The sequence below is a fragment of the Salvelinus alpinus genome, chromosome 17 (assembly GCF_045679555.1).
Source record: "Salvelinus alpinus chromosome 17, SLU_Salpinus.1, whole genome shotgun sequence".
Taxonomy (NCBI): Eukaryota; Metazoa; Chordata; class Actinopteri; order Salmoniformes; family Salmonidae; genus Salvelinus; species Salvelinus alpinus.
The window spans coordinates 48,057,150-48,129,238 of NC_092102.1; the positions used below are offsets into that span (position 1 = coordinate 48,057,150).

Here is a 72,089-nt window from a genome sequence, read left to right on the forward strand (position 1 = left end):
GGAGGGAGGGAGAGGGGATGGAGAGAGAGTGGAGGGGAGGGGAGGGAGGGAGAGAGAGGGAAGGGAGAGAGAGGGGGGGAGAAAAAGAGGGAAGGGAGGGGAGTGAGAGAAAAAGAGGAGGGAGAGAGAGAGGGAAAAGAGAGGAAGGAGAGAGAGGGGAGAGAGAGAGAGAGGTCAGGGAGGGAGAGAGAAAAAGAGGGGAGGGAGAGAAAAGAGGGGAGGGAGAGAGAGGAAAGGGAGAGAGATGGGAGGGAGAGAAAGAAGGGAGGGAGAGAGAGAGGCGAGAGAGAGGGAAGGGAGAGAGAGAGTGGGGGGGAGTGGTGCAGCAGTAGATTCCTCCCTCGCTAAAGTTGATAAATCCTCTCACAGACTGATTCATATCTTAGTCAGTCAGTCCAGTGTTCCATAATGTGACTTTACATAATCAGTACCCTCTCGGGTTTAGTTTGGGCTGCTGCCTGAGTCACACACGCACACACACACACACACACACACACACACACACACACACACACACACACACACACACACACACACACACACACACACACACACACACACACACACACACACACACACACACACACACACACACAGTCTTGTACAGCTAACCTTGTGGCGACACACAATTCAGTCCCATTCAAAATCCTATTTTCCCTAACCCCGAACCCTTAACACTGACCCTTACCCGTACTCTTACCCTAACCTTAACCTTAAACCTAACTCTAACCTTAACCCAAAAACCTAACCTTAACCCTAAACCTAAAACAAACCCTAGCTCCTATCTCCTAACTCTTAACCTTATTCTAACCCTAATTCTAACCTTAACCCTAAACCCCCTAGAATAGCATTTGACCTCATGGGGACTGAGGGAACCTCCTCACCTATAGTATCCTCCATTGTTTTAAACAGCCAGAGGCGAAATAAATAGATTCCTGTATCTAGCTAGTCATAGCCACTCTATAACAGCCTGCATGGGTATCAGGTCCTTGGCTCCTATTACATTATAGTGTAATGCGTCTTCTGTTGTTCTGGGCTTGGAAGGCAGACAACAAACATAGCTTTGATTTAATTTATGCTGTTGGGTAAAGGGTAAGCTGTATATTATGTTTGCCAGTGGTACTCTGTGTGTAGAAGCAGAGAAACAAACATCCTCACCAGATCCCGTCCTCCTCCCTTTGCCATTCTCTCACTAAAATACCCCACTTCAAATAAAACACACAGCCAATTAACCCCCCCCCCAGAGAGAATAGTTACTGTGGCATTAAACTGGAGAGTCAGCCAGGCATGATCTGCCACTAGTGACCACTACAGCAAAGAGACAGAGACAGAGACAGAGACAGAGACAGAGACAGAGACAGAGGGAGAGGGAGAGGGAGAGGGAGAGGGAGAGGGAGAGATGAACCCGGAGAAGAGTCCCCTAAGCAAGCTGTTCTTGGGGCTCTCTTCAAAAACACAAACAGACCCCACAGAGCCTCAGGACAGCAGCACAATTAGACTCAACCAAATCATTCAGGGGGGAAAAAATCTAATAAAAAGAAAAGCAGCCAACAAATGCTCAGCATATGTGGGAACTCCTTCAAGACTGTTGAAAAAGCATTCCAGTTGAAGCTGGTTGAGAGAATGCCAAGAGTGTGCAAAGCTGTCATCAAGGCAAAGGGTGGATACTTTGAAGAATTTCAAATATAAAATATATTTTGATTTGTTTAACACTTTTTTTCTGTTACTTCACTATTATTTTAAAATGTAGAAAATAGTAAAAAATAAAGAAGAACCTTGGAAGGAGTAGGTGTGTCCAAACATCTGACTGTACATGCATTTACATTCCGGATACAGACTCAGCTCGGTTTGATATTTCTTCATTTCCTCGTTGTCTTTCTTCTTTTGTTTACTTTGAGTGAAATGTGTATTGTTATTGTATTGCTGGATATTGCTGTATTGTTATTGTATTGCTGGATATTGCTGTATTGTTATTGTATTGATAGATAATGCTGTATTGTTATTGTATTGCTGGATATTGCTGTATTGTTATTGTATTGATAGATAATGCTGTATTGTTATTGTATTGCTGGATATTGTTGTATTGTTATTGTATTGCTGGATAATGCTGTATTGTTATTGTATTGCTGGATATTGCTGTATTGTATTGTATTGCTAGATAATGCTGTATTGTTGGAATTAGAAACATAAATATTTCACTGCACCTGCAATAACATCTGTCAGACTGTGTACCAATAAACTTTGATTTGATTTGGTTTGTGAGGGAGCGAGAGAGATGGAAAGAGAGAGAGAGAGATGCCATGTTTAAAAGGGCAGGCCTGGGTCAACAAACACTGCACCTTTCAACCTGTCAACTCTGGCATGTTAGACAGCCACTTACTAACAATAACAGCCAGATCACGTGCTCTCTCTCTCTCTGTCTGTCTGTCTGTCTGTCTGTCTGTCTGTCTGTCTGTCTGTCTGTCTGTCTGTCTGTCTGTCTGTCTGTCTGTCTGTCTGTCTGTCTGTCTGTCTGTCTGTCTGTCTGTCTGTCTGTCTGTCTGTCTGTCTGTCTGTCTCTCTCTCTTTCTCTCTTTCTCTCTCTCTCTCTTTCTCTGTCTCTATCTTTCTCTCTCTCTCTCTTTCTCTCTCTCTCTCTCTCTCTCTCTTTCTCTCTCTCTCTCTCTTTCTCTCTCTCTCTCTTTCTCTCTCTCTCTCTCTCTCTCTCTCTCTCTCTCTCTCTCTCTCTCTCTCTCTCTCTCTCTCTCTCTCTCTCTCTCTCTCTCTCTCTCTCTCTTTCTCTCTCTCTTTCTCTCTCTCTTTCTCTCTCCTCTATATTGTTAGTTCAGAGGAGTGTAGTGGGGAATGGCAGTAGTTCAGTGGAGTGGTTCAGGTAATAATGTCCCTGGTGTTATGACTGCCTGGCCTGCAGCAGCTGAGATGCTCCCTGGTGTTATGGCTGCCTGGCCTGCAGCAGCTGAGACCCTCCCTGGTGTTATAGCTGCCTGGCCTGCAGCAGCTGAGATCCTCCCTGGTGTTATGGCTGCCTGGCCTGCAGCAGCTGAGATCCTCCCTGGTGTTATGACTGCCTGGCCTGCAACAGCTGAGATCCTCCCTGGTGTTATGACTGCCTGGCCTGCAGCAGCTGAGATGCTCCCTGGTGTTATGGCTGCCTGGCCTGCAGCAGCTGAGACCCTCCCTGGTGTTATGGCTGCCTGGCCTGCAGCAGCTGAGATCCACCCTGGTGTTATAGCTGCCTGGCCTGCAGCAGCTGAGACCCTCCCTGGTGTTATAGCTGCCTGGCCTGCAGCAGCTGAGATGCTCCCTGGTGTTATAGCTGCCTGGCCTGCAGCAGCTGAGATGCTCCCTGGTGTTATAGCTGCCTGGCCTGCAGCAGCTGAGACCCTCCCTGGTGTTATAGCTGCCTGGCCTGCAGCAGCTGAGACCCTCCCTGGTGTTATAGCTGCCTGGCCTGCAGCAGCTGAGACCCTCCCTGGTGTTATGGCCACCTGGCCTGCAGCAGCTGAGTGCCTCTCATACAGGTTTACCAGGCTCCAGTTTACCAGGCTAAAAAGGGCCAGTGAGTCAGTACTGTACTGAACTGAATACACAAGGATGACAGGTCCCTTGTGAGAATACGAGAGTGGTTATTTGGAGCCTTGGTTTCCCTCCCTGTGTCTTCTGTCTCTAGTCTACTCTACCGGATCTCAGCACTACTAACCCATTGGGCACACAATGGTTGAATCAACATTGTTTCAACGTAATTTGTCAACGTATTGTGGCATGGAATCAACGAGGAAAATTAGAATCTCCAAATCTCAGAGCTGACGAGGTGATACATCTGTCTGGTTAGAATCTCAGAGCTGACTAGGAGATCAATCTGTCTGGTTAGAATCTCAGAGCTGACTAGGTGATACATCTGTCTGGTTAGAATCTCAGAGCTGACTAGGTGATACATCTGTCTGGTTGGAATCTCAGAGCTGACTAGGTGATGCATCTGTCTGGTTAGAATCTCAGAGCTGACTAGGTGATACATCTGTCTGGTTAGAATCTCAGAGCTGACTAGGTGATGCATCTGTCTGGTTAGAATCTCAGAGCTGACTAGGTGATACATCTGTCTGGTTAGAATCTCAGAGCTGACTAGGTGATACATCTGTCTGGTTGGAATCTCAGAGCTGACTAGGTGATACATCTGTCTGGTTGGAATCTCAGAGCTGACTAGGTGATACATCTGTCTGGTTAGAATCTCAGAGCTGACTAGGTGATACATCTGTCTGGTTGGAATCTCAGAGCTGACTAGGTGATACATCTGTCTGGTTGGAATCTCAGAGCTGACTAGGTGATGCATCTGTCTGGTTAGAATCTCAGAGCTGACTAGGTGATACATCTGTCTGGTTGGAATCTCAGAGCTGACTAGGTGATACATCTGTCTGGTTAGAATCTCAGAGATTAATTTTAATAGAACTGTGGTATGTAATAGATCCATGGTTTAAGATTTATATTTACATTTACATTTACACTTATATTTACATTTACATTTGAGTCGTTTATCAGATGTTCTTATCAAAGAGATCATATAATCCCTTCATTATTTATCTTGGTTAACCCAGAACTAAAATGCTGCGCACGATATAGTATGTTTACGTAGTCTGTCCACGAGAGATGAATTCATTATAGAATCTCTCGTGGTTCTTATCCAGAACGACTACAGTTAGTGTATTCAACTAAATTAGGTCTAACATACAGATCATGATATTGTCTTCAAGATGCTTTACAGAGAGGTTTGAAGATGTAAACAACTCATACGAAAGCCTTTATGCTTGTCTCAGACCAACAACCACATGTTCATGTGGGAAGCAACCCGTCTGCCTAGTTGATGCAAATCCCTCTTTTATGCAGATGACACTGCGTACGTGTACCACTCTGACAGCGTATCGCCTGAACACCTGTCGAGGTCTGGACTTGGTTTGGTGTAGTGGGGTCTCTGCTGTCAACACTGACATGGGTACGACAAATCTTCAGCCTGTTGCTAAGCGATGGGAGGAGGGACGTGTTAGGGATTACAATAAGTGTTGTTTGTGTAGTATCATCATCATCATCGTCGTGATCCCCGTCATCGTTGTTATCAATGAGTAACCTTGCCTAAGACTTGAGTTAGCTCCCTGAGCTAATGCCTAGGCTTAAGCTCAGCAGGCTAAGCTAGTCCTGTGGCCATGCCGGGGACCTACATTTGAATCCCGGTCGGCTACTGTATGTCTCAGATTTGTTGGAGAGAGAGAGGAACTAAATACTGCAAATTGGAACCTGAGCCCTGAATAAAACACCCTGCTTTACTTGACTATAGTTCTCTATCTCCCAACACTAACACCTGGCCTTGCTATTGTTCTCTACCTCCTAACACTAACACCTGGCCTTGCTATTGTTCTCTACCTCCTAACACTAACACATGGCCTTGCTATTGTTCTCTACCTCCCAACACTAACACCTGGCCTTGCTATTGTTCTCTACCTCCTAACACTAACACCTGGCCTTGCTATTGTTCTCCACCTCCTAACACTAACACCTGGCCTTGCTATTGTTCTCTACCTCCCAACACTAACACCTGGCCTTGCTATTGTTCTTTACCTCCCAACACTAACACCTGGCCTTGCTATTGTTCTCTACCTCCCAACACTAAAACCTGGCCTTGCTATTGTTCTCTACCTCCCAACACTAACACCTGGCCTTGCTATTGTTCTCTACCTCCCAACACTAACACCTGGCCTTGCTATTGTTCTTTACCTCCCAACACTAACACCTGGCCTTGCTATTGTTCTCTACCTCCCAACACTAACACCTGGCCTTGCTATTGTTCTCTATCTCCCAACACTAACACCTGGCCTTGCTATTGTTCTCTACCTCCCAACACTAACACCTGGCCTTGCTATTATTCTCTACCTCCCAACACTAACACCTGGCCTTGCTATTGTTCTCTATCTCCCAACACTAACACCTGGCCTTGCTATTGTTCTCTACCTCCCAACACTAACACCTGGCATTGCTATTGTTCTCTACCTCCCAACACTAACACCTGGCCTTGCTATTGTTCTCTTCTCCCTCTCTCAGCCCAATCAGTCTATTAATAGATGAACTAACCTCCATTTGTGTTTGGAAAACCATTCCATGTGACTACCTCATGAAGCTGGTTGAGAGAATGCCAAGAGTGTGCAAAGCTGTCAACAAGGCAAAGGGTGGCTACTTTGAAGAATCTCAAAAATAAAATATATTTTGATTTGTTTAACACATTTTAGGTTACTACATGATTCCATATGTGTTATTTCATAGTGTTGATGTATTCACTACTATTCTACAATGTAGAAAATACTTTTAAAAGATAAAGAAAAACACTGGAGTATGTGTGTCCAAATGTTTGACTGGTACTGTATGTGTTTGGATGCAGACTACCATCATACAGCTACAGGAGAGGGAAATAGGATCTCATCAATCTGTTCTCAGCCATCAAGTCATCTGCAGCTATAAGAAAGAAGAGGACTAGATTGGTTGGTGAGTGATGATGAAGGCTATAGACAGGCTTTACATTGAAACACTGCAGTGGGAGACAACAGTGTCGTCACCAGCATGCAGCTCAATTATTCATCTGTGGAATAGGTTTTTTTGGTTTGCCACTTTCTGTCACATCTTAAATATTTAAATGGAGCTACTGCATTATGGAATAGGAAAGTATTTTTTTCTAACGCCCTTGTCATTCTGCTGCCCTAGGCGAGACTAGAATATTCCCAGTAAGCAAAATGACGTTGAAAAGACATCTAAAAAAAGGTACAGTGTATTCGGAAAGTATTCACACCCCTTGACTTTTTCCACATTTTGTTACGTTATACCGCCTTATTCTAAATTATATATATTTTAAAATCGCATTAATCTACACACAATACCCCATAATGATTATTTAGCAAATTTATTAAATAAAATAAAGGTGAAATATTCCATTTACATAAGTATTCAGACCCTTTACTCAGTACTTTGTTGAAGCACCTTTGGCAGCACTACAAGCTTGGCACACCTGTATTTTGGGAGTTTCTCCCATTTTTCTCTGCAGATCTTATCAAGCTTTGTCAGGTCGGATGGGGAGCGTTGCTGCACAGCTATTTTCAGGTCTCTCCAGGGATGTTCGATCAGGTTTAAGTCCGGGCTCTGGCTGGGCCACTCAATTACATTCAGAGACTTGTCCCAAAGCCACTCCTAAGTTGTCTTGGCTGTGTGCTTAGGGTCATTGTTCTGTTGGAAGGTGAACCTTTGCCCCAGTCTGAGGTCCTGAGCGCTCTGGAGCAGATTTTCATCAAGAATCTCTCTGTACTTTGCTCTGTTCATCTTTCCCTCGATCCTGACTAGTCTCCCAGTCTATGCTGCTGAAAAACATCCCCACAGCAGGATGCTGCCACCACCATGCTTCACCGTAGGGATGGTGCCAGGTTTCCTCCAAACGTGATGCTTGGCATTCAGGCCAAATAGTTAAATCTTGGTTTCATCAGACCAGAGAATCTTGTTTCTCATGGTCTGAGAGTCTTTAGGTGCCTTTTGGAAAACTTCACACGGGCTGTCATGTGCCTTTTACTGAGGAGTGGCCACTCTACCATTAAGGCCTGATTGGTCGAGTGCTGCAGAGATGGTTGCCGGTCTGTAAGGTTCTCCCATCTCCACAGAGGAACTCTGGAGCTCTGTTAGAGTGACCATGGCATCGATGATGATGGCACCGACAGCGATGGTCGCCTCGCTTCAGGTCCTTAGAAAACTATGCAGTTATTCGTTTTTTGGGGGTATTATTTCTTACATTGTTATCCCAGAAAATCTCAAGTGTTATTACATACAGCCGGGAAGAACTATTGGATATAAAAGCGATGTCAACTTACCATCATTATGACCAGGAATACATCTTTCCTGAAGCGGATCCTTTGTTCGGACTTCCACCCTGGACATGTGCTCTTATCCCAGAGGCCGACCCAAAACAACGCAGGAGAGGCAGACGGAGCGGCCTACTGGTCAGACTCAGAAGGCGAGCACACCCTCCACCGCTTCCGAGCATATTACTCGCCAATGTCCAATCTCTAGATAACAAGGTGGATGAAATTAGGACACGAGTTGCCTTCCAGAGAGACATCAGAGATTGTAACATTCTCTGTTTCACGGAAACATCACTCAATCGGGATACGTTGTCAGAGTCCGTACAGCCACCCGGTTTCTTCATGTATCGCGCCGACAGAAACAAACATCTCTCTGGTAAGAAGAAGGGCGGGGGGTGTATGCCTTATGATTAACGACTCATGGTGTAATCACAACAACATACAGGAAGTCCTTATGTTCACCTGACCTAGAATTCCTTACAATCAAATGCCGACCGCATTATCTTCCTAGAGAATTCTCTTCGATTGTAGTCACAGCCGTGTATATCCCCCCAAAGCAGATACCTCGTCGGCCCTGAAAGAACTTCACTGGACTCTATGTAAACTGGAAACCATACATCCTGAGGCTGCATTTATTGTAGCTGGGGATTTTAACAAAGCTAACCTAAGATCAATATTCCCTAAATTCTATCAGCATATCGAATGCGCGACACGTGCTGGCAGAATTCTGGATCATTGCTACTCGAACTTCCGCAACGCATACAAAGCCCTCCCGCGCCCAGCCTTCGGAAAATCTGACCACGACTCCATTTTGTTGCTCCCAGCCTATAGACAGAAACTAAAACAGGTAACGCCCATGCTCAGGTCAATACAACGCTGGTCTGACCAATCGGATTCCACGCTTCAAGATTGCTTCGATCACGTGGACTGGGATATGTTCCGGATAGCCTCAGACAATAACATTGACGTATACGCTGACTCGGTGAGCGAGTTTATTAGCAAGTGCATCGGTGATGTCGTACCCACTGTGACTATTAAAACCTTCCCTAACCAGAAACAGTGGATTAATGGCAGCATTAGCGCAAAACTGAAAGCGCGAACCCCCGTGTTTAATCATGGCAAGACGAATACAAACAGTGCCGCTATTCCCCCCGTAAGGCAATCAAACAAGCAAAGTGTCAGTATAGAGACAAAGTAGAGTAGCAATTCAACTGCTCAAACACGAGACGTATGCAGCAGGATCTACAGATAATCACGGATTACAAAAAAGAAAACCAGCCCCGTCGCGGACATCAACGTCTTGCTCCCAGACAAATTAAACAACTTCTTTGCTCGCTTTGAGGACAATACAGTGCCACGGCTCGCTATCAAAGCCTGTGGGCTCTCCTTCTCCGTGGCCAACGTGAGTAAAACATTTAAACGTGTTTACACTCGCAAGGCTGCCGGCCCAGACGGCATCCCTAGCCGCGTCCTCAGAGCATGCGCAGACCAGCTGGCTGGTGTGTTTACGGACGTATTCAACCAATCCCTATCACAGTCTGTTGTCCCCACATGCTTCAAGATGGCCACCATTGTTCCTGTTCCCAAGAAAGCTAAGGTAACTGAATGAAATGACTATCGCCCAATTGCACTCACTTCTGTCATCATGAAGTGCTTTGAGAGACTAGTCAAGGATCATATCACCCTACCTGATACTCTAGACCCACTCCAATTTGCATACCGCCCTAATAGGTCCACTGACGATGCAATCGCCATCACACTGCACACTGCCCTATCCCATCTGGACAATAGGAATACCTATGTAAGAATGCTGTTCATTGACTACAGCTCAGAATTTAACGCCATAGTACCCTCCAAACTCGTCATTAGGCTCGAGACCCCGCCCTGTGCAACTGGGTCCTGGACTTTCTGACGGGCCGCCCCCAGGTGGTGAATGTAGGAAACAACATCTCCACCTCGCTGATCCTCAACACTGGGGCCCCACAAGGGTGTGTTCTCAGCCCTCTCCTGTACTCTCTGTTCATTCATGACTGCGTGGCCATGCACGCTTCCAACTCAATCATCAAGTTTGCAGACGACACTACAGTCGTAGGCCTGATTACCAACAACGACGAGACGGCCTACAGGGAGGAGGTGAGGGCCCTCGGAGTGTGGTGTCAGAAAAATAACCTCTCACTCAACGTCAACAAAAGAAAAGAAGATGATCGTGGACTACAGGAAACAGCAGAGGGAGCATCCCCCTATACACATCGACGGGACAGTAGTGGAGGAGGTGGAAAGTTTTAAGTTCCTCGGCGTACACATCACGGACAAACTGAAATGGTCCACCCACACAGACAGCGTGGTGAAGAAGGTGCAACAGCGCCTCTTCAACCTCAGGAGGCTGAAGAAATGTGGCTTGTCATCTAAAACACTCAAACTTTTACAGATGCACAATCGAGTGCATCCTGTTGGGCTCTATCACCGCCTGGTACGGCAATTGCACCGCCCACAACCGTAAGGCTCTCCAGAGGGTAGTGAGGTCTGCACAACGCATCACCGGGGGCAAACTACCTGCCCTCCAGGACACCTACAGCACCCGATGTCACAGGAAGGCCAAAAAAATCATCACCCCGCTATTATCCAGAAGGTGCATCAAAGCTGGGACCATTTCAGTTTGTCCGTGATGTGTACGCCGAGGAACTTAAAACAACCACCCGAGCCACTGCCTGCTCACCCCGCTATTATCCAGAAGGTGCATCAAAGCTGGGACCGAGAAACTGAAAAACAGCTTCTATCTCAAGGCCATCAGACTGTAAAACAGCCATCACTAACATAGAGCGGCTGCTGCCACCATACAGACTCAAATCTCTGGCCACTTTAATAGATTTAATAAAGGTATCACTAGTCACTTTAAATAACGCCACTTTAATAATGTCTACATATCCTACATTACTCATATGTACATACTGTACTCTATACCATCTACTGTATCTTGCCTGTGCCGCTCGGCCATCGCTCATCCATATATTTATATGTACATATTTTCATTTAACCCTTTAGATTTGTGTGTATAAGGTAGTTGTTGTGAATTTGTTAGATTATTTGTTAGATATTACTGCATAGTCGGAACTAGAAGCACAAGCATTTCGCTACACTCGCATTAACATCTGCTAACCATGTGTATGTGACCAATAAAATTTGGTTTGATTTGATTTGATTTTTTGGTCACCTCCCTGACCAAGGTCTCCGGTGATTGCTCAGTTTGGCCGGGCGGCCAGCTTTGGGAAGAGTCTTGGTGGTTCCAAACTTCTTCCATTTAAGAATGATGGAGGCCACTGGGTTCTTGGGGACCTTCAATGCTGCAGAAATGTGTTGGTATCCTTCCCCAGATCTGTGCCTCGTTACAATCCTGTCTCGGAGCTCTACGGACAATTCCTTCGACCTCATGGCTTGGTTTTTGTTCTGACATGAACTGTCAACTGTGGGACCTTATATAGACAGGTGTGTGCCTTTCCAAATCATGTCCAATCAATTGAATTTACCACTGGTGGACTTTAATCAAGTTGTAGAAACATCTCAAGAATTATCAATGGAAACAGTTGTGATTGTCCATTCCATATTGTCCATTTTACTTTGACCTGTCCTGTTTTTAGGATATGTTGTTTGTCAACATGACAGCGCTTTTTTGTTGTTGATTGGGTGCCATTTATGTTAGGCTACTTGATTGGAGAAACCTTCATGATGCAAAAAAGTGTCCGTCTCATTACATTGTCGTACATTTTATCTCCAGCCTGTAGGCTACAGAAAAGGCCACATACTCTTTCTATCATATCTGCTCTATGATTTATGTTAGATCTTCTTTTTTTTTAAAGGAATGTTGGTTTAGCGCCGCAGCGATGCGTCTCTCCAACAGCACTCTGGAGAGGCGCGCTGGGAATGGACTAGCAAAATATTTTGCACCCTTGCCTTTGACAAAGTGGGCACTGCTTATCACAGGGCTCAGCTAAAAAGCCCTTATCCACCGGTCGAGAACAAATGGCATTGTTTTTTGGCATAATTATGTGAGGTTTTCTGTGTTGTTGGAGGTGTTTCTTGGTCAGTTAAACTCAGAAAATGCAACCCGTGTCAATCTGCTGCCATAGGCGGCTGCCTAATCATGCCTAATGTGAAGGCCGGCCGTGAATGTGGTTCAGGCCGCCATCATGACTGGCCTGCGTTCATCGGAAGGCTGTAATTACCCCTCCTCCTCTCTCTCTCTCTCTCTCTCTCTCTCTCTCTCTCTCTCTCTCTCTCTCTCTCTCTCTCTCTCTCTCTCTCTCTCTCTCTCTCTCTCTCTCTCTCTCTCTCTTTCTTTATCTCTTTCTGTCCCTCTCCCCCTCTCTCTCTCTCCCCCTCTCTCTCTCTCTTTCTGTCCCCCACACCTCTCTCCCTCTCTCTCTCTTTCTGTCCCTCTTCCCCCTCTCTCTCTCTTTCTGTCCCCCCCACCTCTCTCTCTCTCTCTGTGTTGTTATAGGGTCGATTTCCGGCAGCAGAACCCCTAAGTGATCTGGTTACATGGAGAGCAAAGGGAAGTAAAGTGGAGTACTGCAGCCACCACCACCGTACAGTCAGTTACTAGGCAACGCTGTCCTCGTCACAGCAGGAAAAAGAGTCGAACTGAACATTAATCACTTTGTACGTCTTCAGATTTAAATTTCCTTCACATCTCAATGGCCTGCACATCTCAATGGCCTTCACATCTCAATGGCCTTCACATCTCAACGTTCTTCACATCTCAATGGCCTTCACATCTCAATGGCCTTCACATCTCAATTTCCTTCACATCTCAATGGCCTGCACATCTCAATGGCCTTCACATCTCAATGGCCTTCACATCTCAACGTTCTTCACATCTCAACGGTCTTCACATCTCAATGGCCTTCACATCTCAATGGCCTTCACATCTCAATTTCCTTCACATCTCAATGGCCTTCACATCTCAACGGCCTTCACATCTCAACGGTCTTCACATCTCAACGGCCTTCACATCTCAATGGCCTTCACATCTCAATGGTCTTCACATCTCAATGGCCTTCACATCTCAATGGCCTTCACATCTCAATGGTCTTCACATCTCAATGGTCTTCACATCTCAATGGCCTTCACATCTCAACGGTCTTCACATCTCAACGGTCTTCACATCTCAATGGCCTTCACATCTCAACGGCCTTCACATCTCAACGGTCTTCACATCTCAACGGCCTTCACATCTCAACGGTCTTCACATCTCAACGGCCTTCACATCTCAATGGCCTTCACATCTCAACGGTCTTCACATCTCAACGGCCTTCACATCTCAACGGTCTTCACATCTCAACGGCCTTCACATCTCAACGGCCTTCACATCTCAACGGTCTTCACATCTCAACGGCCTTCACATCTCAATGGCCTTCACATGTCAATGGTCTTCACATCTCAATGGCCTTCACATCTCAACGGTCTTCACATCTCAACGGTCTTCACATCTCAATGGCCTTCACATCTCAATGGCCTTCACATCTCAACGGTCTTCACATCTCAACGGTCTTCACATCTCAATGGCCTTCACATCTCAATGGCCTTCACATCTCAATGGCCTTCACATCTCAACGGTCTTCACATCTCAAAGTCAGACAGAATGAAGTTTCTTCCTAACAAACTAAGGCTGATTTAAATTAATGCCATAAAATAAATATACAGCGCCAGAATTCTGAAGTTCAGCACTACAGGGCAGTGGACAGCAACCGTCTCAAGGGCATCCCTGCATGTGATGTGACCCAATCCGGCATCCATAGCCTTGCCAAATAAGGCCCAGTATAGCAGCATTTAGAATTCCCAAAGCTCATAAAAGCTGGTGGTGAGCAAACCAACCTGCCTGATTAGGATGATCAGTTTTCCCTGATCCTTGGCTCTGTGTATCCATCAATCCAAAATGGGATCAATCACAGAGGTAAACACTCCTAGTAAACACGGCTTGCCTGCATAGTAAATGTATTTTATTTATTTATAAAGCCCTTCTTACATCAGCTGATATCGCAAAGTGCTGTACAGAAACAGGTTTGTAAGCAGGTTTGGTGTGGATTCGATGGGACTGTGTTGTGTACTTGCTTGGATCCTTCCTGTCTCCCTCCCTGTCTGCCTCCCTGTCTGTCTGTCTCCCTCCCTGTCTGTCTCCCTGTCTCCATGTCTGTCACTGTCGCTGTCTCCCAGTCTGTCTCCCTCCCTCCCTCCCTGTCTGTCTGTCTCCCTCCCTGTCTGTCTCCCTCCCTGTCTCCCTGTCTCCATGTCTGTCACCGTCGCTGTCTCCCAGTCTGTGTCCCTGTCTGTCTCCCTCCCTGTCTCCCTGATCAACAGGATCAGTCATCACAGGGTAAATACTAACTGAGATCAACAGGGCCAGTCATAACAGAGTAAATACTAACTGAGATCAACAGGGCCAGTCATCACAGGGTAAATACTAACTGAGATCAACAGGGCCAGTCATCACAGGGTAAATACTAACTGAGATCAACAGGGCCAGTCATCACAGAGTAAATACTAACTGAGATCAACAGGACCGGTCATCACAGAGTAAATACTAACTGAGATCAACAGGGCCAGTCATCACAGAGTAAATACTAACTGAGATCAACAGGGCCAGTCATCACAGAGTAAATACTAACTGAGATCAACAGGACCAGTTATTACAGAGTAAATACTAACTGAGATCAACAGGGCCAGTCATCACAGGGTAAATACTAACTGAGATCAACAGGGCCAGTCATCACAGAGTAAATACTAACTGAGATCAACAGGGCCAGTTATCACAGAGTAAATACTAACTGAGATCAACAGGGCCAGTCATCACAGAGTAAATACTAACTGAGATCAACAGGGCCAGTCATCACAGAGTAAATACTAACTGAGATCAACAGGACCAGTTATTACAGAGTAAATACTAACTGAGATCAACAGGACCAGTTATTACAGAGTAAATACTAACTGAGATCAACAGGGCCAGTCATCACAGGGTAAATACTAACTGAGATCAACAGGGCCAGTCATCACAGAGTAAATACTAACTGAGATCAACAGGGCCAGTCATCACAGAGTAAATACTAACTGAGATCAACAGGGCCAGTCATCACAGAGTAAATACTAACTGAGATCAACAGGGCCAGTCATCACAGAGTAAATACTAACTGAGATCAACAGGACCAGTTATTACAGAGTAAATACTAACTGAGATCAACAGGGCCAGTCATCACAGGGTAAATACTAACTGAGATCAACAGGGCCAGTCATCACAGAGTAAATACTAACTGAGATCAACAGGACCGGTCATCACAGAGTAAATACTAACTGAGATCAACAGGGCCAGTCATCACAGAGTAAATACTAACTGAGATCAACAGGGCCAGTCATCACAGAGTAAATACTAACTGAGATCAACAGGACCAGTTATTACAGAGTAAATACTAACTGAGATCAACAGGGCCAGTTATTACAGAGTAAATACTAACTGAGATCAACAGGGCCAGTCATCACAGAGTAAATACTAACTGAGATCAACAGGGCCAGTCATCACAGGGTAAATACTAACTGAGATCAACAGGACCAGTTATTACAGAGTAAATACTAACTGAGATCAACAGGGCCAGTCATCACAGGGTAAATACTAACTGAGATCAACAGGGCCAGTCATCACAGAGTAAATACTAACTGAGATCAACAGGGCCAGTCATCACAGGGTAAATACTAACTGAGATCAACAGGACCAGTTATTACAGAGTAAATACTAACTGAGATCAAGGGATATAAAGTAGGGGGGTACTGTATTATTGACTGTATGTTTTGTTTATCCCATGTGTAACTCTGTGTTGTTGTTTTTGCCGCACTGCTTTGCTTTATCTTGGCCAGGTCGCAGTTGTAAATGAAAACTTGTTCTCAACTGGCCTACCTGGTTAAATAAAGGTGAAATAAAAAAAAAATATATATAAGAAAGGCTTATGTGATAATGATGAATGTGTAGTATGCTTATGAGTGTTATGAAATCATTATGTAGGTACCTTTCAGATAAGGTGTTTATCAAAAATAATGATCTAGTTCTCTCCAACAGATACAAGTGAGGAAAGGATATTGTCGATACTTGATTCAGGCCCCCAGTCTTATGTAGTATTGTGAGTGGATACTTGATTCAGGCCCCCAGTCTTATGTAGTATTGTGAGTCGATACTGGATTCAGGCCCAGTATTGTATAGACTGATCTGAAGGTATAGACTGAGCTGAGGGTATAGACTATTGTGTAGACTGAGCTGAGGGTATAGACTATTGTATAAACCGAGCTGAGGGTATAGACTATTGTATAAACCGAGCTGAGGGTATAAACTATTGTATGGACTGAGCTGAGGGCATAGACTATTGTGTAGACTGAGCTGAGGGTATAGACTGAGCTGAGGGTATAGACTATTGTATAAACTGAGCTGAGGGTATAGACTATTGTATAGACCGAGCTGAGGGTATAGATTATTGTATAGACTGAGCTGAGGTTATAGACTATTGTATAGACTGAGCTGAGGGTATAGACTATTGTATAGACCGATCTGAGGGTATAAACTGAGCTGAGGGTATAGACTATTTTATAGACTGAGCTGAGGGTATAGACTATTGTATAAACCGAGCTGAGGGTATAGATTATTGTATAGACCGATCTGAGGGTATAAACTGAGCTGAGGGTATAGACTATTTTATAGACTGAGCTGAGGGTATAGACTATTGTATAAACCGAGCTGAGGGTATAGATTATTGTATAGACTGAGCTGAGGTTATAGACTATTGTATAGACTGAGCTGAGGGTATAGACTATTGTATAGACCGAGCTGAGGGTATAGATTATTGTATAGACTGAGCTGAGGGTATAGACTATTGTATAAACTGAGCTGAGGGTATAGACTATTGTATAGACTGAGCTGAGGGTATAGACTATTGTATAAACCGAGCTGAGGGTATAGACTATTGTATAGACCGATCTGAGGGTATAAACTGAGCTGAGGGTATAGACTATTTTATAGACTGAGCTGAGGGTATAGACTATTGTATAAACCGAGCTGAGGGTATAGACTATTGTATAGACTGAGCTGAGGGTATAGACTGAGCTGAGGGTATAGACCGAGCTGAGGGTATAGACTATTGTATAAACCGAGCTGAGGGTATAGACTATTGTATAGACTGAGCTGAGGGTATAGACTGAGCTGAGGGTATAGACTATTTTATAGACTGAGCTGAGGGTATAGACTATTGTATAAACCGAGCTGAGGGTATAGACTGAGCTGAGGGTATAGACTATTTTATAGACTGAGCTGAGGGTATAGACTATTTTATAGACTGAGCTGAGGTTATAGACTATTGTATAGACTGATCTGAGGGTATAGACTGAGCTGAGGGTATAGACTGAGCTGAGGGTATAGACTGAGCTGAGGGTATAGACTGAGCTGAGGGTATAGACTATTGTGTAAACTGAGCTGAGGGTATAGACTATTGTATAGACTGAGCTGAGGGTATAGACTATTGCATAGACTGAGCTGAGGGTATAGACTGAGCTGAGGGTATAGACTATTTTATAGACTGAGCTGAGGGTATAGACTATTGTATAAACCGAGCTGAGGGTATAGACTATTGTGTAAACTGAGCTGAGGGTATAGATTATTGTGTAAACTGAGCTGAGGGTATAGACTGAGCTGAGGGTTTAGACTGAGCTGAGGGTATAGACTATTGTATAAACCGAGCTGAGGGTATAGACTATTGTATAGACTGAGCTGAGGGTATAGACTATTGTATGGACTGAGCTGAGGGTATAGACTATTGTAAAGACTGATCTGAGGGTATAGACTATTGTATAGACCGAGCTGAGGGTATAGACTATTGTAAAGACTGATCTGAGGGTATAGACTATTGTATAGACTGAGCTGAGGGTATAAACTGAGCTGAGGGTATAGACTGAGCTGAGGGTATAGACTATTGTAAAGACTGATCTGAGGGTATAGACTATTGTATAGACTGAGCTGAGGCTATAGACTATTGTAAAGACTGATCTGAGGGTATAGACTATTGTATAGACTGAGCTGAGGGTATAAACTGAGTTGAGGGAATAGACTATTGCATAGACTCAGCTCAGGGAATAGACTTTTGCATTGAATGAGTGATTTAATTAGATTTTTTCCATGTGGAGGAGATGCATCTCATTCTGCACCCATGAATCTTGAGAAAAGATGCCATTTCTACTAGTGTATCATGGCCAGGGAGGACACATGTTATGGGAAGGGAATTGATCAGTCACTTTAACGCTCATTCTTTAGAGCAGGACAGGAGGACCAGACAGAGCGTCTTCTTCGTCTGTGTGAGGTTAGGATACAGTAGTAAGTCATTGTAGCCTAGTACTAGAGTAGCTTGTCGTGGTACCCAGTGGCGTGTATTCATGGTTGCCCCCTCCCCCCCAAAAAATTATACATATGTCTTATTCTGTCCGTGTTTCATAATTGTCCTTCAATTCGCATAGAGGCCGAATGTATCTCACAGGAGAAAGCATCCGAGCGAGTTAAACAGCGCACCATTGTCCCTCTATGAGTAGGCCATCTATCTGATTCTGTCTGGTCCAAACGAGTATGACAGTGTTGCCGCCCGTAGCGCTGAAGGCAAGGGAAACCAGCAACCATCTGGCATCCATTGACAAAGACAGTATAAAACATTTGCCAATCAGCGTTGAGCTTAATTTGAGCGAGCTCAACTGTGAATGGTTCTGGCACACCAAAAAAAGTGTCAAGGGAAGCCAGCTTGGATTTGGCGTCTCTCCTATCATATCCCATTGAGAGCATACATCCCTGACAGAAAAACTAGAATTGTTGCATCATGTTGTGGCGTTGTTCTCCTGTGGCTAGCTAGACAAAATGGGACCTTTCCTAAATTAGCCATGGATGGAGATGTGGACTTGTGGTTTTACTTCTCTGTTCTGGCCAATGATTATAGCAGTGATTCTGATCCAACCATTCATTCATACATTGTTGTGCCCCTGGCCTGAGAGGATGTTAGTTCAATATGTAGCTAGATGTAGAAGACTAATGTTAACTAGCTAACGTTGCCCATGAATGGAAGTTAGGCTAGCAAGCAAGCATTTTAGCCAGGTAGCCTAGGACAACAAAAAATGAAAGCACGTACGGTATGACAGTGACGGAACATTTCATAAACTTGAAAGAGAGGAGGAAGGCATTGGTGTTTCTCTACAAGTAGGGTGAGTCAACATGTTTTTCTACTTGCACAAACACGTGCACAAACACACGCACACAGAAATCAGAACCACGGACAGCCACATCATATTTATCTTTTTGGACTAAATAGTTTTGGGTATATTTTAGTTGTCACTGTATTAGACTAAGCAGAGGTGATTTGCTGATGTTGAAATGTTAAAGTTGAAATGCTGCTGGAATAGCGGAGGCAGCTCCTGTTTTGTGACTTGCGGTAACTCTGTGGTTCTAAATCAATAGTTGTTTAGCCGTCCTAAAATGTCTGAAACATTAACTAGCTTGACCATGCTGTAGGTCATGTACTGTCTGTTACTGTACATGCAATATGCGTTGTGGACTTCACTGGACAGAGGTTGTTATCCGGTTTTGTGATGAAACAAAGGTGTTGATGAATTTATTCTGCCACTGTGTCTTCTTATTGTCTCAGCCTTTAGGCCTATATATCACGGTCGCGGGGCGTATGAACTAACAGGTTATAGATCAAACAACCGATTATCACAATACGTAGGTTAAAATATGGATATTATGGAGTGGGTACCGCTAGTATCGCAGTGTGAGTGTAGGCCACCAGTCACTGTTGGTCTAGTATTGAAAAAAACACGTCTACAAAAGTCGGCCAGTTGCTGTGGGCAGCAGTAACACTACACAGACTGGAGTAGACCTATGAATAAGAAAAAAACACGAACAATTTCTTCTGGCAAGACTAGACTGCTCATGCGCTCCCATGATTCACCACCTCAGCTCGCAGAGATGCTGCTGACAATGCGACTCATGAAGAGAAAACGCACTGATTTGCTGCAGAAGACGTAAAGAATCGAAGGCCGCCGCTTGGCTGACCAGACCACTTGTCCTCAGAAACGTAATACATCATCAGAATACCTGGCGTTGAATTTATCTCTGTCATTAATTCAGGTTGGGTGAGTGCCACCGGTCCAACAATGGCATGTGTTCTTACATTTTTACATAATCTTATTTTTGCGTAATTTTATACCGAGTTTTGGATGCGGCGCGGAGCAGTGTTTTGTCAGGATCAGGGAAATACAGCCAGGAAGGATTTCTCCAGCGCTCTCTTCTTTTCGCCCTGCATCCCGCTTCTTGTCTTTACATTAGATAGACTATTACTGCAAGGGACTCAGACGAGGTGCAAATTATAAACAGACGTGTCCGATTTGGTAGCGGATGGATTTAATTTCAGAGAATGGCTTAATCTGATCTGACGTGAAGGTAGGATACATAATTTATAATGTATCAACATTTCCATGAATTGATCCATTGCTGTGCTTTGGATCAAATGGAATGGAGCAATGCATCATTGAATTCACCAGCCCTGTGCATGTAGAAACGAATACAATTACTAACAAACGATTTGTTAAAGCGTCAATCGGCATTTGAAACATAGCGTTTTTCCTCACCCTTGTTCGGTAAAAAGCTGAGGGATAGGGCTGGAGAAACGTAAACCACTCTCAAACGGATAGACAGAGCTATGGATAAAAGGACTGACCATGCATGATATCAACACTATAGTTTGAACCGTGTTTTGAGACTATACAGAGTTTTGTTTACATTTGCTTTGTTTACAAACATTGGAGTGAAAAAAGCTTATATTTTAGGTTCTGATGGGGTACGACAGTTGAACTAAGCTCATGACACATAAGTTATATTCTTCAAGAATCAATGGGTGTATTTAATTAATTCAGAAGCAAAAAATGGATGAAACAACTGCAGATTGCCTCTTTAAAGGCAACTGACGTTGAAAATGATGATAATGCCCTTTTAGTGTAAGAGCTGTTTGAAAAGACCACCTGAAATTTCAACTTGTTTTTGGTGGGATGGAGATTTGACCTGCCTGGTGACATCACTAGGCAGTATATTAGTTAATAATAGACTAATACAAAATAGTGTTCCAAACCTCTCTGCTATTTTTCTGTTTTCTTCTCCCGACAGTCCTAATAAAATTCTAGATTGAGAAATTGCTCTTTGCTAGGAAGCTATTTTTGTTTATTTTTCACCATTTTAATTGAAAACAATCACAGTAAGGTCCTTAATTGTTACCCAGAAATGATTGTATATTAATACAATATGGCTGTATTAGACCTTTAACATGTGAATGTATTGATACAGCCATCTCTGTTTACAACAACAATAGTTGGGTTTCTTTTCTTTCAGACCTCAATTAAGCGATGCCTGGGATTCCACCAGCTGCTGCTCCATGCTGTGTAGGAAGAGACCCATAATACAGGAAGTTCTGCTCCTTAAATAACAACAACGCACCACCAACTAGCATGTTGCCTCCACACAGAGCAGACGCCCTGCCAGAGCCCTCTCCGTCTGCCTCTCCCAGCCTGAGGAGGGTCCAGGTTCAATGGGCCTTGTACCTCTCCCTCTCCCTGGCCCTCCTCTGGTTCCCCTCTGGGGCGGTAGCCTCAACCCTCAACTGCCACAAGACCTGCATCTGTGCCAGTAATATCGTGAGCTGTTCCAAGATGAACCTGACCACGGTGCCCACTGGCCTGCCTCTCTACACGGCTGTCCTGGACCTCAGCTACAACGACGTCTCCCGGCTGAGGGCTGAGTGGACCACGGTGAAACTCACCAAACTCCACAACCTCCTACTCAGTCACAACGGCCTTCACTTCCTCTCCTCCGAGGCCTTCGTCTACGTCAAACACCTGCGCTACCTGGACCTGTCCTCCAACGACCTGCGACAGCTGGACGAGTTCATCTTCGAACCGCTGGGGCAGCTGGAGGTGAGAGAGAGAGAGAGAGAGAGAGAGAGAATAGAACAACAATATTGTTGTTGTAGCTGTTATTAATGGTAATCCCATGTCCACTACTACTATTATTATTGCTGTTAATCCCACCATTTATTTATATATAAATATATATATATTTTGTGTATATATATACATATATACAGTGGGGAGAACAAGTATTTGATACACTGCCGATTTTGCAGGTTTTCCTACTTACAAAGCATGTAGAGGTCTGTAATTTTTATCATAGGTACACTTTAACTGTGAGAGACGGAATCTAAAACAAAAATCCAGAAAATCACATTGTATGATTTTTAAGTAATTAATTTGCATTTTATTGCATGACATAAGTATTTGATCACCTACCAACCAGTAAGAATTCCGGCTCTCACAGACCTGTTAGTTTTTCTTTAAGAAGCCCTCCTGTTCTCCACTCATTACCTGTATTAACTGCACCTGTTTGAACTCGTTACCTGTATAAAAGACACCTGTCCACACACTCAATCAAACAGACTCCAACCTCTGCACAATGGCCAAGACCAGAGAGCTGTGTAAAGACATCAGGATAAAATTGTAGACCTGCACAAGGCTGGGATGGGCTACAGGACAATAGGCAAGCAGCTTGGTGAGAAGGCAACAACTGTTGGCGCAATTATTAGAAAATGGAAGAAGTTCAAGTTGACGGTCAATCACCCTCGGTCTGGGGCTCCATGCAAGATCTCACCTCGTGGGACATCAATGATCATGAGGAAGGTGAGGGATCAGCCCAGAACTACACGGGAGGACCTGGTCAATGACCTGAAGAGAGCTGGGACCACAGTCTCAAAGAAAACCATTAGTAACACACTACGCCGTCATGGATTAAAATCCTGCAGCGCACGCAAGGTCCCCCTGCTCAAGCCAGCGCATGTCCAGGCCCATCTGAAGTTTGCCAATGACCATCTGGATGATCCAGAGGAGGAATGGGAGAAGGTCATGTGGTCTGATGAGACAAAAATAGAGCTTTTTGGTCTAAACTCCACTCGCCGTGTTTGGAGGAAGAAGAAGGATGAGTACAACCCCAAGAACACCATCCCAACCGTGAAGCATGGAGGTGGAAACATCATTCTTTGGGGATGCTTTCCTGCAAAGGGGACAGGACGACTGCACCGTATTGAGGGGAGGATGGATGGGGCCATGTATCGCGAGATCTTGGCCAACAACCTCCTTCCCTCAGTAAGAGCATTGAAGATGGGTCGTGGCTGGGTCTTCCAGCATGACAACGACCCGAAACACACAGCCAGGGCAACTAAGGAGTGGCTCCGTAAGAAGCATTTCAAGGTCCTGGAGTGGCCTAGCCAGTCTCCAGACCTGAACCCAATAGAAAATCTTTGGAGGGAGCTGAAAGTCCGTATTGCCCAGCGACAGCCCCAAAACCTGAAGGATCTGGAGAAGGTCTGTATAGAGGAGTGGGACAAAATCCCTGCTGCAGTGTGTGCAAACCTGGTCAAGAACTACAGGAAACGTATGATCTCTGTAATTGCAAACAAAGGTTTCTGTACCAAATATTAAGTTCTGCTTTTCTAATGTATCAAATACTTATGTCATGCAATAAAATGCAAATGAATTACTTAAAAATCATACAATGTGATTTTCTGCATTTTTGTTTTAGATTCCGTCTCTCACAGTTGAAGTGTACCTATGATAAAAATTACAGACCTCTATATGCTTTGTAAGTAGGAAAACCTGCAAAATCGGCAGTGTATCAAATACTTGTTCTCCCCACTGTATCTTATTAAAATTTTTCGATATGTATACTTTGACAATGTAAGTAATAATAACTTGCCATGTCAATAAAGTCAATTGAATTGAATTGAATTGAATTGAGAGAGAGAGAGAGAGAGAGAGAGAGAGAGAGAGAGAGAGAGAGAGAGAGAGAGAGAGAGAGAGAGAGAGAGAGAGAGAGAGAGAGAGAGAGAGAGAGAGAGAGAGAGAGAGAGAGAGAGAGAGAGCCTCCTAATCTTCTGCCAAATATATGATCATAATTAGAGACACATATTTCCCTCAGATTACACAGACCAACAAAGATTTCGAACACAAATCACATTCTGACAAACTTCCATATCTGTTAGGTGAAATACAGCAGTGTGCAATCCCAGCAGCAAAATGTGTGACTTGCTGCCACAACAAAAGGTCAACCAGTGAGTCAGAAACACCAATGTAATATAACCTATATTTAAACCCCCCTGCCGTCATTCTTACATTCTACTATTAGCACATTGTCACAACACTGTACATCGCTTATGTAACATTTTAAACTGCTAATAGAAAAATAATAATGTATTATTTTAAACGTTGTTATTTTCTTGGAACTATTTGTGTGTGTAATGTTTACTGTTAGTGTTGTTGTCTTTGTTTTGTTTCGTTCTCTTTGTTGCTTCGGTTTTTTTTCACTTGCTTTGGCAATGTTTCCCATTTTCCCCAGATTTCTAATGTTTGCCATGTTTCCTATGCCAATAAAGCCGTTTGAATTGAATTGAAAGAGAGAGAAGGAGAAACAGATAGAGAGAGAGAGAGCGACAGACAGACTGAGACGAGACAGTGAAAGAAAGATAGAGAGTCAGACAGAGAGTCAGACAGAGAGAGAGACAGAGATGGGGAGAGAGAGACAGACAACGAGAGAGAGAGAGATAGACAGACAGATAGACAGAGAGGAATAGAGAGACAAAGAGAGATAGAGCAATAGAGAGATAGAGAGAGCGCGATAAAGAGACAGAGAGAGATAGTTGTTTTTACAATTCTGACTTTTACAAACCGTACAAGTCAAAAGGTTGACACACCTACTCATTCAAGGATTTTTATTTATTTGTACTATTTTCTACATTGTAGAATAATAGTGAAGACATCAAAACTATGAAATAACACATTTGGAATCATGTGGTAACCAAAAAAGTGTTAAACAAATCAAAATATATTTTATACTTGAGATTCTTTAAAATAGCCACCCTTTGCCTTCATGACAGCTTTGCACACTCTTGTCACTCTCAACCAGTTTCATGAGGTAGTCACCAGGAATGCATTTTAATTAACAGGTGTGCCTTGTTAAAAGTTAATTTGTGGAATTTATTTCCTTCTTAATGCGTTTGAGCCAATCAGTTGTGTTGTGACAAGGTAGGGGTGGTAAACAGAAGATAGCCCTATTTGGTGAAAGACCAAGTCCACATTATGGCAAGAACAGCTCAAATAACCAAAGAGAAATTACAGTCCATTATTACTTTAAGACATGAAGGTCAGTCAATGTGGAAAATTTCATGAACTTTTAACATTTCTTAAAATTCAGTCACAAAACGATCAAGCGCTCATGAGGACAGCCACAGGAAAGGAAGACCCAGAGTTACCTCTGCTGCAGAGGATAAATTCTAATTGTTGCAAAGAAACCACTACTAAAGGACACCAATAAGAATAAGAGACTTGCTTGGGTCAAGAAACACAAGCAATGGACATTAGACCGGTGGAAATCTGCCCTTTGGTCTGATGAGTCCAACTTTGAGATTTTTGGTTCCAACCGCAGTGTATTTGTAAGACGCAGAGTAGGTGAACGGATGATCTCCGCATGTGTGGTTCCCACCATGAAGTATGGAGGAGGAGGTGTAATGGTGTGGGGGTGCTTTGCTGATGACACTGTCTGTGATTTAGTTAGAATTCAAGGCACCAGCATGGCTAAAACAGCATTCTGCAGCGATACGCCATCCCATCTGGCTTGCGTTTAGTTATTTGACCAAGGAGAGTGATGGAGTGCTGCATCAGATGACCTGGCCTCCTCACCCGACCTCAACCCAGTTGAGTTGGTTTGGGATAAGTTGGACCGCAGAGGAAAGGAAAAGCAGCCAACAAGTGCTCAGCATATGTGGGAACTCCTTCAAGACTGTTGGAAAAGCATTCCAGGTGAAGCTGGTTGAAATAATGCCAAGAGTGTGCAAAGCTGTGATCAAGGCAAAGGGTGGCTACTTTAAAAAAATCTAAAATCTAAAATATAATTTGATTTGTTTAACACTTTTTTGGTTACTACATGATTCCATATGTGTTATTTCATAGTTTTGATGTCTTCACTATTATTCTACGATGTAGAAAATAGTAAAAAATAAAGAAAAACCCTTGAATGAGTAGATGTGTCCAAACTTTTGACTGGTCCTGTCATGTTCAATAGTAGCGAACGGCTGAATGATTTGATAAAAATGGGTCAATTTCATAATTACAAAATCCATATTTCCAAATGATTCCCAGGTGCTGTTGCTGTACAACAACCGTATATCTCAGATTGACCGCTCAGCCTTCCAGGGTCTCCACAGCCTGCAGAAACTCTACCTGTCCCAGAACATGATCTCACGCTTCCCCCTGGAACTGGTTAAAGACAAGAGCCGCCTGGAGAAACTCAGCCTGATGGACATCTCCTCCAACAGGATCAAGGTTCATAAATCTATATTAAATAATAATGTCAAGTGCAAGTGGGTCTTTCTATAAACTAGGGTGAGGATTTCCTACACTAGACAACTTGTTACAGCTGTTTATAATGAATTGCTAATAATCTGCCAATTTTTGTCATGTCATTACATTAAGATATAAATTGGGAGCATAGCTATATTCAATACAATTCACAAATTGATTTAAAACCTGTGTTTAACCCTTTCTCATGGTTGGTGTCTTGACGGATTTGTCCAAAATCGTGTGACATAAAACATAACTTTTCTGTCCTTGCATTTATAGAAGTGTAAGTCGTTATATCATATATTAAGCATTAATCAGTTAAATTAGACATTGAATCCTGGATCTGTCTGTCTGACATTTTGTTTTGTACAGAGATCTCACAAAACCATTTCGTGTCTCCTTCTGTTATCAGGTGAAAAGAGTTTTCATTGGCACACAAATCCCCCCAAAATGTATGTGATTGCAAAATCGAATGCTTCTAACGAAAAGAGTCACCTTTACCATGAAACTTAAAACCTTAAATCGATACTGTTATTAACCTAGTTCTTCAATAATGATGTATAATATTTGTTGGATGCGCATTTGGTGTTGATCGTGTTTAATAATGCCGTGATATTTTCAACACATCATCATCTAATCCAGGAAGGAATTTTCTGAATGACAGACAAATGACAGACAAACAAACAGCGGTTGCCACAACAACCCACGTGCTGTGGGGAAATAAAAAAAGGTGTTCGAGAACGTCCAGGATATTATGGTGTCTCATTCGTTACACCGGCGAAGACAGTTGTGACAGTATTCACATTGGATCTAATATTTCCAACAAATTGAGGTTGATCATCTGTTGTTGTCTGCTTGATTTACAGCAGGGTCTTGTGAGGTTTAACAGAGAAAGCATTAAGGTAATGAGCTCATGTTTTCATATGTCATATGTTTCGGTTGGACACACAGTCTACTGTGCGTAATTGTGTAGGATATATTATTGCGCAACACCAAACCCTATTCTTATTCATTATTCTAAGTGTAATGACAACAAATGACATATCCTAGTGGATTTATACACAAAATGATCTGGTAATGAAATAACATGACAAATACATTTGGTTTCCATGTTAGACTTGCAATTTAAACAATACAAGGGGCTTGAAGTAGTCTATTTACACAAAGGGTGAGTCTAATCCTGAATGCTGATTGGTTAAAAGCGCATTCCACCGGGTGTCTATTCCACAAATTACCACCGGCTAAATCTATGAAGTTCAAATGCCTATTTATTCTGTTCCATCTGACTGCGCAATCCACTGTCGCATCAGGCCAGGCAGGGAAGGTATACACTTGATCTCCACTATTAAAATCATCTAGACATTATCTCACATTTATTTTAGACTAACATTTAGTTTTCAACAGCGGAGATTTGTATAAACATGTCTGTCTCTCCCACACTTGAAATATTGTTTCAGTATTCAAATTCGATCTCCAACTGTCCTATAGTAATAAACGAGTCAGGACGAGAGAGAGAGGTAGTCAGCGTTTCTCAGCCGGTCGAAATCATGAATCAGCTGGCATAATTTTTATGGATACATACAAAGAAATGTCAATTGAAAAAAGGTCAAACGGAACGAAGTGCAGCTCGTTTGCAGTCTTTCCAGCTTCAGTTTGAAGTGATTGTGTTAGCTGTGTTGTTGGCTAGCTCCTCTGAACAACAGTGTCCTGACTAAATGAGAACACATTTTCTATGCCAGGCGAAATCGCACCTCATTACCTAACTGTTATGGATGCATCCAAATATATGTCACTAGAAAACAGCTTTAACAAATGAAGCTACTGTTGTTATTGTCTGCACTGTTTGACTTGACTAAGTTAGCCGTAGTTGGCTAGCAAGCAAGGGATAAGAACGTTGCCAGCCAGTATGGCAATGGAACATTTTAAAACGAACGACTGGGTCTTGTCTATAGATACAGAACAAAAAGACTGAAAGACTGGGCAGCGTCCATAGATACAGAACACAAAGACTGAAAGACTGGGTCGCGTCCATAGATACAGAACAAAAAGACTGAATGACTGGGTCGCGTCCATAGATACAGAACAAAAAGACTGAAAGACTGGGTCGCGTCCATAGATACTGAACAAAAATACTGAACGACTGGGCCGCGTCCATAGATACAGAACAAAAATACTGAACGACTGGGTCCCGTCCATAGATACTGAACAAAAATACTGAACGACTGGGTCCCGTCCATAGATACTGAACAAAAAGACTGTATGACTGGGTCGCGTCCATAGATACTGAACAAAAAGACTGAACGACTGGGTCCCGTCCATAGATACTGAACAAAAAGACTGTATGACTGGGTCGCGTCCATAGATACAGAACACAAAGACTGAACGACTGGGCCACGTCCATAGATACAGAACAAAAAGACTGAATGACTGGGTCGCGTCCATAGATACAGAACACAAAGACTGAACGACTGGGCCGCGTCCATAGATACAGAACACAAAGACTGAACGACTGGGCCACGTCCATAGATACAGAACACAAAGACTGAACGACTGGGCCACGTCCATAGATACAGAACACAAAGACTGAACGACTGGGCCACGTCCATAGATACAGAACAAAAAGACTGAATGACTGGGCCGCGTCCATAGATACAGAACACAAAGACTGAACAACTGGGCCACGTCCATAGATACAGAACACAAAGACTGAACGACTGGGCCACGTCCATAGATACAGAACAAAAAGACTGAACGACTGGGTCACATCTCTGGCAACCGAACCAATAGAACGAACGACCAGCCGGCTTGGGTAGCAACCCTAGATTTGTTCCGGGACTATATATTGTAGAAGGATGAAATAGTATGAATAAATTCATCAAAATAACGTTTTAATGGAAATGGCTTTTACAAAAACCTTCTCTATTAAATGTTAACGACAAAGTAGCCTGCATTATGTCTACCTGGCAGAATGATATCATGATTATTTGCATCAATCCAGTGACCATTTGTTTTGCTAACTTTCATCTCATGTGAATACTTTCTCATATGCTTTCTCCTGTTGGTTCTCTTCCTTTCATTGTCTAGCAGCTGTTAAAGACATTATCCTAGTAACCATTGTCCTAGTAACCAATGATAGTTGTGGCATCTTTAATTTCAACTCTTTCAAAATTTCTAACTGATATTTCTATCTCTGTCCATGAAACCGCCTGCAGGTGCGAGGCCCATTTTAGAAAGGTGTTTTCCCGTAAATTGCATTTTGGAACATTCGCATGTAGGCTTTGCTGCTGTGTGCACATCGCTGCGCCTAAAATGTGAAGAAATAATAGTCGATCAACATTTTAAGCTAAACATTCTGATCTGTTCCATCAGCCTTATTAATTGATAAGGTACATCATATACCTCCACTACACTACTTTGATATTCATCATGGATAAGAAGTGAGTATACGCAATGCCCGCTGAAGACATGGGGCGGCAGAGTAGCCTAGTGGTTAGACCGTTGAACTAGTAACCGAAGGGTTGCACGTTTTGAATCCCCGAGCTGACAAGGTACAAAATCTGTCGTTCTGCCCCTGAACAAGGCAGTTAACCCACTGTTCTTAGGCCGTCATTGTAAATAAGAATTTGTTCTTAACGGACTTGCCTAGTTAAATAAAGGTTCAAATAAAAATATGCTCCACTACACCACTGAGAAACACCTCTAACCAAACAACAGTGCTAGGTGCATGTGCACTTGAATTAATGGGTAACTACACAAAATATATACCGATATGTTCTTTGATCATTTTAGGTCATTCTAAGTGTGTCACTGTTTCTCATAGACTTTCGCACAGGGAGCATTTCCTTCACCGGGTGGACCGTCTTGGAAATTGTTGGCAAAGTTAGAGTATACCCACTTCTCCAGGAACTGCTAGGAGGGGGAGAGGGGTTGCTGAGGAGTATTTCTGTCTGTATTAAAGCCCCTTTGCAGGGAAAAAATCATTCTGATTGGCTGGGATTGGCTCCCTAGTGGTACGCCCTCCCAGGCCCGCCCATGGCTGCGCCCCTGCCCAGTCATGTGAAATGCATAGATTAGGGCCTAATGCATTTTATTTAAATTGACTGATTTGCTTCTATGAACCATAACTCAGTAAAACCTTTGGAATTGTTTCTTGTTGCGTTACTTTTTGTTGTTCAGTTTATATTAGGTTCTAAGTGCTTGAAATGTCCCTACAAGTGAATTTGACTTGTTAATGTCTGTATGAACCCTGCTTAAAGGATGTATAGTGCCTTCAGAAAATATCCCTACCCGTTGACTTATTCCACATTTTGTTGTGTTGTGAATTCAAAAAAATGGATTAAATAGATTTTGTTTTCTCACCCATCTACACACAATACCCCATAATGACAAAGTTGAAAACATATTTTTATAAATGTTTGCAAATTTATTGAAAATGAAATATAGAAATATCTAATTGACGTAAGTTTTCACACCCCTGAATCAATACTTTCTAGAATCACCTTTTGGTAGTGATTACAGCTGTGAGTCTTTCTTGGTAAGTCTCTAAGAGCTTTCCACACCTGGATTGTGTAATATTTGCCCACTATTCTTTTCAAAATTCTTGAAGCTCTGTCAAATTGGTTGTTGATCATTGCTAGACAAACATTTTCAGGTCTTGCCATAGGTTTTCAAGTAGATTTAAGTCAAAACTGTAACTCGGCCACTCAGGAACATTCGCTGTCTTCCTGGTAAGCAACTCCAGTGTTGATGAGGCCTTCTGTTTTAGGTTATTGTCCTGCTGAAAAGTGAATTCATCTGAGCGGACTGAAGCAGGTTTTCCTCTCTGATTTTTCCTGCTTATCTCCATTACATTTCTTTTTTATCCTGAAAAACTCCTTAATAATTACAAGCATACCCATAACATGATGCAGCCAACATTGTGCTAGAAAATATGGAGAGTGGTACTCAGTAATGTGTTGTGTTGGACATGCCCCAAACATAACACTTTGTATTCAGAACAAAAAGTGAATTGCTTTCTCACATTTTTTGCAGTTTTACTTTAGTGCCTTGTTGCAAACAGGATGCATGTTTTGGAATATTTTTATTCTGTACAGGCCTCCTTCTTTTCACTCTGTCAATTATGTTAGTATTGTGGAGTAACTACAATGTTGTTGATCCATCCTCAGTTTTCTTCTATCACAGCCATTAAACTCTGTAACTCTTTTAAAGTCACCACTGGCCTCATGATGAAATCCCTGAGTGGTTTCCTTCTTCTCTGGCAACTGAGTTAGGAAGGACGCCTGTATCTTTGTAGTGACTGGGTGTATTGATACACCATCCAAAGTGTAATTAATAACTTCACCATGCTCAAAGGGATATTCAGTATTTGCTTTTTATATTGTTACCCATCTACCAATAGGTGCCCTTCTTTGCGAGGCATTGGAAAACCTTCCAGGTCTTTGTGGTTGAATCTGTGTTTGAAATTCCGTGCTCGACTGAGGCACCTTACAGATAATTGTATGTGTGTATAATCCTAGGCTTATGTTGTTGTATAGGTGGAGTTATGGGCCAATTTGCATATATTCCTCTAAATACATATGTGGAACTGCATTCTTTTTGTTTCAAACCATTTTGAAAATGTGATCCCAATGTCACACATTTGGCGCCATTATTTATAGAAAGACCCATGTGCATAGCATCTTTTACCTGTATTTTGTGCATACTGTATGTGGCCATTTGTCTTTTTTGCACAATCTAATCTAATGTTTAGTGACGGTGTATGTTGTTTTTTACATTGTAAATTGTGTTTTTATCAGTTACTTTGTATGTTCATTGAGTTTTTATGTTATTGCTGCAAAATGAATTTACTCATTAAGGACATAAACATTTTAATCTAATATAGGTCCCACCCATCGACGAGCTGCAGTTGCTGCCTGCCTGGATAAAGAACGGTCTCTACTTTCACAACAACCCTCTGATCTGTGACTGTAGCCTTTATAGTCTCCTGGCTCACTGGCACATCCGCCGGCTCAACTCAGCCCTGGACTTTAAAGATGAGTACAGCTGCTATCTCCCCGGGCCCCAGAAAAGCAAGGTGGGGGTCTTCGACCTGAACAGAGACTACATGAACTGTAGTACGTTCCACGAGGCGGACCAGGAAGCTTGGCTGGAACAGACGCTGATCTTGCGCTGTGATACTAAACACAGGGACCTGTCTAAGACCTGGGTGATGCCTGGTGACGTAGTGGTGACGGAGGGGTTTAATCAGACAGCCAAGGTGCTCCCTGACGGTAGTCTCCAGATCGGCCCGGTGAAGACGGACGACTCGGGGACGTATACGTGCTACGCTGTGAGCGAAGCCCTCAACGAGACGCTCTACGTGCTGCTCAAGGTATGTGTATACTGTTTCATAATGTATACATGTTGTGTGTTGTAATGTTGTATGTCCAATGATCCTGTGACATCTTTATTTTCCCCTTGGGGGGATCAATAAAAGTCAATTCAATTACATTCAGCTCAAACCAATTCAATTACATTCAGGTCAAACCGATTCAATTACATTCAGCTTAAACCAATTCAATTACATTCAGCTCAAACCAATTCAATTACATTCAGCTCAAACCGATTCAATTACATTCGGCTCAAACCGATTCAATTACATTCAGCTCAAACCGATTCAATTACATTCAGCTCAAACCGATTCAATTACATTCAGCTCAAACCAATTCAATTACATTCAGCTCAAACCAATTCAATTCACTCTGGATTAGTGAAAAATGACAAAAATGTGAATAACAATTCAATTCAAATCAACTCCATTCCTATCGATTCCCAAAGGTGCATAACTTCACGGAGAACGGCAACGGCGAAGCCCTGAACACGGCCTACACCACCCTGGTGGGCTGCCTGACCAGCGTGGTCCTAGTGCTCATCTATCTGTACCTGACCCCCTGCAGATGCTTCTGCTGCCCCAAAAAGAACCACGAGGACTCCATCCACTCCTCCATGCTCAGCGCCGCACCCAGCCATGAGGACCTGGTCAACAACACTGACCCGACGCACGTGGCCTTCATCGACCCCAAGGAGCTGGGACAGGGGCTGAACGGGAAGGTGAACCCCAACGATGGGGAGGGGGACCAGGGAGAGATGGATGAGGAGGGAGGGTTACTGGGGAAGGGAAGGAGGAAGAAGTCTGTGGCTGAGTCTATTAGTTCTGTCTTCTCTGACACCCCCATAGTGGTCTGAGATGGTACGGACCGTCGATATGGATGTACGCTGTGAAGTGATTGGATGGATCAGGGATGTACGTGGTGTGATTGGATGAAACTGTGACTACTTCCTTGGACAGAAAGCCAATCACAGTTCACTAAACTGACCAATCAGAAGCTTCAGGGGAGTGTTAACACATTGCCTTGGTATTAACAAGGACAACTGACAATAAACAGGACCTTTCCCCAGCATTTGATCTGTAGCACTTAAATACACATACTGTGAAAGCCTGACAGAGGACTTCCACTGGGCCCACACTGGTTGAATCAACGTTTTTTACACGTCATTTCAATGAAATGACTTTGAACCAATGTGGAATAGACGTGGAATAGACGTGGAATTGACATCTGTGCCCAGTGGAGTGTAAGAGGACACTATATTCCTTCCTGTGATACAGTAACGGTGGATATCATGTTGGACGGTAACAGTACTCAGGAAGACATTGATTGGCGGAGGACAGAAAATATGAGATTGTGAGCCATTTTAAACATTTAAAAAAAAGAAAATTGTTGTTGAGATGAATAAGTTTGAAAAAGAACATAGTTCATACATATATAGTCAAGTCATGAGCATGAACCTTGTAGACTGACTCATATTTCTATTAACTAATAGGAGTAGACTAGCGTGAGTCTTCTGTAGACTTTAGTACATACAGAACGTACATACGGTAGCTATACACATAGAAATAGAATGACTTTATATTACTTCCTGGCATGGGTACATTCATTATGGCCACCGGGCCACTCATCACAGAACATTGACGTGGATGGGAATGTCTGTTCTAATAATTATATTTCTATGCATATACCCCTCCACCCCCACAGACAGACAGACAGACAGACAGACAGACAGACAGACAGACAGACAGACAGACAGACAGACAGACAGACAGACAGACAGACAGACAGACAGACAGACAGACAGACAGACAGACAGACAGACCGACCGTACCACCAGAGCTATATATTGAAGCATCAACATGGTCACCAGATCCAGAGTTGGCCAAACACATCAACATGGTCACCAGATCCAGAGTTGGCCAAACACATCAACATGGTCACCAGATCCAGAGTTGGCCAAACACATCAACATGGTCACCAGATCCAGAGTTGGCCAAACACATCAACATGGTCACCAGATCCAGAGTTGGCCAAACACATCAACATGGTCACCAGATCCAGAGTTGGCCAAACACATCAACATGGTCACCAGATCCAGAGTTGGCCAAACATCAACAACATGGTCACCAGATCCAGAGTTGGCCAAACACATCAACATGGTCACCAGATCCAGAGTTGGCCAAACACATCAACATGGTCACCAGATCCAGAGTTGGCCAAACACATCAACATGGTCACCAGATCCAGAGTTGGCCAAACATCAACAACATGGTCACCAGATCCAGAGTTGGCCAAACACATCAACATGGTCACCAGATCCAGAGTTGGCCAAACATCAACAACATGGTCACCAGATCCAGAGTTGGCCAAACACATCAACATGGTCACCAGATCCAGAGTTGGCCAAACATCAACAACATGGTCACCAGATCCAGAGTTGGCCAAACACAACAACATGGTCACCAGATCCAGAGTTGGCCAAACACATCAACCTGGTCACCAGATCCAGAGTTGGCCAAACACATCAACCTGGTCACCAGATCCAGAGTTGGCCAAACACATCAACATGGTCGCCAGATCCAGAGTTGGCCAAACATAGCAACAAATGTAAATTGCGCTACAACGGAATTGAATCGAGCCGTTCGGTACCTCTCTGGTCATGAATAGTCCGAACCAGTGATTCATACTGAAGAGGAACAGCCATGTTTATAAACAAACATCACACTACAGCCCAGAGACCAGACTGAGTAGCCTGTGAGTGGGAACCAGGAAATGTAGCTTATAAACAGAGTGTGACTTATGTTTACACTCTCAAGTGGGCAGACTGCTAGGTCAGATGATTTATTTAGTCATAATGAGATAGAAATAGAGCGGAACAGCATAATAAAAGGTCATTGTGGTTCACCTGTATTGCTTGTTCTCTTGATGCTTGATTCAGTTATTAGTACAGTAGGTCAATGAGGAAGACTTCACCCTTGTTAAGCCATGCATTCCTATTGCCTTACTGTTTTAGGAAGCCAGTCACTAAGAGATGAGCTATTATACAATAGTGTAATGGAAATACTGTTTATCATGGATTCATAATCGTAGATTTAAAAAAATATATATATATATATACTTTCAAAGACTTGCACACTGAAAAAAGAGACATATTGACATTAGTGCATTTCATGTCCAGAGGTCTGTATACTGCACCATACGACATGCTTCTGCCAGATGGTATCGTTCCTCGTGGTAATGTTCCCTGTCATAGTGAATGCACTGTATAGAAGGTGAACACAGCCAGTCATTAGGACCGCTCATTAGAGAACCACCTGTCTCCACCTGCTAGCCCAGGTTCATGAATATACATCATCATGCTGTAGCTAGCATGCTATGTCCCATTAATATACATCATCATGATGTAGCTAGCATGCTATGTCCCATAAATATACATCATCATGATGTAGCTAGCATGGTATGTCCCATGAATATACATCATCATGATGTAGCTAGCATGCTGTCCCATTAATATACTTTATCATGCTGTAGCTAGCATGCTATGTCCCATGAATATACATCATCATGATGTAGCTAGCATGCTATGTCCCATGAATATACATCATCATGATGTAGCTAGCATGCTATGTGTCATGAATATACATCATCATGCTGTAGCAAGCATGCTATGTCCCAGACTGACAGGAAAGAGATGGGTTATGTTTAAAAAGGAATAAACTTTTTGAAACAGAGTGAAACGGGGATGTCCCACCTGAATATGTCCAATAAGAATACAGATTTTAATTCCCTGTTGCAGAAGATTTGACAACAGTGTGCTCCACTGAACAAGGCCCTGTGCTCTGTAATGCTGGGGAAAGACAGAGTAATTCATTACTGTTGTGCTGTCTGAGCTGATCCAGGTAACACATCTCTTCCTCAGTACGTTGTTGGCTCTGTCTTCAAATTCAATTCATAAATGCAAATTGTATGCAGGTCCTTTCAAGAGCGGCTGGCTGTTGAGCTCAAATGAACCAGGTTTTCAAGCATACGAGCCGTCCATGTCTTGGCGAAACAAAACGGTGTCATTACAGTATCGTGAGCGTCTTTGTCATGACAACGACAGGGCTACTGACGTCTGAATGATAATGACATCGTTTGATAAGGCTTCCCTCTGCCTCACTGTGTGTGTGTGTGTGTGTGTGTGTGTGTGTGTGTGTGTGTGTGTGTGTGTGTGTGTGTGTGTGTGTGTGTGTGTGTGTGTGTGTGTGTGTGTGTGTGCGGGTGCGGGTGCGTGCCTGTGCATGTGCGTGTTTGTGTGTGTCTCCCTGTGTGTGTGCAGACACATTTTTTTCCAGTGTGTTCTCCTATGCCACCACACCAACACAAGTCCATTATATCAAATCAAATTCTATTGGTCACATACACATTAGCTAATGTTATTGCGGGTGTAGTGAAATGCTTGTGCTTCTAGCTCTGACAGTGCAGTAATATCTAACAAGTGATATCTAACAAATTACACAACATATACCCAATACACACAAATCTAAGTAGGAATGAATTAAGACTATATACATATGGACAAACGATGTCAGAGCAGAATGGACTAAGATACAGTAGAATAGTATAGAATACAGTATATACATATGAGATGAGTAATGTAAGATATGTAAACATTATGAAGTGAATGAGATTGTCACGCCCTGGCCTTAGTATTATTTGTTTTATTTATTATTTTAGTTAGGTCAGGGTGTGAAATGGGGTATGTGTGTATTTTGGGGTATTATATGGTAGAGGGGGTGTTGGTTGTAGTTTATGGTTTTGTGTTGAGTGTATGTATCTAGCTGTGTCTATGGGTGTGTAGTTTACTAGGAAAGTCTATGGTGGCCGGAATGGGTTCTCAATTAGAGACAGCTGATGTCTGTTGTCTCTAATTGGGAGCCATATTTAAGGCTGCCATAGGCTTTAGCTGTTTGTGGGTCATTGTACATGTCGACGTAAGTAGTTTGTGTGTGCACTTGCGGTTTAGGTTTCACGATCGTTTGTTGTTTGGTTAGTGTGTTAAGTGTTACGTGTTCATCTTCGTCGTTATAATTAAAGAAGATGTATTCAAGTCATGTTGCGCCTTGGTCCTCTCTTTCACGTCAACACGATCGTGACACAATGACCCACCAATCTACGACCAAGCAACATGACCAGCGGCAACAGGAGCAGCGCAAGGAGAAATGGACTTGGGAGGAGATCCTGGACGGTAAAGGACCCTGGGCTCAGCCAGGGGAATATCGCCGTCCCAAGGCGGAGCTGGAGGCAGCGAAGGCAGAGAGGCGCTGGTATGAGGAGGCAGCGCGGCGACGCGGTTGGGAGCCCGAGAGTCAGACCCAAAAATTTCTTGGGGGGGGGAACACGAGGAGTGTGGCAAAGCCGGGTAGGATACCTGAGCCAACTCCCCGTGCTTACCGTGGAGTGAGAGAGTGTCGTACTGGTCAGACACCGTGTTATGCGGTAAAGCGCACGGTGTCCCCAGTACGCGTGCTTAGCCCAGTGCGGGCTATTCCACCTTGCCGCACTGGGAGGGCTAGGTTGGGCACCGAGCCAGATGTCATGAAGCCGGCCCAACGTATCTGGTCTCCAGTACGTCTCCTCGGGCCGGCATACATGGCACCAGCCTTACGAATGGTGTCCCCGGTTCGCCAGCATAGCCCAGTGCGGGCTATTCCACCTCGCCGCACTGGCAGGGCTACGGGCACCATTCAACCTGGTAAGGTTGGGCAGGCTCGGTGCTCAAGAGCACGTGTCCTCCTTCACGGTCCGGTATACCCGGTGCCACCTCCAAGTACCAGTCCACCGGTGGCAGCCCCCCGCACCAGGCTGTCTCTCCGGGTTCTCTCTCCAGCTGCTCCCACCTGTCCAGCGCTGTCAGAGCTTTCCTCCTCTCCAGCGCAGCCAGTGCCTATACCACGCACCAGGCCTACTGTGCGCCTCAGCAGGGCAGAGTCGGTCGTCTGCCCAACGCTTTCTGCACTGCCTGTCTGCCCAGCGCCGTCTGAGCCATCTGTCTGCCCAGCGCCGTCTGAGCCATCTGTCTGCCCAGCGCCGTCTGAGCCATCTGTCTGCCCAGCGCCGTCTGAGCCATCTGTCTGCCCAGCGCCGTCGGAGCCATCTGTCTGCCCAGCGCCGTCGGAGCCATCTGTCTGCCCAGCGCCGTCGGAGCCATCTGTCTGCCCAGCGGCGCCTGAACTGCCCGTCTGCCCAGCGGCGCCTGAACTGCCCGTCTGCCCAGCGGCGCCTGAACTGCCCGTCTGCCCAGCGGCGCCTGAACTGCCCGTCTGCCCAGCGGCGCCTGAACTGCCCGTCTGCCCAACGGCGCCTGAACTGCCCGTCTGCCATGAGCCTGCAAAGCTGCCCGTCTGCCATGAGCCTGCAAAGCCGCCCGTCTGCCAAGAGCCTACAGAGACTTCCGCCAGACCGGATCAGCCAGAGCCTTCCGCCAGACCGGATCAGCCAGAGCCTTCCGCCAGACCGGATCAGCCAGAGCCTTCCGCCAGACCGGGTCAGCCAGAGCCTTCCGCCAGACCGGGTCAGCCAGAGCCTTCCGCCAGACCGGATCAGCCAGAGCCTTCCGCCAGACCGGATCAGCCAGAGCCTTCCGCCAGACCGGATCAGCCAGAGCCTTCCGCCAGACCGGATCAGCCAGAGCCTTCCGCCAGACCGGATCAGCCAGAGCCTTCCGCCAGACCGGATCAGCCAGAGCCTTCCGCCAGCCAGGACCTGCCAGAGCCGTCCAGCCAGGACCTGCCAGAGCCGTCCAGCCAGGACCTGCCAGAGCCGTCCAGCCAGGACCTGCCAGAGTCCCTCAGCCAGGACCTGCCAGAGTCCCTCAGCCAGGACCTGCCAGAGTCCCTCAGCCAGGACCTGCCAGAGTCCCTCAGCCAGGACCTGCCAGAGTCCCTCAGCCAGGACCTGCCAGAGTCCCTCAGCCCGGTGCTGGCCCTCAGCCCGGTGCTGGCCCTCATCCCGGTGCTGCCCCTTATCCCGGTGCTGCCCCTTATCCCGCTGCCCCTTATCCCGGTGCTGCCCCTTATCCCGGTGCTGCCCCTTATCCCGGTGCTGCCACTTATCCCGGTGCTGCCCCTTATGACTATGGTGGGGTGGGGACCACGACCAGTGCCGGAGCCGCCGCCGTGGAAGGAAGCCCACCCAGACCCTCCCCTAGACTATGTGCTGGTGTGCCCGGAGTTCGCACCTTAAGGGGGGGGTTATGTCACGCCCTGGCCTTAGTATTATTTGTTTTATTTATTATTTTAGTTAGGTCAGGGTGTGAAATGGGGTATGTGTGTATTTTGGGGTATTATATGGTAGAGGGGGTGTTGGTTGTAGTTTATGGTTTTGTGTTGAGTGTATGTATCTAGCTGTGTCTATGGGTGTGTAGTTTACTAGGAAAGTCTATGGTGGCCGGAATGGGTTCTCAATTAGAGACAGCTGATGTCTGTTGTCTCTAATTGGGAGCCATATTTAAGGCTGCCATAGGCTTTAGCTGTTTGTGGGTCATTGTACATGTCGACGTAAGTAGTTTGTGTGTGCACTTGCGGTTTAGGTTTCACGATCGTTTGTTGTTTGGTTAGTGTGTTAAGTGTTACGTGTTCATCTTCGTCGTTATAATTAAAGAAGATGTATTCAAGTCATGTTGCGCCTTGGTCCTCTCTTTCACGTCAACACGATCGTGACAGAGATACAGTATAATAGTATAGAATACACAGTATATACATATGAGATGAGTAATGCCAGATATGTAAACATTATTAAAGTGACTAGTGTTTCATTCCTTAAAGTGGCCAGTGATTTCAAGTCTATGCCTCTAGACAGCAGCCTCTAATGTGCTAGTGATGGCTATTTAACAGTCTGATGGCCTTGAGATAGAAGCTGTTTTTCAGTCTCTCGGTCCCAGCTTTGATGCACCTGTACTGACCTCGCCTTCTGGATGATAGCGGGGTGAACAGGCAGTGGCTCAGGTGGTTGATGTCCTTGATCTTTTTGGCTTTCCTGTGACATCGGGTGGTGTAGGTGTCCTGGAGGGCAGGTAGTTTGCCCCCGGTGATGCGTTGGGAAGACCGCACCACCCTCTGGAGAGCCCTGCGGTTGCAGTCGGTGCAGTTGCCGTACCAGGCGGTGATACAGCCCGACAGGATGCTTTCAATTGTGCATCTGTAAAAAACATTTGAGGGTTTTAGGTGACAAGCCAAATTTCTTCAGCCTCCTGAGGTTGAAGAAGCTCTGTTGCACCTTCTTTACCACACTCTTTGTGTGGGTGGTCCATTTTAGTTTGTCAGTGAACTGTACGCCAAGGAACTTGAAGCTTTCCACCTTCTCCACTGCGGTCCCGTTGATGTAGATAGGGAGATGGCCCATCACAGTGACAGCTATGATTCTGTCTGGATTGGTTTGAATATTATTGCGTATTTTGTCATTATGGGGTTGTCCTTTAATTAGATTTGAAAGCAATCACTGCCACTCAGGCAAACAGGTATTGTGATGCCCTTTAAGTGCTGTGTAATCAGTGGTGGAAAAAGTATCCAATTGTCATACTTGAGTAAAAGTAAAGATACCTTAATAGAAAGTTACTCAAGTAAAAGTGAAAGTCACCCAGTAAAATACTACTTGAGTAAAAGTATTTGGTTTTAAATATACTTAAGTATCAAAAGTAAATGTAATTGCTAAAATACACTTAAGAATCAAAAGTAAAAGCATAAATCATTTAAAATTCCATATATTAAGCAAACCAGACGTCACAATCTTCTTGATTTATTTCTTTACGGATAGACATAATTTACAAATGAAGTGTTTCTGTTTAGTGAGTCTGCCAGATCAGTTTAGTGAGTCTGCCAGATCAGAGGCAGTAGGGATGACCAGGGATGTTCTCTTGATAAGTGTGTGAATTGGACCATTTTCCTGTCCTGCTAATAAGCATTCAAAATATAACCTTTTGGGTGTCAGAGGATATATATTTTTTCTTTAGGAATGTAGTGAAGTCAAATAAGTTGTCAAAAATATAAATAGTAAAGTACAGATACCCAAAAAAAGTACTTAAGTAGTACTTTAAAATATTTTTACTTAAGTACTGTACTTTACATCATTGTACGTAATTAGGGTGATCTGAAGGAAATGGCCTGAGCACTCAAGTCAAGCTACATTTGTTTTCATACTGAATTACGGAGTTCAGTATGGTTTGTTCTAGCCCGGTTAATTAAACAGCATAATTCAGTATAGTTTCTTCTAGCCCGGTTAAATAACATAATTCAGTATGGTTTGTTTTAGCCTGGTTAAACAGGATAATTCAGTATAGTTTCTTCTAGCCTGGTTAAACAGCATAATTCAGTATGGTTTGTTCTAGCCCGGTTAATTAAACAACAGAATTCAGTATGGTTTGTTTTAGCCTGGTTAAACAGCATAATTCAGTATGGTTTCTTCTAGCCTGGTTAAACAGCATAATTCAGTATAGTTTGTTTTAGCTCGGTTAATTAAACATAATTCAGTATGGTTTGTTTTAGCCTGGTTAAACAACATAATTCAATATGGTTTGTTTTAGCCTGGTTAAACAACATAATTCAGTATGGTTTGTTTTAGCCTGGTTAAATAACACAATTCAATATGGTTTGTTTTAGCCTGGTTAAATAACATAATTCAATATGGTTTGTTTTATCCTGGTTAAACATAATTCAATATGGTTTGTTTTAGCCTGGTTAAATAACATAATTCAATATGGTTTGTTTTAGCCTGGTTAAATAACACAATTCAATATGGTTTGTTTTAGCCTGGTTAAATAACATAATTCAATATGGTTTGTTTTAGCCTGGTTAAACATAATTCAATATGGTTTGTTTTAGCCTGGTTAAACAACAGTCTTGTTAAACAACAGCCTGGTTAAACAACAGTCTTGTTAAACAACAGCCTTGTTTAACCAAGCAAAGGTTCATGTTTCTCAGTGTTCCAACCTCCTCAGTATTTCACTGGATGTAACGTTCGTTGTCTGAAGATGAGGAATCATCGGACCAAAGCGCAGCGTGGTAAGTGTTCATGTTAATTTATTAAAAACAGAACACTAAACAAAAATAACAAAGAGAACGAAACGAAACAGTCCTGTCTGGTACAGACACAAAGACAGAAAACAACTACCCACAAAACACAGGTGGGAAAAGGCTACCTAAGTATGGTTCTCAATCAGAGACAATGATAGACAGCTGCCTCTGATTGAGAACCACACCCGGCCAAACACATAGAAATAGAAAACATAGAATGCCCACCCCAACTCATGCCCTGACCAACCAAAATAGAGACATAAAAAGGATCTCTAAGGTCAGGGCGTGACACTGGAACAGATCATTGAGGTGAAACTGCGAGATCCAATCGCTAGCCTTCTTTTTTATATGCATCATCTTTTAATGTGAACCTTGTGCCTGTGCGTCTCTGAGTGATGTAATGGATGGATGAATCATATGTAGTGACCATAGCCATGTGTCTCTGACTGTAGCCAGATATCTGTACCAGGTTTACATAGTGTGGACGAAAGAAGTCTCACTCATCCCAGTGGTGTTAATGTGAAAGCCCATAGGAAGACCCGTAGGAAGACCCGTAGGAAGGCCCGTAGGAAGGCCCGTAGGAATGCCCGTAGGAATGCCCGTAGGAAGGCCCGTAGGAATGCCCGTAGGAAGGCCCGTAGGAATGCCCGTAGGAAGACCCATAGGAAGGCCCGTAGGAATGCCCGTAGGAAGGCCCGTAGGAATGCCCGTAGGAATGCCCGTAGGAAGACCCGTAGGAAGGCCCGTAGGAAGGCCCGTAGGAAGGCCCGTAGGAAGGCCCATAGTAATGCCCGTAGGAAGACCCGTAGGAAGACCCGTAGGAAGGCTCGTAGGAAGGCCCGTAGGAAGGCCCGTAGGAAGGCCCGTAGGAAGGCCCGTAGGAAGGCAAGTAGGAAGGCCCATAGGAAGGCCCATAGAGCCTGTAGGAAGGCCCATAGGAAAGCCCATAGGAAGGCCCATAAGAAAGGCAGTAGGAAGCCAGTAGGAAGGCAATTGGGAAGGCCCACAGGGCCTGTAGGAAGGCCCATAGGAAGGCCCATAAGAAGGCCCATAGAAAGGCAAGTAGGAAGGCCCATAGGGCCTGTAGGAAGGCCCATAGGAAGGCCCATAGGGCCTGTAGGAAGGCCCATAGGAAGGCCCATAGAGCCTGTAGGAAGGCCCATAAGAAGGCCCATAGAAAGGCAAGTAGGAAGGCCCATAAGAACGCTCATAGGAAGGCCCATAGGAAGGCCCATAAGAACGCTCATAGGAAGGCCCATAGAAAGGCCCATAAGAACGCTCATAGGAAGGCCCATAGGAAGGCCCATAAGAACGCTCATAGGAAGGCCCATAGGAAGGCCCATAAGAACGCTCATAGGAAGGCCCATAGGAAGGCCCATAAGAACGCTCATAGGAAGGCCAATAGAAAGACCCATAAGAACGCTCATAGGAAGGCCCATAGGAAGGCCCATAAGGCCGCTCATAGGAAGGCCCATAGGAAGGCCCATAAGAACGCTCATAGGAAGGCCCATAGAAAGGCCCATAAGAACGCTCATAGGAAGGCCCATAGGAAGGCCCATAAGAACGCTCATAGGAAGGCCCATAGGAAGGCCCATAAGAACGCTCATAGGAAGGCCCATAGGAAGGCCCATAAGAACGCTCATAGGAAGGCCCATAGAAAGGCCCATAATAACGCTCATAGGAAGGCCCATAGGAAGGCCCATAGGAAGGCCCATAAGGCTTTGGTCAAAAGTAGTGCACATTGCAAATCAAATCAAATCAGATTTTATTGGTCACATACACATGGTTAGCAGATGTTAATGTGAGTGTAGTGAAATGCTTGTGCTTCTAGTTCCGACAGTGCAGTAATAACTAACAAGTAATCTAATAAATTCACAACAACTATCTTATACACACAAATTTAAAGGGTTAAATAACAATATGTACATATAAATATATGGATGAGCAATGGCCGAACGGCATAGGCAAGATGCAGTAGATGGTATAGAATACAGTATATACATATGAGATGAGTAATGTAGGATATGTAGACATTATTAAAGTGGCGTTATTTAAAGTGACTAGTGATACCTTTATTAAATCTATTAAAGTGGCCAGAGATTTGAGTCTGTATGTTGGCAGCAGCCACTCTATGTTAGTGATGGCTGTTTAACAGTCTGATGGCCTTGAGATAGAAGCTGTTTTTCAGTCACTCGGTCCCTGCTTTGATGTACCTGTACTCACCTCGCCTTCTGGATGATAGCGGGGTGAACAGGCAGTGGCCCGGGTGGTTGTTGTCCTTGATGATCTTTATGGCCTTCCTGTGACATCGGGTGCTGTAGGTGTCTTGGAGGGCAGGTAGTTTGCCCCTGGTGATGCGTTGTGCAGACCTCACTACCCTCTGGAGAGCCTTGCGTTTGTGGGCGGAGCAGTTGCCGTACCAGGCGGTGATACAGCCCGACAGGATGCTCTCGATTGTGCATCTGTAAAAGTTTGTGAGTGTTTTAGGTAACAGACCAAATTTCTTCAGCCTCCTGAGGTTGAAGGGACGCTGTTGCACCTTCTTCACCATGCTGTCTGTGTGGGTGGACCAATTCAGTTTGTCCCTGATGTGTACGCCGAGGAACTTAAAACTTTCCACCTTCTCCACCACTGTCCCGTCGATGTGGATAGGGGGATGCTCCCTCTGCTGTTTCCTGAAGTCCACGATCATTTCCTTTGTTTTGTTGACGTTGAGTGAGAGGTTATTTTCCTGACACCACGCTCCGAGGGCCCTCACCTCCTCCCTGTAGGCCGTCTAGTCATTGTTGGCAATCAAGCCTACCACTGTAGTGTCGTCTGCAAACTTGATGATTGAGTTGGAGGCGTGCATGGCCACGCAGTCATGGGTGAACAGGGAGTACAGGAGAGGGCTGAGAACGCACACTTGTGGGGCCCCAGTGTTGAGGATCAGCGGGGTGGAGATGTTGTTTCCTACCCTCACCACCTGGGAGCGGCCCGTCAGAAAGTCCAGGACCCAGTTGCACAGAGCGGGGTCGAGACCCAGGATCTCAAGGTTAATGTTGAGTTTGGAGGATACTATGGTGTTAAATGCTGAGCTGTAATCAATGAACAGCATTCTTACATAGGTGTTCCTCTTGTCCAGATGGGATAGGGCAGTGTGCAGTGTGATGGTGATTGCGTCATCTGTGGACCTGTTGGGGCGGTATGGAAATTGGAGTGGGTCTAGGACAGGGCTGCCCAACCCTCTTCCTGGAGATCTACCGTCCTGTAGGTTTTCAGTCCAACCCTCTTCCTGGAGACCTACCATCCTGTAGGTTATCAGTCCAACCCTCTTCCTGGAGATCTACTGTCCTGTAGGTTATCAGTCCAACCCTCTTCCTGGAGATCTACTGTCCTGTAGGTTTTCAGTCCAACCCTCTTCCTGGAGATCTACCGTCCTGTAGGTTTTCAGTCCAACCCTCTTCCTGGAGATCTACCGTCCTGTAGGTTTTCAGTCCAACCCTCTTCCTGGAGATCTACCGTCCTGTAGGTTTTCAGTCCAACCCTCTTCCTGGAGATCTACCGTCCTGTAGGTTTTCAGTCCAACCCTAGTTTAGCATATATGATTCAGCTAGTTAAGGTCTTGTTGAGCAGCTAATTAGTAGAATCAGGTGTGTTAAATTAGGATTGGACTGAAAACCTACAGGACGGTAGATGGGCAGCCCTGGTCTAGGCTATCAGGTAGGGTGGAGGTGATATGATCCTTCACTCGTCTCTCAAAGCACTTCATGATGACAGAAGTGAGTGCTACGGGGCGATAGTCATTTAGTTGCAGAGAATAGGGTGCCATTTGGGACGTATCCATGGTAATGGAATGGGAGACTACAATAGATCGTTATTGATACATTTTCACAGAAATTTGTGACGTAGTTAGTTAGTTAATTAGTTAGTTAGTTTGTTAGTTAGTTAATTAGTTAGTTAATTAGTTTGTTAGTTAATTTGCTAGTTAGTTAATTTGTTTGTTAGTTAGTTAGTTAATTCGTTTGTTAATTCGTTAATTAGTTAGTTAGTTAATTAGTTTGTTTGGTAGTTAGTTAGTTAATTAGTTAATACGTTTGTTAGTTAGTTAATTAGTTAATTAGTTTGTTTGTTTGTTAGTTAATTAGTTTGTTAATTAGTTAGTTAATTAGTTAGTTAATTAGATCGTTAGTTAGTTCGTTAGTTAGTTAATTAGTTAGTTAATTAGTTAGTTAGTTCGGTAGTTCGTTTGTTAGTTAATTAGTTAGTTAGTTTGTTCGTTAATTAGTTTGTTCGTTAGTTAATTAGTTAGTGTTTTTGTTCATTCGTTTGTTAGTTAGTGTGGATATTGCTCAATTGCATACATATCCAATTATGGTCAACTCCTCCTCATTTGCAATTGTAACGGGAGGGATTAATAACCATTGTAACGGGAGGGATTAATAACCATTGTAACGGGAGGGATTAATAACCATTGTAACGGGAGGGATTAATAACCATTGTAACGGGAGGGATTAATAACCATTGTAACGGGATGGATTAATAACCATTGTAACGGGAGGGATTAATAACCATTGTAACGGGAGGGATTAATAACCATTGTAACGGGAGGGATTAATAACCATTGTAACGGGAGGGATTAATAACCATTGTAATGGGAGGGATTAATAACCATTGTAACGGGAGGGATTAATAACCATTGTAACGGGAGGGATTAATAACCATTGTAACGGGAGGGATTAATAACCATTGTAACGGGAGGGATTAATAACCATTGTAACGGGATGGATTAATAACCATTGTAACGGGAGGGATTAATAACCATTGTAACGGGAGGGATTAATAACCATTGTAACGGGAGGGATTAATAACCATTGTAACGGGATGGATTAATAACCATTGTAACGGGAGGGATTAATAACCATTGTAACGGGAGGGATTAATAACCATTGTAACGGGAGGGATTAATAACCATTGTAACGGGAGGGATTAATAACCATTGTAACGGGAGGGATTAATAACCATTGTAACGGGAGGGATTAATAACCATTGTAACGGGAGGGATTAATAACCATTGTAACGGGAGGGATTAATAACCATTGTAACGGGAGGGATTAATAACCATTGTAACGGGAGGGATTAATAACCATTGTAACGGGAGGGATTAATAACCATTGTAACGGGAGGGATTAATAACCATTGTAACGGGAGGGATTAATAACCATTGTAACGGGAGGGATTAATAACCATTGTAACGGTAGGGATTAATAACCATTGTAACGGGAGGGATTAATAACCATTGTAACGGGAGGGATTAATAACCATTGGACCAAAGTGAAATCCATCAGAAGAGTGTGAATAGAAATCACCTGCTCCGCTACATTGTCCCAACCTTGTTCTACCCAGTTAGTTCTTCATCTCCTATCATGTGCCTGTGTTTGCTTCATCCAATTCATTGCTATATGCAAAGTTGTATGCTCATTAAAATAGAATGTTTGTCATTTACGGAGCGGAAAGAAGGCCAGTAAATGTCAGTAGGACGTTCAGTGGGGACGTTCAGTGGGGACGTTCAGGGGGACATTTCGGTGGGACGTTCAGGGGGACGTTCAGTGGGACGTTCAGGGGGTCGTTTCGGTGGGACGTTCAGAGGGACGTTCAGTGGGGACATTTCGGTGGGACGTTTAGGGGGACGTTCAGTGGGGACGTTCAGGGGGACGTTCAGTGGGGACGTTCAGTGGGGACGTTCAGGGGGACGTTCAGTGGGACGTTCAGGGGGGACGTTCAGTGGGGACGTTCAGGGGGACGTTCAGGGGGACATTTCGGTGGGACGTTCGGGGGACGTTCAGGGGGACATTTCGGTGGGACGTTTAGGGGGACGTTCAGTGGGACGTTCTAAATTGCTAATAGCTGGTAAAACCTTGAACACACATTATGGAAATTGATTTAATGCAGCACGCCTCCTATTTCTACTCTCCTGAGAGAGAGCCATGTCGTTACCCACGATGAATCAGGATAGAGTCTGCTTCTTCAGCTAATGCTATGCTTCAGTTGCCTGTCACACAATTACTAAACATAGATATAAAACACGAAGGATAATGGAATAGAACACTATATATAGTCTCATATCTATGGTACTGACTATAGTTTAATATCTATGGTACTGACTATATATAGTGTAATATCTATGGTACTGACTGACTGTAGTTTAATATCTATGGTACTGACTGACTGTAGTTTAATATCTATGGTACTGACTATATATAGTCTAATATCTATGGTACTGACTATATATAGTCTAATATCTATGGTACTGACTATAGTCTAATATCTATGGTACTGACTGACTATAGTGTAATATCTATGGTACTGACTGACTATAGTTTAATATCTATGGTACTGACTGACTGTAGTTTAATATCTATGGTACTGACTGACTGTAGTTTAATATCTATGGTACTGACTATATATAGTCTAATATCTATGGTACTGACTATATATAGTCTAATATCTATGGTACTGACTATAGTCTAATATCTATGGTACTGACTGACTATAGTGTAATATCTATGGTACTGACTGACTATAGTTTAATATCTATGGTACTGACTATATATAGTTTAATATCTATGGTACTGACTATATATAGTGTAATATCTATGGTACTGACGGACTATAGTTTAATATCTATGGTACTGACTGACTATAGTTTAATATCTATGGTACTGACTGACTGTAGTTTAATATCTATGGTACTGACTGACTATAGTCTAATATCTATGGTACTGACTGACTGTAGTTTAATATCTATGGTACTGACTGACTATAGTCTAATATCTATGGTACTGACTGACTATAGTCTCATATCTATGGTACTGACTATATATAGTGTAATATCTATGGTACTGACTGACTATAGTCTAATATCTATGGTACTGACTGACTATAGTGTAATATCTATGGTACTGACTATATATAGTGTAATATCTATGGTACTGACTATAGTTTAATATCTATGGTACTGACTATATATAGTCTAATATCTATGGTACTGACTGACTATAGTGTAATATCTATGGTACTGACTGACTATATATAGTTTAATATCTATGGTACTGACTGACTGTAGTTTAATATCTATGGTACTGACTGACTATAGTCTAATATCTATTGTACTGACTATAGTTGAATATCTATGGTACTGACTATATATAGTGTAATATCTATGGTACTGACTGACTGTAGTTTAATATCTATGGTACTGACTGACTGTAGTTTAATATCTATGGTACTAACTGACTATATATAGTTTAATATCTATGGTACTGACTGACTATATATAGTTTAATATCTATGGTACTGACTATATATAGTCTAATATCTATGGTACTGACTGACTATATATAGTGTAATATCTATGGTACTAACTGACTATAGTCTAATATCTATGGTACTGACTGACTGTAGTTTAATATCTATGGTACTGACTATATATAGTTTAATATCTATGGTACTGACTATAGTTTAATATCTATGGTACTGACTATATATAGTGTAATATCTATGGTACTGACTATATATAGTGTAATATCTATGGTACTGACTATAGTCTAATATCTATGGTACTGACTATATATAGTTTAATATCTATGGTACTGACTATATATAGTGTAATATCTATGGTACTGACTATATATAGTGTAATATCTATGGTACTGACTATAGTCTAATATCTATGGTACTGACTGCCAGAGTCCCTCAGCCCGGTGCTGGCCCTCAGCCCGGTGCTGGCCCTCATCCCGGTGCTGCCCCTTATCCCGGTGCTGCCCCTTATCCCGGTGCTGCCCCTTATCCCGGTGCTGCCCCTTATCCCGGTGCTGCCACTTATCCCGGTGCTGCCCCTTATGACTATGGTGGGGTGGGGACCACGACCAGTGCCGGAGCCGCCGCCGTGGAAGGAAGCCCACCCAGACCCTCCCCTAGACTATGTGCTGGTGTGCCCGGAGTTCGCACCTTAAGGGGGGGGTTATGTCACGCCCTGGCCTTAGTATTATTTGTTTTATTTATTATTTTAGTTAGGTCAGGGTGTGAAATGGGGTATGTGTGTATTTTGGGGTATTATATGGTAGAGGGGGTGTTGGTTGTAGTTTATGGTTTTGTGTTGAGTGTATGTATCTAGCTGTGTCTATGGGTGTGTAGTTTACTAGGAAAGTCTATGGTGGCCGGAATGGGTTCTCAATTAGAGACAGCTGATGTCTGTTGTCTCTAATTGGGAGCCATATTTAAGGCTGCCATAGGCTTTAGCTGTTTGTGGGTCATTGTACATGTCGACGTAAGTAGTTTGTGTGTGCACTTGCGGTTTAGGTTTCACGATCGTTTGTTGTTTGGTTAGTGTGTTAAGTGTTACGTGTTCATCTTCGTCGTTATAATTAAAGAAGATGTATTCAAGTCATGTTGCGCCTTGGTCCTCTCTTTCACGTCAACACGATCGTGACAGAGATACAGTATAATAGTATAGAATACACAGTATATACATATGAGATGAGTAATGCCAGATATGTAAACATTATTAAAGTGACTAGTGTTTCATTCCTTAAAGTGGCCAGTGATTTCAAGTCTATGCCTCTAGACAGCAGCCTCTAATGTGCTAGTGATGGCTATTTAACAGTCTGATGGCCTTGAGATAGAAGCTGTTTTTCAGTCTCTCGGTCCCAGCTTTGATGCACCTGTACTGACCTCGCCTTCTGGATGATAGCGGGGTGAACAGGCAGTGGCTCAGGTGGTTGATGTCCTTGATCTTTTTGGCTTTCCTGTGACATCGGGTGGTGTAGGTGTCCTGGAGGGCAGGTAGTTTGCCCCCGGTGATGCGTTGGGAAGACCGCACCACCCTCTGGAGAGCCCTGCGGTTGCAGTCGGTGCAGTTGCCGTACCAGGCGGTGATACAGCCCGACAGGATGCTTTCAATTGTGCATCTGTAAAAAACATTTGAGGGTTTTAGGTGACAAGCCAAATTTCTTCAGCCTCCTGAGGTTGAAGAAGCTCTGTTGCACCTTCTTTACCACACTCTTTGTGTGGGTGGTCCATTTTAGTTTGTCAGTGAACTGTACGCCAAGGAACTTGAAGCTTTCCACCTTCTCCACTGCGGTCCCGTCGATGTAGATAGGGAGATGGCCCATCACAGTGACAGCTATGATTCTGTCTGGATTGGTTTGAATATTATTGCGTATTTTGTCATTATGGGGTTGTCCTTTAATTAGATTTGAAAGCAATCACTGCCACTCAGGCAAACAGGTATTGTGATGCCCTTTAAGTGCTGTGTAATCAGTGGTGGAAAAAGTATCCAATTGTCATACTTGAGTAAAAGTAAAGATACCTTAATAGAAAGTTACTCAAGTAAAAGTGAAAGTCACCCAGTAAAATACTACTTGAGTAAAAGTATTTGGTTTTAAATATACTTAAGTATCAAAAGTAAATGTAATTGCTAAAATACACTTAAGAATCAAAAGTAAAAGCATAAATCATTTAAAATTCCATATATTAAGCAAACCAGACGTCACAATCTTCTTGATTTATTTCTTTACGGATAGACATAATTTACAAATGAAGTGTTTCTGTTTAGTGAGTCTGCCAGATCAGTTTAGTGAGTCTGCCAGATCAGAGGCAGTAGGGATGACCAGGGATGTTCTCTTGATAAGTGTGTGAATTGGACCATTTTCCTGTCCTGCTAATAAGCATTCAAAATATAACCTTTTGGGTGTCAGAGGATATATATTTTTTCTTTAGGAATGTAGTGAAGTCAAATAAGTTGTCAAAAATATAAATAGTAAAGTACAGATACCCAAAAAAAGTACTTAAGTAGTACTTTAAAATATTTTTACTTAAGTACTGTACTTTACATCATTGTACGTAATTAGGGTGATCTGAAGGAAATGGCCTGAGCACTCAAGTCAAGCTACATTTGTTTTCATACTGAATTACGGAGTTCAGTATGGTTTGTTCTAGCCCGGTTAATTAAACAGCATAATTCAGTATAGTTTCTTCTAGCCCGGTTAAATAACATAATTCAGTATGGTTTGTTTTAGCCTGGTTAAACAGGATAATTCAGTATAGTTTCTTCTAGCCTGGTTAAACAGCATAATTCAGTATGGTTTGTTCTAGCCCGGTTAATTAAACAACAGAATTCAGTATGGTTTGTTTTAGCCTGGTTAAACAGCATAATTCAGTATGGTTTCTTCTAGCCTGGTTAAACAGCATAATTCAGTATGGTTTGTTTTAGCTCGGTTAATTAAACAGAATTCAGTATGGTTTGTTTTAGCCCGGTTAATTAAACAACAGAATTCAGTATGGTTTGTTCTAGCCTGGTTAAACAGCATAATTCAGTATAGTTTCTTCTAGCCTGGTTAAACATAATTCAATATGGTTTGTTTTATCCTGGTTAAACATAATTCAATATGGTTTGTTTTAGCCTGGTTAAACAACATAATTCAATATGGTTTGTTTTAGCCTGGTTAAACAACATAATTCAGTATGGTTTGTTTTAGCCTGGTTAAATAACACAATTCAATATGGTTTGTTTTAGCCTGGTTAAATAACATAATTCAATATGGTTTGTTTTATCCTGGTTAAACATAATTCAATATGGTTTGTTTTAGCCTGGTTAAATAACACAATTCAATATGGTTTGTTTTAGCCTGGTTAAATAACATAATTCAATATGGTTTGTTTTAGCCTGGTTAAACATAATTCAATATGGTTTGTTTTAGCCTGGTTAAACAACAGTCTTGTTAAACAACAGCCTGGTTAAACAACAGTCTTGTTAAACAACAGCCTTGTTTAACCAAGCAAAGGTTCATGTTTCTCAGTGTTCCAACCTCCTCAGTATTTCACTGGATGTAACGTTCGTTGTCTGAAGATGAGGAATCATCGGACCAAAGCGCAGCGTGGTAAGTGTTCATGTTAATTTATTAAAAACAGAACACTAAACAAAAATAACAAAGAGAACGAAACGAAACAGTCCTGTCTGGTACAGACACAAAGACAGAAAACAACTACCCACAAAACACAGGTGGGAAAAGGCTACCTAAGTATGGTTCTCAATCAGAGACAATGATAGACAGCTGCCTCTGATTGAGAACCACACCCGGCCAAACACATAGAAATAGAAAACATAGAATGCCCACCCCAACTCATGCCCTGACCAACCAAAATAGAGACATAAAAAGGATCTCTAAGGTCAGGGCGTGACACTGGAACAGATCATTGAGGTGAAACTGCGAGATCCAATCGCTAGCCTTCTTTTTTATATGCATCATCTTTTAATGTGAACCTTGTGCCTGTGCGTCTCTGAGTGATGTAATGGATGGATGAATCATATGTAGTGACCATAGCCATGTGTCTCTGACTGTAGCCAGATATCTGTACCAGGTTTACATAGTGTGGACGAAAGAAGTCTCACTCATCCCAGTGGTGTTAATGTGAAAGCCCATAGGAAGACCCGTAGGAAGACCCGTAGGAAGGCCCGTAGGAAGGCCCGTAGGAATGCCCGTAGGAAGGCCCGTAGGAATGCCCGTAGGAAGGCCCGTAGGAATGCCCGTAGGAAGACCCATAGGAAAGCCCGTAGGAATGCCCGTAGGAATGCCCGTAGGAAGGCCCGTAGGAATGCCCGTAGGAATGCCCGTAGGAAGACCCGTAGGAAGGCCCGTAGGAAGGCCCGTAGGAAGGCCCGTAGGAAGGCCCATAGTAATGCCCGTAGGAAGACCCGTAGGAAGGCTCGTAGGAAGGCCCGTAGGAAGGCCCGTAGGAAGGCCCGTAGGAAGGCCCGTAGGAAGGCCCGTAGGAAGGCAAGTAGGAAGGCCCATAGGAAGGCCCATAGAGCCTGTAGGAAGGCCCATAGGAAAGCCCATAGGAAGGCCCATAAGAAAGGCAGTAGGAAGCCAGTAGGAAGGCAATTGGGAAGGCCCACAGGGCCTGTAGGAAGGCCCATAGGAAGGCCCATAAGAAGGCCCATAGAAAGGCAAGTAGGAAGGCCCATAGGGCCTGTAGGAAGGCCCATAGGAAGGCCCATAGAGCCTGTAGGAATGCCCATAGGAAGGCCCATAGAGCCTGTAGGAAGGCCCATAAGAAGGCCCATAGAAAGGCAAGTAGGAAGGCCCATAGGGCCTGTAGGAAGGCCCATAGGAAGGCCCATAGAGCCTGTAGGAAGGCCCATAAGAAGGCCCATAGAAAGGCAAGTAGGAAGGCCCATAAGAACGCTCATAGGAAGGCCCATAGGAAGGCCCATAAGAACGCTCATAGGAAGGCCCATAGAAAGGCCCATAAGAACGCTCATAGGAAGGCCCATAGGAAGGCCCATAAGAACGCTCATAGGAAGGCCCATAGGAAGGCCCATAAGAACGCTCATAGGAAGGCCCATAGGAAGGCCCATAAGAACGCTCATAGGAAGGCCAATAGAAAGACCCATAAGAACGCTCATAGGAAGGCCCATAGGAAGGCCCATAAGGCCGCTCATAGGAAGGCCCATAGGAAGGCCCATAAGAACGCTCATAGGAAGGCCCATAGAAAGGCCCATAAGAACGCTCATAGGAAGGCCCATAGGAAGGCCCATAAGAACGCTCATAGGAAGGCCCATAGGAAGGCCCATAAGAACGCTCATACGAAGGCCCATAGGAAGGCCCATAAGAACGCTCATAGGAAGGCCCATAGAAAGGCCCATAATAACGCTCATAGGAAGGCCCATAGGAAGGCCCATAGGAAGGCCCATAAGGCTTTGGTCAAAAGTAGTGCACATTGCAAATCAAATCAAATCAGATTTTATTGGTCACATACACATGGTTAGCAGATGTTAATGTGAGTGTAGTGAAATGCTTGTGCTTCTAGTTCCGACAGTGCAGTAATAACTAACAAGTAATCTAATAAATTCACAACAACTATCTTATACACACAAATTTAAAGGGTTAAATAACAATATGTACATATAAATATATGGATGAGCAATGGCCGTGCTGCATAGGCAAGATGCAGTAGATGGTATAGAATACAGTATATACATATGAGATGAGTAATGTAGGATATGTAGACATTATTAAAGTGGCGTTATTTAAAGTGACTAGTGATACCTTTATTAAATCTATTAAAGTGGCCAGAGATTTGAGTCTGTATGTTGGCAGCAGCCACTCTATGTTAGTGATGGCTGTTTAACAGTCTGATGGCCTTGAGATAGAAGCTGTTTTTCAGTCACTCGGTCCCTGCTTTGATGCACCTGTACTCACCTCGCCTTCTGGATGATAGCGGGGTGAACAGGCAGTGGCCCGGGTGGTTGTTGTCCTTGATGATCTTTATGGCCTTCCTGTGACATCGGGTGCTGTAGGTGTCTTGGAGGGCAGGTAGTTTGCCCCTGGTGATGCGTTGTGCAGACCTCACTACCCTCTGGAGAGCCTTGCGTTTGTGGGCGGAGCAGTTGCCGTACCAGGCGGTGATACAGCCCGACAGGATGCTCTCGATTGTGCATCTGTAAAAGTTTGTGAGTGTTTTAGGTAACAGACCAAATTTCTTCAGCCTCCTGAGGTTGAAGGGACGCTGTTGCACCTTCTTCACCATGCTGTCTGTGTGGGTGGACCAATTCAGTTTGTCCCTGATGTGTACGCCGAGGAACTTAAAACTTTCCACCTTCTCCACCACTGTCCCGTCGATGTGGATAGGGGGATGCTCCCTCTGCTGTTTCCTGAAGTCCACGATCATTTCCTTTGTTTTGTTGACGTTGAGTGAGAGGTTATTTTCCTGACACCACGCTCCGAGGGCCCTCACCTCCTCCCTGTAGGCCGTCTAGTCATTGTTGGCAATCAAGCCTACCACTGTAGTGTCGTCTGCAAACTTGATGATTGAGTTGGAGGCGTGCATGGCCACGCAGTCATGGGTGAACAGGGAGTACAGGAGAGGGCTGAGAACGCACACTTGTGGGGCCCCAGTGTTGAGGATCAGCGGGGTGGAGATGTTGTTTCCTACCCTCACCACCTGGGAGCGGCCCGTCAGAAAGTCCAGGACCCAGTTGCACAGAGCGGGGTCGAGACCCAGGATCTCAAGGTTAATGTTGAGTTTGGAGGATACTATGGTGTTAAATGCTGAGCTGTAATCAATGAACAGCATTCTTACATAGGTGTTCCTCTTGTCCAGATGGGATAGGGCAGTGTGCAGTGTGATGGTGATTGCGTCATCTGTGGACCTGTTGGGGCGGTATGGAAATTGGAGTGGGTCTAGGACAGGGCTGCCCAACCCTCTTCCTGGAGATCTACCGTCCTGTAGGTTTTCAGTCCAACCCTCTTCCTGGAGACCTACCGTCCTGTAGGTTATCAGTCCAACCCTCTTCCTGGAGATCTACTGTCCTGTAGGTTATCAGTCCAACCCTCTTCCTGGAGATCTACTGTCCTGTAGGTTTTCAGTCCAACCCTCTTCCTGGAGACCTACCGTCCTGTAGGTTTTCAGTCCAACCCTCTTCCTGGAGATCTACTGTCCTGTAGGTTTTCAGTCCAACCCTCTTCCTGGAGATCTACCGTCCTGTAGGTTTTCAGTCCAACCCTCTTCCTGGAGATCTACCGTCCTGTAGGTTTTCAGTCCAACCCTCTTCCTGGAGATCTACCGTCCTGTAGGTTTTCAGTCCAACCCTCTTCCTGGAGATCTACCGTCCTGTAGGTTTTCAGTCCAACCCTAGTTTAGCATATATGATTCAGCTAGTTAAGGTCTTGTTGAGCAGCTAATTAGTAGAATCAGGTGTGTTAAATTAGGATTGGACTGAAAACCTACAGGACGGTAGATGGGCAGCCCTGGTCTAGGCTATCAGGTAGGGTGGAGGTGATATGATCCTTCACTCGTCTCTCAAAGCACTTCATGATGACAGAAGTGAGTGCTACGGGGCGATAGTCATTTAGTTGCAGAGAATAGGGTGCCATTTGGGACGTATCCATGGTAATGGAATGGGAGACTACAATAGATCGTTATTGATACATTTTCACAGAAATTTGTGACGTAGTTAGTTAGTTAATTAGTTAGTTAGTTTGTTAGTTAGTTAATTAGTTAGTTAATTAGTTTGTTAGTTAATTTGCTAGTTAGTTAATTTGTTTGTTAGTTAGTTAGTTAATTCGTTTGTTAATTCGTTAATTAGTTAGTTAGTTAATTAGTTCGTTTGGTAGTTAGTTAGTTAATTAGTTAATACGTTTGTTAGTTAGTTAATTAGTTAATTAGTTTGTTTGTTTGTTAGTTAATTAGTTTGTTAATTAGTTAGTTAATTAGTTAGTTAATTAGATCGTTAGTTAGTTCGTTAGTTAGTTAATTAGTTAGTTAATTAGTTAGTTAGTTCGGTAGTTCGTTTGTTAGTTAATTAGTTAGTTAGTTTGTTCGTTAATTAGTTTGTTCGTTAGTTAATTAGTTAGTGTTTTTGTTCATTCGTTTGTTAGTTAGTGTGGATATTGCTCAATTGCATACATATCCAATTATGGTCAACTCCTCCTCATTTGCAATTGTAACGGGAGGGATTAATAACCATTGTAACGGGAGGGATTAATAACCATTGTAACGGGAGGGATTAATAACCATTGTAACGGGATGGATTAATAACCATTGTAACGGGAGGGATTAATAACCATTGTAACGGGAGGGATTAATAACCATTGTAACGGGAGGGATTAATAACCATTGTAACGGGAGGGATTAATAACCATTGTAACGGGAGGGATTAATAACCATTGTAACGGGAGGGATTAATAACCATTGTAACGGCAGGGATTAATAACCATTGTAACGGGAGGGATTAATAACCATTGTAACGGGAGGGATTAATAACCATTGTAACGGGAGGGATTAATAACCATTGTAACGGGAGGGATTAATAACCATTGTAATGGGAGGGATTAATAACCATTGTAACGGGAGGGATTAATAACCATTGTAATGGGAGGGATTAATAACCATTGTAACGGGAGGGATTAATAACCATTGTAACGGGAGGGATTAATAACCATTGTAATGGGAGGGATTAATAACCATTGTAACGGGAGGGATTAATAACCATTGTAATGGGAGGGATTAATAACCATTGTAACGGGAGGGATTAATAACCATTGTAACGGGAGGGATTAATAACCATTGTAACGGGAGGGATTAATAACCATTGTAACGGGATGGATTAATAACCATTGTAACGGGAGGGATTAATAACCATTGTAACGGGAGGGATTAATAACCATTGTAACTCATCGAATCCAAGATGGCGTAGCAGTCGGACGTGTGTTTGTATTGTCCTGTCGCGTGTAAATAGTAAATAGTAAATAGTCTTCGTATTTTTCGTATACATTTCGTATATATTTTAATTTCACTTTCCATCTAGGAACTGAATATACATTCCTACATTCCGCCTCACCCAATGTGGTACGGACCTGCTATTTTTTTTATACTTTAGAACCGTAACCCCAATCAGAAGCTAGCCAGATAACTAGCTACTAGCTAGTAGTCAGTTAGCCACTGCTGCGGTCTTCACCCTCAACTCGGACACAGCCAGCTTCAATACCGGGCCAATACCTGCCAGTCTGCAAGCGCGATATCAACCCAGAGCATATAGGACTGCTTTTTCTCTACCACATCACCGGATTCCTGACGCAAGCTCTGGACAATTACACCGTATCATCACAGCTAGCTAGCTGCAACCGAGTGGCTACTACTGGCTAACACCTCTGTCCCGAAGCAAGCACCAGTTAGCCTTGAGCTAGCCTCGAGCTAGGCCCATCTGCCGGCTAGCTGAAGAGGTCTACCAGCGAATTCTTGGGCTACAATACCAGCTACAAGCTAATTTAGCCATTTTTTATTTTTTTTTGCCGCTGCTAGTAGCTTTTACCTTCTGCACAGACACCAGCCCTGTTATTAGCCTGGATATTACTCACCAATTTACCAGCATCGGACTGTCTCTCGACAACAACGCCGGATTCCTGCCGTAATCCCTGAGCCACTGCTTCTGATCCTCACAGCTAGCTTGCGGCTAGCGCAGCTAGCGCCACTGCCACGAAGCTAGCACCAGTTAGCAAACACAATTCTACAATTCACAACCTCTCTTTCGCCATCGCCATCTGGCTTGGATTCTCTGTCGACACGACCACGTCTGAGCAGACCCCCTCCGTCTGAGCAGACCACCCCCCGGACTACTAACTTTAAACGCCGCGAGGCCTCCCTGCTCCATCTACGGCTGCCCCCTGGACACTATGATCGCTTGGCTACATAGCTGATGCATGCTTGACTGTCCATTAATTCACGGTACTCCATTCTGTTTATTTGTGTTTTATCTGTCGGCTCTGTGCTTTAACTCAGGATCTGTGTGTAGTTAATCCGACCCTCTCTGCCTAGTCGTCGCCATTTTTACCTGTTGTTGCTGTGTTAGACTAGCACCCTGTTATTGCTGCTGTTATCTTACCTGTTGTTTTAGCTAGCTCTCCCAATCAAGACCTGCAATCACTTTATGCCTTATTGTATGTCTCTCTCAAATATCAATATGCCTTGCATACTGTTGTTCAGGCTAGTTTTCATTATCATTGTTTTGGTTTGCAATGGACCCTGTAGTTCCACTCTCCGTACCTCTGATACCCCCTTTGTCCCACCCCCCACACATGCGGTGACCTCACCCATTGAGACCAGCATGTCCAGAGATACAACCTCTCTTATCATCACCCAGTGCCTGGGCTTGCCTCCGCTGTACCCGCGCCCCTCCATACCCCTGTCTGCACATTATGCCCAGAATCTATTCTACCACGCCCATAAATCTGCTCCTTTTATTCTTTGTCCCCAACGCTCTAGGCGACCAGTTTTGATAGCCTTTAGCCGCACCCTCATCCTACTACTCCTCTGTTCCTCGGGTGATGTGGAGGTAAACCCAGGCCCTGCATGTCCCCAGTCACCCTCATTTGTTGACTTCTGCGATCGAAAAAGCCTTGGCCTCATGCATGTCAACATCAGAAGCCTCCTCCCTAAGTTTGCCTTACTCACCGCTTTAGCACACTCTGCCAATCCTGATGTCCTTGCCGTGTCCGAATCCTGGCTTAGGAAGGCCACCAAAAATTCTGAGAATTCCATACCCAACTATAACACTTTCCGTCAAGATAGAACTGCCAAAGGGGGAGGAGTTGCAATCTACTGCAGAGATAGCCTGCAAAGTTCTGTCATACTTTCCAGGTCTATGCCCAAACAGTTCGAACTTCTAATTTTAAAAATGTATCTCTCCAGAAATAAGTCTCTCACTGTTGCCGCCTGCTACCGACCCCCCTCAGCTCCCAGCTGTGCCCTGGACACCATCTGTGAATTGATCGCTCCCCATCTAGCTTCAGAGTTTGTTCTGTTAGGTGACCTAAACTGGGATATGCTTAACACCCCGGCAGTCCTACAATCCAAGCTTGATGCCCTCAATCTCACACAAATCATCAAGGAACCCACCAGGTACAACCCTAAATCCGTAAACATGGGCACCCTAATAGACATTATCCTGACCAACCTGCCCTCCAAATACACCTCTGCTGTCTTCAATCAAGATCTCAGCGATCACTGCCTCATTGCCTGTATCCGCCACGGGTCCGCGGTCAAACGACCACCCCTCATCACTGTCAAACGCTCCCTAAAACACTTCTGCGAGCAGGCCTTTCTAATCGACCTGGCCCGGGTACCCTGGAAGGATATTGACCTCATCCCGTCAGTTGAGGATGCCTGGTCATTCTTTAAATGTTACTTCCTCACCATATTAGACAAGCATGCTCCGTTCAAAAAATGCAGAACCAAGAACAGATATAGCCCTTGGTTCACTCCAGACCTGACTGCCCTCGACCAGCACAAAAACATCCTGTGGCGAACTGCAATAGCATCGAAGAGCCCCCGCGATATGCAACTGTTCAGGGAAGTCAGGAACCAATACACGCAGTCAGTCAGGAAAGCAAAGGCCAGCTTTTTCAAGCAGAAATTCGCATCCTGTAGCTCTAACTCCAAAAAGTTCTGGGATACTGTAAAGTCCATGGAGAACAAGAGCATCTCCTCCCAGCTGCCCACTGCACTGAGGCTAGGTAACACGGTCACCACCGATAAATCCGTGATAATCGAAGACTTCAACAAGCATTTCTCAATGGCTGGCCATGCCTTCCTCCTGGCGACTCCAACCTTGGCCAACAGCCCCGCCCCCCCCGCTGCTACTCGCCCAAGCCTCCCCAGCTTCTCCTTTACCCAAATCCAGATAGCAGATGTTCTGAAAGAGCTGGAAAACCTGGACCCATACAAATCAGCTGGGCTTGACAATCTGGACCCCCTATTTCTGAAACTGTCCGCCGCCATTGTCGCACCCCCTATTACCAGCCTGTTCAACCTCTCCTTCGTATCATCTGAGATCCCCAAGGATTGGAAAGCTGCCGCGGTCATCCCCCTCTTCAAAGGGGGAGACACCCTGGACCCAAACTGTTACAGACCTATATCCATCCTGCCCTGCCTATCTAAGGTCTTCGAAAGCCAAGTCAACAAACAGATCACTGACCATCTCGAATCCCACCGTACCTTCTCCGCTGTGCAATCCGGGTTCCGAGCCGGTCACGGGTGCACCTCAGCCACGCTCAAGGTACTAAACGACATCATAACCGCCATCGATAAAAGACATTACTGTGCAGCCGTCTTCATCGACCTGGCCAAGGCTTTCGACTCTGTCAATCACCATATTCTTATCGGCAGACTCAGTAGCCTCGGTTTTTCTAATGACTGCCTTGCCTGGTTCACCAACTACTTTGCAGACAGAGTTCAGTGTGTCAAATCGGAGGGCATGTTGTCCGGTCCTCTGGCAGTCTCTATGGGGGTACCACAGGGTTCAATTCTCGGGCCGACTCTTTTCTCTGTATACATCAATGATGTTGCTCTTGCTGCGGGCGATTCCCTGATCCACCTCTACACAGACGACACCATTCTATATACTTCCGGCCCTTCCTTGAACACTGTGCTATCTAACCTCCAAACGAGCTTCAATGCCATACAACACTCCTTCCGTGGCCTCCAACTGCTCTTAAACGCTAGTAAAACCAAATGCATGCTTTTCAACCGTTCGCTGCCTGCACCCGCACGCCCGACTAGCATCACCACCCTGGACGGTTCCGACCTAGAATATGTGGACATCTATAAGTACCTAGGTGTCTGGCTAGACTGCAAACTCTCCTTCCAGACTCATATCAAACATCTCCAATCCAAAATCAAATCAAGAATCGGCTTTCTATTCCGCAACAAAGCCTCCTTCACTCACGCCGCCAAACTTACCCTAGTAAAACTGACTATCCTACCGATCCTCGACTTCGGCGATGTCATCTACAAAATAGCTTCCAACACTCTACTCAGCAAACTGGATGCAGTTTATCACAGTGCCATTCGTTTTGTTACTAAAGCACCTTATACGACCCACCACTGCGACCTGTATGCCCTAGTCGGCTGGCCCTCGCTACATGTTCGTCGTCAGACCCACTGGCTCCAGGTCATCTACAAGGCTATGCTAGGTAAAGTGCCGCCTTATCTCAGTTCACTGGTCACGATGGCTACACCCACCCGCAGCACGCGCTCCAGCAGGTGTATCTCACTGATCATCCCTAAAGCTAAAACCTCATTTGGACGCCTTTCCTTCCAGTTCTCTGCTGCCTGCGACTGGAACGAATTGCAAAAATCTCTGAAGTTGGAGACTTTTATCTCCCTCAACAACTTTAAAAATCTGCTATCCGAGCAGCTAACCGATCGCTGCAGCTGTACATAGTCCATCTGTAAACTACCCACCCAATTTACCTACCTCACCCCCCATACTGCTTTTATTTATTTACTTTTCTGCTCTTTTGCACACCAGTATCTCTTCTTGCACATGATAATCTGATGATTTATCACTCCAGTGTTAATCTGCTAAATTGTAATTATTCGATTTATTGCCTACCTCATGCCTTTTGCACACATTGTATATAGATTCTCTTTTTTTCTACCATGTTATTGACTTGTTTATTGTTTACTCCATGTGTAACTCTGTGTTGTCTGTTCACACTGCTATGCTTTATCTTGGCCAGGTCGCAGTTGCAAATGAGAACTTGTTCTCAACTAGCCTACCTGGTTAAATAAAGGTGAAATAAAAATAAAATAAAAATAAAAACGGGAGGGATTAATAACCATTGTAATGGGAGGGATTAATAACCATTGTAACGGGAGGGATTAATAACCATTGTAATGGGAGGGATTAATAACCATTGTAACGGGAGGGATTAATAACCATTGTAACGGGATGGATTAATAACCATTGTAATGGGAGGGATTAATAACCATTGTAACGGGAGGGATTAATAACCATTGTAACGGGAGGGATTAATAACCATTGTAACGGGAGGGATTAATAACCATTGTAACGGGAGGGATTAATAACCATTGGACCAAAGTGAAATCCATCAGAAGAGTGTGAATAGAAATCACCTGCTCCGCTACATTGTCCCAACCTTGTTCTACCCAGTTAGTTCTTCATCTCCTATCATGTGCCTGTGTTTGCTTCATCCAATTCATTGCTATATGCAAAGTTGTATGCTCATTAAAATAGAATGTTTGTCATTTACGGAGCGGAAAGAAGGCCAGTAAATGTCAGTAGGACGTTCAGTGGGGACGTTCAGTGGGGACGTTCAGGGGGACATTTCGGTGGGACGTTCAGGGGGACGTTCAGTGGGACGTTCAGGGGGTCGTTTCGGTGGGACGTTCAGGGGGACGTTCAGTGGGGACATTTTGGTGGGACGTTTAGGGGGACGTTCAGTGGGGACGTTCAGGGGGACGTTCAGTGGGGACGTTCAGTGGGGACGTTCAGGGGGACGTTCAGTGGGACGTTCAGGGGGGACGTTCAGTGGGGACGTTCAGGGGGACGTTCAGGGGGACATTTCGGTGGGACGTTCGGGGGACGTTCAGGGGGACATTTCGGTGGGACGTTTAGGGGGACGTTCAGTGGGACGTTCTAAATTGCTAATAGCTGGTAAAACCTTGAACACACATTATGGAAATTGATTTAATGCAGCACGCCTCCTATTTCTACTCTCCTGAGAGAGAGCCATGTCGTTACCCACGATGAATCAGGATAGAGTCTGCTTCTTCAGCTAATGCTATGCTTCAGTTGCCTGTCACACAATTACTAAACATAGATATAAAACACGAAGGATAATGGAATAGAACACTATATATAGTCTCATATCTATGGTACTGACTATAGTTTAATATCTATGGTACTGACTATATATAGTGTAATATCTATGGTACTGACTGACTATAGTCTAATATCTATGGTACTGACTATAGTCTAATATCTATGGTACTGACTGACTATAGTGTAATATCTATGGTACTGACTGACTATAGTTTAATATCTATGGTACTGACTGACTGTAGTTTAATATCTATGGTACTGACTGACTGTAGTTTAATATCTATGGTACTGACTATATATAGTCTAATATCTATGGTACTGACTATAGTCTAATATCTATGGTACTGACTGACTATAGTGTAATATCTATGGTACTGACTGACTATAGTTTAATATCTATGGTACTGACTATATATAGTTTAATATCTATGGTACTGACTATATATAGTGTAATATCTATGGTACTGACGGACTATAGTTTAATATCTATGGTACTGACTGACTATAGTTTAATATCTATGGTACTGACTGACTGTAGTTTAATATCTATGGTACTGACTGACTATAGTCTAATATCTATGGTACTGACTGACTGTAGTTTAATATCTATGGTACTGACTGACTATAGTCTAATATCTATGGTACTGACTGACTATAGTCTCATATCTATGGTACTGACTATATATAGTGTAATATCTATGGTACTGACTGACTATAGTCTAATATCTATGGTACTGACTGACTATAGTGTAATATCTATGGTACTGACTATATATAGTGTAATATCTATGGTACTGACTATAGTTTAATATCTATGGTACTGACTGACTATATATAGTTTAATATCTATGGTACTGACTATATATAGTCTAATATCTATGGTACTGACTGACTATAGTGTAATATCTATGGTACTGACTGACTATATATAGTTTAATATCTATGGTACTGACTGACTGTAGTTTAATATCTATGGTACTGACTGACTATAGTTTAATATCTATGGTACTGACTGACTATAGTCTAATATCTATTGTACTGACTATAGTTGAATATCTATGGTACTGACTATATATAGTGTAATATCTATGGTACTGACTGACTGTAGTTTAATATCTATGGTACTAACTGACTATATATAGTTTAATATCTATGGTACTGACTGACTATATATAGTTTAATATCTATGGTACATACTATATATAGTTTAATATCTATGGTACTGACTATATATAGTCTAATATCTATGGTACTGACTGACTATATATAGTGTAATATCTATGGTACTAACTGACTATAGTCTAATATCTATGGTACTGACTGACTGTAGTTTAATATCTATGGTACTGACTATATATAGTTTAATATCTATGGTACTGACTATAGTTTAATATCTATGGTACTGACTATATATAGTGTAATATCTATGGTACTTACTATATATAGTGTAATATCTATGGTACTGACTATAGTCTAATATCTATGGTACTGACTATATATAGTTTAATATCTATGGTACTGACTATATATAGTGTAATATCTATGGTACTGACTATATATAGTATAATATCTATGGTACTGACTATAGTCTAATATCTATGGTACTGACTATTTATAGTGTAATATCTATGGTACTGACTATAGTCTAATATCTATGGTACTGACTATAGTCTAATATCTATGGTACTGACTATATATAGTGTAATATCTATGGTACTGACTATATATAGTGTAATATCTATGGTACTGACTATAGTTTAATATCTATGGTACTGACTATATATAGTGTAATATCTATGGTACTGACTATATATAGTCTAATATCTATGGTACTGACTATAGTCTAATATCTATGGTACTGACTATATATAGTTTAATATCTATGGTACTGACTATATATAGTGTAATATCTATGGTACTGACTATATATAGTGTAATATCTATGGTACTGACTATATATAGTGTAATATCTATGGTACTGACTATATATAGTGTAATATCTATGGTACTGACTATATATAGTGTAATATCTATGGTACTGACTATAGTCTAATATCTATGGTACTGACTATATATAGTTTAATATCTATGGTACTGACTATATATAGTGTAATATCTATGGTACTGACTATAGTCTAATATCTATGGTACTGACTATATATAGTGTAATATCTATGGTACTGACTATATATAGTGTAATATCTATGGTACTGACTATAGTTTAATATCTATGGTACTGACTATATATAGTGTAATATCTATGGTACTGACTATAGTGTAATATCTATGGTACTGACTGACTACAGTTTAATATCTATGGTACTGACTGACTATAGTTTAATATCTATGGTACTGACTATAGTCTAATATCTATGGTACTGACTGACTATATATAGTTTAATATCTATGGTACTGACTATATATAGTTTAATATCTATGGTACTGACTGACTGTAGTTTAATATCTATGGTACTGACTGACTATAGTCTAATATCTATGGTACTGACTGACTGTAGTTTAATATCTATGGTACTGACTGACTATAGTCTAATATCTATGGTACTGACTGACTATAGTCTCATATCTATGGTACTGACTATATATAGTATAATATCTATGGTACTGACTGACTATAGTCTAATATCTATGGTACTGACTGACTATAGTGTAATATCTATGGTACTGACTATATATAGTGTAATATCTATGGTACTGACTATAGTTTAATATCTATGGTACTGACTGACTATATATAGTTTAATATCTATGGTACTGACTATATATAGTCTAATATCTATGGTACTGACTGACTATAGTGTAATATCTATGGTACTGACTGACTATATATAGTTTAATATCTATGGTACTGACTGACTATAGTTTAATATCTATGGTACTGACTGACTATAGTCTAATATCTATTGTACTGACTATAGTTGAATATCTATGGTACTGACTATATATAGTGTAATATCTATGGTACTGACTGACTGTAGTTTAATATCTATGGTACTAACTGACTATATATAGTGTAATATCTATGGTACTAACTGACTATAGTCTAATATCTATGGTACTGACTGACTGTAGTTTAATATCTATGGTACTGTCTATATATAGTTTAATATCTATGGTACTGACTATAGTTTAATATCTATGGTACTGACTATATATAGTGTAATATCTATGGTACTGACTATATATAGTGTAATATCTATGGTACTGACTATAGTCTAATATCTATGGTACTGACTATATATAGTTTAATATCTATGGTACTGACTATATATAGTGTAATATCTATGGTACTGACAATATATAGTGTAATATCTATGGTACTGACTATAGTCTAATATCTATGGTACTGACTATAGTCTAATATCTATGGTACTGACTATATATAGTGTAATATCTATGGTACTGACTATAGTCTAATATCTATGGTACTGACTATAGTCTAATATCTATGGTACTGACTATATATAGTGTAATATCTATGGTACTGACTATATATAGTGTAATATCTATGGTACTGACTATAGTTTAATATCTATGGTACTGACTATATATAGTGTAATATCTATGGTACTGACTATATATAGTGTAATATCTATGGTACTGACTATAGTCTAATATCTATGGTACTGACTATATATAGTTTAATATCTATGGTACTGACTATATATAGTGTAATATCTATGGTACTGACTATATATAGTGTAATATATATGGTACTGACTATAGTTTAATATCTATGGTACTGACTATATATAGTGTAATATCTATGGTACTGACTATAGTGTAATATCTATGGTACTGACTGACTATAGTTTAATATCTATGGTACTGACTGACTATAGTTTAATATCTATGGTACTGACTATAGTCTAATATCTATGGTACTGACTGACTATATATAGTTTAATATCTATGGTACTGACTATACATAGTCTAATATCTATGGTACTGACTGACTATAGTCTAATATCTATGGTACTGACTGACTATATATAGTCTAATATCTATGGTACTGACTGACTATATATAGTTTAATATCTATGGTACTGACTATATATAGTCTAATATCTATGGTACTGACTGACTATAGTCTAATATCTATGGTACTGACTGACTATATATAGTTTAATATCTATGGTACTGACTGACTATATATAGTATAATATCTATGGTACTGACTATATATAGTCTAATATCTATGGTACTGACTGACTATTTACATTTACATTTAAGTCATTTAGCAGACGCTCTTATCCAGAGCGACTTACAAATTGGTGCATTCACCTTATGATATCCAGTGGAACAACCACTTTACAATAGTGCATCTAACTCTTTTAAGGGGGAGGGGGGGGGGGTTAGGAGGATTACTTTATCCTATCCTAGGTATTCCTTAAAGAGGTGGGGTTTCAGGTGTCTCCGGAAGGTGGTGATTGACTCCGCTGACCTGGCGTCGTGAGGGAGTTTGTTCCACCATTGGGGTGCCAGAGCAGCGAACAGTTTTGACTGGGCTGAGCGGGAACTGTACTTCCTCAGAGGTAGGGAGGCGAGCAGGCCAGAGGTGGATGAACGCAGTGCCCTTGTTTGGGTGTAGGGCCTGATCAGAGCCTGAAGGTACGGAGGTGCCGTTCCCCTCACAGCTCCGTAGGCAAGCACCATGGTCTTGTAGCGGATGCGAGCTTCAACTGGAAGCCAGTGGAGAGAGCGGAGGAGCGGGGTGACGTGAGAGAACTTGGGAAGGTTGAACACCAGACAGGCTGCGGCGTTCTGGATGAGTTGTAGGGGTTTAATGGCACAGGCAGGGAGCCCAGCCAACAGCGAGTTGCAGTAATCCAGACGGGAGATGACAAGTGCCTGGATTAGGACCTGCGCCGCTTCCTGTGTGAAGCAGGGTCGTACTCTGCGAATGTTGTAGAGCATGAACCTACAGGAACGGGTCACCGCCTTGATGTGAGTTGAGAACGACAGGGTGTTGTCCAGGATCACGCCAAGGTTCTTAGCGCTCTGGGAGGAGGACACAATGGAGTTGTCAACCGTGATGGCGAGATCATGGAACGGGCAGTCCTTCCCCGGGAGGAAGAGCAGCTCCGTCTTGCCGAGGTTCAGCTTGAGGTGGTGATCCGTCATCCACACTGATACAGTGGGGAGAACAAGTATTTGATACACTGCCGATTTTGCAGGTTTTCCTACTTACAAAGCATGTAGAGGTCTGTCATTTTTATCATAGGTACACTTCAACTGTGAGAGACGGAATCTAAAACAAAAATCCAGAAAATCACATTGTATGATTTTTAAGTAATTAATTTGCATTTTATTGCATGACATAAGTATTTGATCACCTACCAACCAGTAAGAATTCCGGCTCTCACAGACCTGTTAGTTTTTCTTTAAGAAGCCCTCCTGTTCTCCACTCATTACCTGTATTAACTGCACCTGTTTGAACTCGTTACCTGTATAAAAGACACCTGTCCACACACTCAATCAAACAGACTCCAACCTCTCCACAATGGCCAAGACCAGAGAGCTGTGTAAGGACATCAGGGATAAATTGTAGACCTGTACAAGGCTGGGATGGGCTACAGGACAATAGGCAAGCAGCTTGGTGAGAAGGCAACAACTGTTGGCACAATTATTAGAAAATGGAAGAAGTTCAAGATGACGGTCAATCACCCTCGGTCTGGGGCTCCATGCAAGATCTCACCTCGTGGGGCATCAATGATCATGAGGAATGTGAGGGATCAGCCCAGAACTACACGGCAGGACCTGGTCAATGACCTGAAGAGAGCTGGGACCACAGTCTCAAAGAAAACCATTAGTAACACACTACGCCGTCATGGATTAAAATCCTGCAGCGCACGCAAGGTCCCCCTGCTCAAGCCAGCGCATGTCCAGGCCCGTCTGAAGTTTGCCAATGACCATCTGGATGATCCAGAGGAGGAATGGGAGAAGGTCATGTGGTCTGATGAGACAAAAATAGAGCTTTTTGGTCTAAACTCCACTCGCCGTGTTTGGAGGAAGAAGAAGGATGAGTACAACCCCAAGAACACCATCCCAACCATGAAGCATGGAGGTGGAAACATCATTCTTTGGGGATGCTTTTCTGCAAAGGGGACAGGACGACTGCACCGTATTGAGGGGAGGATGGATGGGGCCATGTATCGCGAGATCTTGACCAACAACCTCCTTCCCTCAGTAAGAGCATTGAAGATGGGTCGTGGCTGGGTCTTCCAGCATGACAACGACCCGAAACACACAGCCAGGGCAACTAAGGAGTGGCTCCGTAAGAAGCATCTCAAGGTCCTGGAGTGGCCTAGCCAGTCTCCAGACCTGAACCCAATAGAAAATCTTTGGAGGGAGCCGAAAGTCCGTATTGCCCAGCGACAGCCCCGAAACCTGAAGGATCTGGAGAAGGTCTGTATGGAGGAGTGGGCCAAAATCCTTGCTGCAGTGTGTGCAAACCTGGTCAAGAACTACAGGAAACGTATGATCTCTGTAATTGCAAACTAAGGTTTCTGTACCAAATATTAAGTTCTGCTTTTCTGATGTATCAAATACTTATGTCATGCAATAAAATGCCAATTAATTACTTAAAAATCATACAATGTGATTTTCTGGATTTTTGTTTTAGATTCCTTCTCTCACAGTTGAAGTGTACCTATGATAAAAATTACAGACCTCTACATGCTTTGTAAGTAGAAAAACCTGCAAAATCGTCAGTGTATCAAATACTTGTTCTCCCCACTGTATGTCTGCCAGACATGCAGAGATGCGATTCGCCACCTGGTTATCAGAGGGGGGAAAGGAGAAGATTAATTGTGTGTCGTCTGCATAGCAATGATAGGAGAGGCCGTGTGAGGATATGACAGAGCCAAGTGACTTGGTGTATAGCGAGAATAGGAGAGGGCCTAGAACAGAGCCCTGGGGGACACCAGTGGTGAGAGCACGTGGTGCGGAGACAGATTCTCGCCACGCCACCTGGTAGGAGCGACCTGTCAGGTAGGACGCAATCCAAGCGTGGGCCGCGCCGGAGATGCCCAGCTCGGAGAGGGTGGAGAGGAGGATCTGATGGTTCACAGTATCAAAGGCAGCCGATAGGTCTAGAAGGATGAGAGCAGAGGAG

At 43.4% G+C, this 72,089-nt stretch overlaps 1 protein-coding gene across 2 annotated transcripts; it reads left to right on the forward strand.

Moving 5' to 3' along the window:
* Positions 1-19,782: 19,782 nt before the first annotated feature.
* Positions 19,783-35,647, forward strand: LOC139543099 (amphoterin-induced protein 1-like). 2 transcript variants are annotated; one of them, XM_071349267.1, is made up of 5 exons: positions 19,783-20,069; positions 21,319-21,899; positions 26,169-26,351; positions 32,251-32,739; positions 33,186-35,647. In XM_071349267.1, exons 2-5 carry the CDS (start codon positions 21,435-21,437, stop codon positions 33,591-33,593), a joined length of 1,545 nt encoding a protein of 514 aa, XP_071205368.1. In that variant the 5' UTR covers positions 19,783-20,069; positions 21,319-21,434; the 3' UTR covers positions 33,594-35,647. The 2 variants fall into 2 exon arrangements, with proteins under 2 accessions (XP_071205368.1, XP_071205367.1); XM_071349266.1 differs by having other exon boundaries at positions 19,784-20,376.
* Positions 35,648-72,089: the final 36,442 nt, after the last annotated feature.

Excerpts from the sequence above, each read along its gene's own strand:
- LOC139543099 (XM_071349267.1), top strand. The coding sequence starts at position 21,435 with ATGTTGCCTCCACACAGAGCAGACGCCCTGCCAGAGCCCTCTCCGTCT. Across the intron at positions 26,352-32,250 it reads TCTCCTCCAACAGGATCAAG|GTCCCACCCATCGACGAGCT; the intron begins GTTCATAAATCT and ends AATCTAATATAG. Across the intron at positions 32,740-33,185 it reads CGCTCTACGTGCTGCTCAAG|GTGCATAACTTCACGGAGAA; the intron begins GTATGTGTATAC and ends CGATTCCCAAAG.